The following is a 72,089-nucleotide window of genomic DNA, read 5'->3' on the forward strand; positions in this document are numbered from 1 at the left end:
ATAACAAATTCAGAACAACAATTTATTATTTATATTTGTGTATTGTGTAATCACTAATTCACTGTAATTAGTGTAATGGCAAAAGATAAATGAAAACATTGAAAAGCAGATTTCCTGAGTCCCAACTCCCAACCCGCAGGCCGCAGAGGCGTAGCCGGCATGGCGGCATGCCGTGCCGGTGCCGACATATGAGATGCCAAAAGACTCAAAAGACATTTATCAAACTCAAGAATATGATAAACAACAGGACTGCAAGCCCTTATCTACAAAACCAAATGTCAAAATGACAAAAACAGCAAACTGCAAACCCTAATCTACAAAAACTGCAAACCCTAACTTCCAGATTGATAAAGTGTGAAATAAAGGAAGAGTAGAAATAATGTAGAATAGTAGATCAGTCGATTAGAAACCAAAACTCAGCCAAAATACTTCTAAAAAAACGAAACCTAAATTATTCATGAGTAATGAGTTCACTACTTCACTGACTAGTGATTACAGTAAATTCCAAATGGTGCGAAGTGCGAACGACGAACGGCCTGGAGAGTGGAGGAAGGCAAGAAGCAAGAGACTGAGAGAGTCGGAGAATGGCGTCGCGTCGGACGATCAGAGTCTCGGAGTCGGAGATAGAGAAACCCTAACTTAGAAATGAGAAATCCCTCACTCAGCTATCCGCTCGCTATTAAAACCCTTATTGACGCGGGTTGTTTTCGGGTCGGAATCGGGTTACCGGGTTAACCCGAACCCGACCCGATTGTTATACGGGTCCAAATTTAAAACCCGAACCCGACTCGTTTATTAAACAGGTCAACCCGAACCCGAATTTTTCGGGTCGGGTTCAGGTCGGGTTTTCGGGTCGTGTCAGTTGTTGACAGCCCTATCCCTGATCGAGCTTTTCCTAATTTGTTCGTATTATTATAATATTAGCCGTTAATTTATAATCAAACCAGCCTTCTGTCAAATGAATTAGCGACGTTGATCTCTCTCTCTCTCTCCTCTGACAGTCTGGCTTCCCCCGTCCATCTCTCTCTCTCTCTTCTCTCCACCTCTTGTCCTCTTCTTCCTTTCCATCTAAATAACAAGAGTAAATTCCCTGAGCGTCTCCAATGTTGATCGGAATAAGAGAAGGAGAAGGGCGGCTGGGCAGGAAAAGAAAGAAATCAGCTGCTTCTCCTCCTCCTCGTCTTAATTTATCATCGCTTGCAGAGATGAGTCTCTTCGGCTTTGGAAACAGGTCCATCTAATACCAATCTGATTTTCTTCCCTTACATTTGAGATTCTGCTGTCTTTTCTTTCATTGTTTGTTAGAAATCTGAATAAAAATTTTGATTTTAAAAAGATTTTTCATTTTTATGTGCTTGAAATCTGTGTTGGCTCCATATATTTTCCTGAAGAAATGTTTGCGTTCTGTATTCTGTTGTTGGCAGAAATCTGAAAACCTTCCGGCCCAAGAAAAATGCTCCTTCTGGAAATAAGGTTGGCCATGTATTCCTTCATTATATTTATCATTATTATTTTATAGCTTAATGCATTAATATTTCAGGAATAATTATCAATCATGTATTTTTAATTAATGTGTTGATTATCATATATTAATTATGATAATTATATTTATTAATTTAATATGTACATTTTTTAATATTTTATTTATTAATGTTAATATTTTTTTTGAAAATGTTGAAACACAAATTTGATATAAAGAGCATTTAGTTTCAAGTCATTAATAATATTTTTAATATATTTTATTAAATGAATTTGATGTCAATTACTATTATTCATAATTTTAGAAAGTTTTCAAATTTCATTAAAATAAAATGGTAGATTATAGTTGCAAATCAAATATGAACAACTTGTAGTATAATCAAACCTCGTCCAGTCCATAATATCCTTAGCTCAGCTCGATTATAGCTAGCCCTATTCTTGGATTAATTAATTATTCTATGCAAATGTGGAACGTTGTCTGGAGACCAACTAGAATGCGCCACGTCTCTCCTTCGCTCGGTGTCACTGATGTGACATATTATGGTTGGTCTCCGGACGACGTTCTATGCATCTGGCCTCCACACAAAATAATTTCTCCGATTCTTGATATTGAAAACATCAATATTTTCTTTAGTCCTAATTATCTTATGATGCTTATTGGTATGATAGTTAAGGAATGAGAATTTGTAGAGTTATATGAGGTGATGTAGAGAATAATCAAAACTTTTCGGCTCACATTGGGCTCTTAAAAGAAAATATTTCCACATTGAAGGACTATAGATTTTTCCTTTATAAACTCATGTAAATGAACTGTCTGATTTTTTAAAAAAAAATTCATTTTTATCATTTAGGGTGTTCAGCTCAGAAAGTACATTGATGCAACCTTGGGTACTGGAAACATAAAAGAGGCTGTTCGATTACCCCCTGGAGAAAATCTTAATGAGTGGCTTGCTGTCAACAGTAAATCTCCTACCTTCATATTTCCATCAAAACAATAATATTAGCAATCTGCATTGTATTTCTCTGTCAGTCATTTCTGCTTATCATGTTTATTGTTATTAATTAGTCATTTCTAGCTGCCTTTCCTCTTTCTTTCGGAAAATTATTACGTCCGGATACTAATTCAGATGCGTCACGTCACCCAGATACATCCGGCCCAGTGTATCCAGGTGATATGGCACGTCTGAATTGGTGTCCGGACGGTCCGGTGACTTGACGTAATAATTCGCCCTTTCTTTCCTCTCAGTTGGCTCTTTTGAAGCATTTTTTTATTCAATGAATGATTTCTTCACCTTTTCCTTTGCTACAGCGATCGACTTCTTCAATCAGGCAAACTTTTTGTATGGCTCTCTCACGGAATTTTGCACACCTACTACCTGCTCAACAATGTCAGCAGGGCCAACGTATGCTTTTTGGCCATTAGTTTTTGTCTTTTGTTCTATGAAATATTCAATGCTCTTATAGTTATTGATAATGTAGAATCTTGAATGAGAGGAATGAGTTCTTCCTCTAGTGATTCTTGAGAGAGGAGGGAGATAGGAGGGAAAAGGTGAGAGAGAGAACATAAAACTAAAAATGATTTATTGCTTGATGGCTTTGATACCTAATTACAAGCTATCATATCTATTTATAGACACTAAGGCTTCGTTTGGGATGGCTTTTTAATTTTTGTACTAAGAAGCCGCTTTAAGAAGCAAGAAAAAAGCCGTCCCAAACGAAACCTAAATATTAACACCAAAAGCTACGTAATAAACTAAACAAAGCCTCATAAAAGGCTACAAAGAAACCTAACTAAAGAAAGTAGAGATTTTGGACCAATTACAACAGATAATGAATATTTATTTGTAAGAAAATTCTTTAACTATGTTGGGTTTTCATAGGGTTGAATATAGATGGGCTGATGGAGTTAAGATAATAAAGCCTATAGAAGTATCTGCACCCAAATATATGGAGTATTTGATGGATTGGATTGAAGCTCAGCTTGATGATGAGTCAATATTCCCACAAAGGATTGGTACAGCTTATGTTTCTAATATACTTTTTTTTTATGTGATTTATTTAAAATATTGATGCTTATGATAAATGACATTTTATTTCTCAGGCTCACCTTTTCCTCCCAATTTCCAAGAAATCATCAAGACAATTTTCAAGCGATTATTTCGAGTCTATGCTCATATCTACCACTCACATTTTCAGAAGATTATTTTTCTCAAAGAAGAAGCTCATCTAAATACCTCTTTCAAGCATTTTACATTTTTTACGAGGGTAAGAAGCATGTTTTACATTCACTTTTTATTAAGTGAGGATACCGGACGGAGAGAACTGTCTGATTTTCTCTCTGTCTACAATCAAAGCGTAGCTGTTACAGTAATTGCACTTTGACTGTAAACAGAGAGAAAACCGGACGGTTTTCTCCCGTCCGGTGCCCGCACACAATAATCTCTCATAATATAGAGTTATTTATCTTTATATAATCATTGAATGCCTGATTATTAGCCATCATTTTGCTTCCTATTTGGGAAAATGTTTTAGAATTCATTGTTTTGTTCAGCTTAATGCTTCAATTTGAAATTTCTCTTTGAAAATCTTTAGATGTTGGAACACTACTGCTCATCTGAAGTACTTTATCTTACTTTAAAGGCATTTTCCAGTCAAACAGCAAGACTTTGGGCCTATGAGTAATGGTTAAGTTGACTGCATTGTGATTGATTGGCTTGAATCATGAAAGTTGGCTCTTTACATGTAACGGTTAGGCTGAGTACATCAAACCCACACTAAACCCGACATCGGTTGAAGCCAAATGCAACTGACTTTCCACCAGAATATGCAACCTATCATGTTATATAGCCTAGTGGCGATTCTAAACATTTAACTTTGTTACTACAGATAAATTTTCACATGGCATAAATTATTAAATATTTTGACATTAAGAATCTGCATTGTTTGCAATCGTTAGATTTTGTGATATGAATCAGGGCAATTCCAACCAAAAAATCCATTTTCCACTTCAAAATACATTAAAACTCCTAAATGCAGTAATTCGTCTCCAATCAAACTCCATTTCGGGTGCTTCTTCATCTCGCTGCAAAGGTACTGTCTTTCTCCTCTTTCACAAGCTTATTCGGCAAATCTGCTAATACAAAAAATTGTCGTAGATGAACAGTACAACGCCAATATTAGTGTCACATTATTCACCTACCGAATTTTGAGTTACGATTTAGTGTTCGAATGGAGCGAATGGCGGACCGCATACTCCCGTATGCAGTTCGATCAGTTAAAGATGATTTTATGTTGGGCTTTTGCCGAAAAGCTCAGAGAGAGTGACGTATAGTACAATTTGACTTCCAACTGCAATCATTGTTCATTAATGATCTTTGTTAACATCCTAGCAAAGAAATCCATCTTTATGAAATCAATCGAGTGCTACCGTCTAATCCCTCTACATGCCACTGTTCCAACCTTCACCTTTATCTACTGCTGAGGAAGGAGGAAAATGAGTAATGCCTTGCAACCAATGATTTTTCTTATTTTATAGAGCTGCATGTGGTGTTTCGAATGAAGGATTAGATCTGAATATGATTAGAGTTTAGTAGCCAATAAGCTTGAAAACAAAAATCGGATTTCCTCCAAGTCTTATCCAAGATTTTGCTGGATTTAAAATGACTTTTGATATTAAACATGCATGATAAAGCGCTACATATCTTAACACTTCTTTCATGAGATCCCCATCTCTATTGGGAGAGATTATTCTGTGCGGACTGGACGGGAGAACCGTCCGGTACCGAATGTACCGACATTCGGTACTGCTCGGTACTGATCGGTACAGAGAGCGGTACACTTTTAAAATGATATGACGCATTTTTATTTGCCTCTGAAAGACTTCCGATTCTGCACAGAATATTTTAGCCTATTGGAGACCAGTATTTCTTACAGATTTATAACATCTACTATCTACCTCTTTTCTCCGGCGACAACCGTGTCAGTGTCTGTTTTTCTTCCCTACTTTGACCTGTCTATCAATGCGGCACCTACTCCAAGTAACAAATCCACTGCAAGATGACCATTGAGATTCGTCTTTTTCAGCTTCTTTGCTGCAGACCTTGAGCACTTGGTTGCCACCGGCCAACTCCCATTACCAACCATTATTGACTCTTCAACCAAGTTCAAATCGAGAAAGATAGAGAACTCTGAATACCTATAAATGCTGCATGCGTACCAGTGAAAAACACATTAATTTTGTTTCACCTACTGCCTCCTCTACATCTTTATAGCAAGGTGAAACCAGTTACATGGATATGGTTACTTATTAGATAGCCTCATATCAATCCCTGGAAATACTTATTCGATTTAAGAAACAAATCCTCATACAAAATTTGAAAAGATTTGATTCAAAATTTCAGGTATTTATAAGAGAAAATAAAGGAAAATAATCTTCGTCCACATTTTAACACCATGTACTGTTCTTTTGTTGGTCATAATTGTTAGCACTATACACCTCAGCTGCCTACGTGTCATCATCTAATTCATTTCTTGTATCTTGTTTTCTTCTACACAACCATATATACATGTACTCTCTATACAATACATATACAATAATAATACATTAGCTCTCCTTTATCTTTCCTGTTCTCCGTCTTCTTCCCTCTGTGGTTCTCTAATGGTATCAGAGCGGTAATGGCGGATCAAGACTCGATGGCATCCCAACCACCCAATTCCGATCTCTCCAATTCCTTATCCAAGTTCATCGCTTCCGGAAGCCAAATTTAATGATCTCTGCTCCAAATTAATCACTCATCAAATGAATGCTTAATTTGAGCGGGCATGTTAGCACTATACACCCCAGCTGCCTACGTTTCATCATCTAATTCATTTCTTGTATCTTGTTTTTTTTTCTACACAGCTATATATACATGTACTCTCTATACAATAATAATACATTAGCTCTCTTTTATCTTTCTTGTTCTCCGTCTTCTTCCCTCTGCGGTTCTCTCAATAATCTTGTTCATGATTAATGTAACGCTGAAACATGATGCATTTACCATCAATCCATCATAGGTGCTGGCCGTATAAAGTTTTCAACGTTCTTGCAAGATTTCAATTCTGACTGAAAGGATGACAGACCAAAGTTTTTTTATGTTTTTTTCCACCTTTTTACTTGCGCGGAAGGCTTGTTTTACATGCTTAAGACCTCTAGAACAAGTTAAATGACTAAAAACCTGTGCTTTTTACTCATATTTCCTTACCAAGTAGATGTGAGGACTGTAGAATTTTATTTATTTATTTACTTATCCTATGGTTTTACTCAGGAATTTAAGTTGATTGACAAACGAGAGCTCGCACCACTCCATGATCTCGTAGAATCAATATTACATGCTTATTGATAAACCACTTACAGACACAAGAACAGATCAACAGCATCTTCCATTTTGAAGAATTTTCAACAAAATTCCAAATTCAAGCTGCAAATGCAAGCATCCGGTGTTCTTTCAACTGATCTCCTTTCATGTTGCAGATCAAACATATTTGTGTACTGATTCTGTCTGAACCTCACTAACTCTGCTGTAATGCAATTTATTTCTGATTGGATGATGCCTCATAGCACTGGTTTCATAGTCTTTTAAGCTGCTAATGCTTCACTTTTTCTTTGTTCATGTACAAAGACAGCTTGTTTATGCAACAGTTGTTGCATTTAGATTTTGAGGTCACGTTATGGTGGGATAATAGCAATTATAAATCAGAACATTTTGCTTTCGGGTAAGCAAAAAATTTAAGGCTTTGTTTAGGATAGCTTTCGTACTGCTTTCTAAAACGGCTTTCTAGTATAAAATTTTCTAATTCAAAAAATTTTTGTAGTAGAAAATTATTTTAGAAAGCAACAAAAAAACATCTAATCAAGCACCAATCTTGATGTATTTGTTTCAGTTATCAATACAAACAATTATTTGGGCCAAAAACTAGGAATTAAGTTTGAGACTTCTGAAATTTAATTTCACAAAACTTAGACAAATTTTCCTCTTATTGTCAGACAAATTAACTTCATTTCGATAGCTTTTTTACTGTTTTCTAAAACAGCTTTTTCAAACATAAAAAAATTGAATAAACAAATCCTATCAAATTTTAATCAAAATAAAAATCAAAATTATTAAATTTATTTGAATATAAATTTAATAATTTTGATGCTCATAATAATTAAAACTTTAAGGCTTTGACAATTTCCGAAAAAAAAAGGCTTTGCCAATTTCCATTTTTCAGGGCAAGAATCTCCTCGTCATTGCCTGCGTCTCCAACTCCTCATCACTCTGCAAAAACAGAAAAATATTAATTTTATTTTAATAAAAATATCTAAAACTTATTTTAAATAATTTAATTGATTTATTTTAAAAAAAGTTAAAAAAATTTTAAAAAATTATTATTTCCTAAATTCTTAATGATTTAGGCTTCATTTGGAATAGTTTTTTTTTTCTGATTTTTAAAACATATTTTAAGTGAAAAATTTTCAAGTTCCAAAAATATTTATACTACAAAGCTATTTATAAAATATTAAGAAAGTTGTCTCAAACGAAGGCTTCGTTTGAAACGGCTTTTCTTACCACTTAAAAATTTTGTACAAAAAAACTATTTTAAAAGCAATAAAAAGCCGTCTCAAATGAAACCGAAGTCTTAGGTTTTGTTTGGGACATCTTTTGTACTATTTTCTAAAACAATTTTTCAAGAAATTTTTATACTAAAATGATGTTTTAGAAAGTATCAAAAAAGCTGTCTCAAACGAAACCTTAATAGTATAACTTAAAAATAGAAAAAAAAAATTGTAAAAAAACTGATCTTGCAATACCTCACACATTTGGCTTTGGATGGTCATGATGAGTTCTTGGTCACCTTCGCTGGAAAGCTCAGATCGGATGGCTCTGATTTTGACATCCATTCCCTTGAGGCAATGCAAGGCGTTGATCACGGAATCAACGGTGGATGTCGTGTTTGGCATCTTGATTTTGATCTCAACTTCATCGGACGGTTCTGATGATCTCTCTGTTGCGGGTTTTGACTTCAGCATGCTCAATAACTCCTTATTTCTCTGTTGCATCTCCTCCTCAACAATCTTAAGCTCCCTCACCATCATGACCGTTGATTCCAATATGGAGTTCCTGCATGCCTGCCGTTGGATCCAAGGGCTCAAATATAATTTTGTAAATTTTGAACTTATTTCTCTCAATATATTTAAACAAGAAATCATTCATTACACTTTTTTTTTTAATGTTACACTTTTTTATGATTATTTATATGTCAATTATATATGTTATATTTATAATATTTAGGTCACTATTGACTACATAAATTATGTCAAAAACCTTATTTTTGAGGTCAATTTACTAATTTATATTATTTTAGGTTTATTTTTAAAAAAAATTTGCAAAAAATTATGGGGGTGTAATGCACTCTCCACTCCCTAAATTAACATCACAGCCCTTAATTAGAATGAGAAAAATATATATATATCTTGATGTAACATGTATTAAGATGTTCAAATGATGCCACGTGTCTAAAAAATAAGTTTTATATATTTTAAAATTAGAATTTAGATATACAAATTATTTATTTTTATGAACATTAAGGCTTCGTTTGGGACAATTTTTTGTTGCTTCTTAAACGTCTTTCTACTATAAAAAATTTAATTTTATATAATTTTTATAGCCACAAGAAAATTATTTTCAAAACTCTCACATAAATACAAGCCAAAAAATATAAAATATTTATTAGTATTGCATACTTATTAACTTGTAAAAGAAAATTATCTTCCACATTAACTGCAGTTAAAATCGTCACAAAAATCAACACATTTTAATTCTTCCATGTCGGTTTTAAAGTCGCTGCTAAATACCTTTGCAGCGGATATCAATCATAGAAGACATGCAGCAGTTGGAAATTAAATATTTCGTAGTGGTTAAAACCACCATAAAAGCCAACTTAGACTTCGTTTGGAACGGCTTACTCTTACTGCTTCTTAAAACAACTTTTCATTAAAAAATTAAAAAATTTTATATCAAAAAATTACTTTAAGAAGCAGTAAAAAAGTCGTCCCAAATGAAACCTTAATGTGCTGCCAAAAATACAAGTATATTACATCGTATAATTTGTTCGAAATTTTGCTCATAGTATACTGAAAAAATATTACTTTATGATATATGCTTTTCTTTGTCATTGCATGCAAGGAAACTGAACTGAAGCAATATAATTAACCTTTGTACCAAGAGGAAGCATGGAGTGCAGATCTTGATAGCTCTGGCTGAGCCGCTCTCGCCGCAGCCGCTCCCTCATCATGTGCTGAAAGTCTCGGCCATTCTTCTCTCCGTTAAGCTCTCGCTTCGATCGATGAATATTACCACCGCCATTATCATCATCCTGCAGTACTGAGTTCAGCTTCAATGGAGGTTTGGTGTAGTTAGAGAGCGCACTGCTCGACGAATCCGATAACGATAATGATGCAGAGGTGAGTGGATCGAATAAGGGATCAGGAGAGAAGACCGAAAGAGGGAGCTCGCCATTGAAGCTGAGCTCCTCTTCAGCAGAGAAGATGGGAGAGGTAGAAGACGATGGGTCCATAGTGTAATTATTGGGCGCTAAAATTTGAATTTTGGATTTTGGGGCTAATGATCGGCCTTTTGTAGGAGAGAGCGTGCGGTGAGTGTGGTCAATGTCGAATGATTGACCGTTGAAGTTGGCAAAAAGTCAATAACGGCGGAGCACAAAAAAAACGTGGGAATTATGTCATGGAAATGGAGCACGTGCAGAATTTATTAAAGAAAGGGGCTGCCCCGGCTGTTATTGGGTTATTTGGTTATTTACAAGTCAAAGTAGTAGACTGTTTGGTCTAGTTGGACCTCATGATTTAAATCTTTGAGGACCGTTGGATCTAAATGGGTCAAGGGGAAGAGGGTGAGTGGACGGCCAGAAATTTCTGAGGGAAGTTATTACTATTATTATTATTATTATTTTATTTTCTCCTTATCATGAAACATTATAATGTTTGGGCTTTGGACTTTGGAAGCTCATAAATTTATAAACATATAGAATATTTAATATTTGTGGAGAGAAATATGTTAGTGTGGAGTGGAAGGAAAAAGGATATAGAGGAGATATGTTAGACTTTGGGCAATCCTCCACTTTGGGAAAAATAAATGCACATATGATGAACCAAATTAATTTTATTTATAATATAATGTATTTTCAAAATATTAAATGATGAGAGAAAATATATATTATGTAAAAGTATATTTGAAAATTATATGCATATAGATGACAAATGACGATGAATATTAATTTTGGCCAATGATAAGTGATGATGGATGTATGATAGTGGATATTGTCATAAATTGATGGTGAATATGTGACTATTAATACTGCCATAAGTTGACAAAAACAGACAAAAGGCGAGCGATGGTGAACATAAACATAAATTAATTACATATAATTTTGTCAAATAGGCGATAGTGTGCCATGGAGATAAATAATAACGATAAATGACGAACATTGACATTTATTGATGGGTCAATCGCAAGCTCCGACGGATAAAGCTTTGGTATTCTCTATGAATTTAGCCTAGATTTATCTTTTATGATAATCCACTTTTAACGTATAGAAATAGAACCTATAGATAGAATTTTGGATTAGTGCTATAGTCATCACTATCATAATCTTGGATGCTGCCTTATACAATCTAAAAATATCCCATTTGCATACCGTTTGATTTTTTTAACATCATGATGCCTTAATTAATATAATATCAAACAAATGCAGTTCAAGCAAGGATATCACAAATATCATTTTATCTAATACTTAACTAAGTGATTTCATCAAATTATGGTTGGTAAAAAACCCTCTGATCATATGGTTAGTCTAAAAGCAAAATTATATTAATGGCCAATTCAATCTTTCAAACTACGCTTGATTTATAAAATTAATCGCCAATGCTTTTTAAAGTTGGAGTGATATTGAAGCTAATTAGAAAACCGTTCAACAGAGAAGAATTATAGAAGCCCCAATTCTGGCAACAGCGAAGGAAGCTGTCTTTCGTCAAAAATATATTTTGTAAATAATTATAATTAAAAACACTCAAAGTACTTTAATTTTTATGTGAAAATGTCCTAAATCAAGTTGGATGTAAAGCCAATATTTAATCACGAAAAGTTAACTAAAATTTCGTTTGAGATAATTTTTTTACTGCTTCATAAAAATATTGTAAAGAATAACTTTTTAAATCTAGAAGGTAGTTTCATGGTTCAAGATTTTTTGAAAGTGGTGAAAAAACAGCAGCCAAATAGGAGAGATTATTCTGTGTGGAGACCGGACGCAGAAAGTCGTCTGGAGACCAACCAGAATGCGCCAGGTCAGCAGTACCGAGCCACAGTACCAAGCGGGTTCGAGCAGTACCGAGCCGCGGTGACGAGCGAAAAGGTGACATGGCGCATTCTGCTTGATCTCCGGACGACGTTCAACGCCAGAATAATTAATCGACAAATAGACATTGTAATTGAGTTCTGAAAAAGAAAGCAATAAAAAAGTTTTCTCAAGCAAAGTATTAGATGAGCAGACCTTAGTAAACATAAATAAATCTGGCAAGACAGGTGCTATTGCATTATGTTGCAAAAATATAATTCACTCACTGTAGTTCCCAACAGCCAAACAGATGCCCTACCCCTCAGCTCATTTGAGAGGAATGAATCTGGAAGAGTGTGGCACCGATCCCAGGCCTTCAATGCTTGACAGGTTCGTAGCTAATAGAGAATTCTGTGAGGTAGTGACCTATCATTTCGGGCTTGATCTCTACCTGGCTGAAAGTCTTTCCATTGTAAAGCCCAACAATGCTCCCAATCATTTCTGGAACAATTATCATGTTGCGGAGGTGAGTCCTCACTGGCTCTGGCTTCTCACCGGAGGAGCTTCCCTTTTCTGGAAATGGCAAACATACTTGTAAGAAGTCTAGCGCAAAATAACAAAACAAAGTTCTCTACAGCTTTAGTTAGGTTAAAAAAACAGTAAATAATTACATTGAAATATTTGTAAATCATAAAATTCATTAAGAGCTATTCAGAATAACAGAATACATCAGTGAGTTGGCGTTGAAGGATTCTGATAGGAAACACTTAAAGATTAAGTAAATTTTATCAATTTTAGAAAAAACAGCGAGAAAATTCTTTCGAACCCCAATGAAAATCAGAAAAACAGAAGTTTTTTTTGCATTAATTAAAGAAACGGAAGGAACATACCAAGATAGAGTCGATCCTCAATTAGAGAAGAGGATCTATCTCTCTCAAATCTCTAGACGCCACCAGAGCCCCAAAAAACCTAAGAGATTTCAAATTTCAGTCAAATTCAAGGTGCCCTAACCCTAGGAAAACAACAATTTAATGCATACAATCCAAAATATGTAAAAAAAAAAAAACATACAATTCAAAAGGTAAAAAAAATTTAAAAAAATTAAATAAAAAATTAAAAAAAAAATCAAAAATCAAAAAGAAAAAAATAAATAAAAATAATTAAATAACAAAAAAAAATTAAAAATAAAACAAATAAAAAAATTCACATACAATCTAAAAGGAAATCTCTAAAGAGTCCCTACATTCAAATTTTCCTCATAACTATCTCAAAAATCCTTCCTAAGCAGTTCTTTTGGATCCTGCGGTTTGATCGGAACGAGCGGGAGGTGGACATTCTCCGCCTCTATTCCTGTGGGTTGGTCTCGTATGGAACGGTCTACAAATACTCCCCTCCAAAAGAACCCATCTTGTCCGCAAGGTGGAAAGAAGACACCCTCCATTCCCTCGTCATCACAAATAGTAAGAACCTAAAGAGTTCGGTACTTACATCTGTGCCCCTGTGTATACTTCTCACACATCTGAAACAAAGTCCATTTGCTCTCTTCTCTTGTAACTCTGTTTATGTGAGCTTCTTGAAGTTGTCTTCAGTTCTTCCAATGACAGTCTTCTCCTTCAGGGTCTCCCGAAGGGTATCCGGTGTCGGCTCCCAGCATGCAAAAATGGTGGTGGTCATCCTATACATGCCTCCTAATTTGTTGCCTTCCACCAACTGAGCTAGCTCCATAGCCTCTCCCAAATCACGAGGCCTCATCACTCTAACTGCTGCTTGGATATCTGGTTTCAGCCCCTTCACATGAAGTTTTCCTCTAGCACGGTCTCAGAAAGCAATCGGCTAGCGAGGTACTCGAACCTCTCTTGGTACTATATCACTAAATCAGCTTATGTCAAGGAAAAGAACTACTCATAAAAGTCTCTTCCTCTGCCGGTTCAGAATCATTCTAACAAGCAATCCTTGAACTCCCTCCAACTCCGTATGGGTAGCCGCTTGTCCCTCCATTGGTACCAAGACAAAGCCTTCCCTTCTAAGCATAGGCCTGCTCTCCTCATCCATCAACATAATGACTATAAAGTACATTTCCACGCTGTAAATCCACATATGTGCATCCTCTCCCTAAAAATAGACATTTTCAGTTTCCTCACACTTAGATCTACTTCGTCAACCCTGTTTCCTCCAAAATTTCCCATTCTACAAAGGGGTGATTCCCCATAATTGTGCCAATCATCCCTCCTCTGTTCGCACCCAAACCTTTTATCACAAGCCCACATTCTCACTTCAAATTCAACACCCATTCAATCATATTCAATCCCTCTCATTTCAAATTTGATACCTCTTCGATCATAATCAAGTTCTCACCTTTCAAATTCAGCCCTCCTTTGGTCATAATTACCCATTTCTCTTTCAAATTCAGTACCCTTCCACTCATGCACAACCCCCTCACACCTATCCACATACCCCCTACCTGATTCCTCCCTAGGAATAGGCCTTAGGGGAGGAATTTTTTTTGTTCCCTCCAAAATCTCCACCTCTTGATTTTCCCTTCGTCTGATCGGCTTAGGATTAGCCCCACTTCCTTGGCTGTCGACACCTTCCCTCACCTCCGATAACAATATTTTGGTTTGGCCCTCGAGCACTTTCTTCAACATCTCCTCCAGGATGAAAATTTTCGAATTTTTTTTTTAAATATGAAACATGAGTTTAGAGGTATGAAATTTCAGATTTTATTTGTCTAAACTCATCTTCCAATACTTCTACTTTTCTTCCAGCCATAAGTCCCCGGATTTTGTTAGGCTTGAAAAGTTGGATTTCCACCCCAAAAACAGCAAAAACAGCGGTTCAAAGGAGACAAATTGTTGCAGGAATCAGCCCAAACAACCTCAGACACCACTTAGGCTCGAAAATTCGGATTTCCACCACAAAAACAACAGTTCAAAGGAGAGAACAAGTACTTTAGGAATCAGCCCAAACAACCTCGGACACCACTCTGATACCAATTTGATTGGAAACACTTGAAGATTTCAAGTAAATCCTATCAATTTCGAAAAAAAAAAAAAAAACAGCGAGAAAACTCTTCCAAACTCCAATGATAACCAGAAAAACAATAATTTTTATTGCAATAATCAAAGATACGGAAGGAAAATACCAAGATACTGTCGATCCTTAAATCGAGACGAGAATATAGCTCTCCCAAATCTCTAGATGCCGGTAGAGCACAAAAAAACCTAAGAGATCTCAAATTTCAGCCAAATTCAAGATGCCCTAATCTTAGGAAAACAAACAATTTAATGCATGCAATCCAAAAAAAAATCTCTAAACAGCTCCTACATTCAAATTTCCCTCCTAACTATCTCAAAAATACTTCCTAAACAGCTCTTCTGGATCATGCGGCTTGAACGGCACGAGCGGGAGGCATACATTCTCCGCCTCTGTTCCCTCGGGCCGGTTTTGTATGGACCGGTCTAAGAGATTCCAAGCACAAGATATAATATGAAGTTTTCCCGCAGCCTGATAAGTTCAAAACACACAAACATACACAACAAAGCTCTGTTCTGTTTTTTCCATAAAGAAAAAAGGCTTTAACATCATAAAAATACTGATTAATCATATTCTAACACCGGGAGTCCCCAAGTGACAATTAATCAAAACCCAGTATATTTTTTAAGAGTAAAAAGAATTTGTAGAGGGAAGCATAGACAGGGATAGCATGTGTCATTGTCAAACAGATTAAAGCATATTACCGCTGTCAAAGTTACCAGGTCAGAGTGCTACAAGCTATGATGCACGGACACGGACACGGCGACACGGACACGACACGACACGGACACGGCTTTTTTTTTAAATATAGGACACGGGTACGGCGCGGAAACGGCAATACATTTTTTTATATAGTGTATATATATTAATGTAATATCATATTAAAAATGACAAACAATAATAAATGAATGACATGATAACTTGTCTAGTTTATAATATAAAATATTTAATACAAAATATCTAATACAATCATAAAAATATAAGCAAATAATCACTTACTATAACATCAAACATTCAAGCTTCAACTACTAGGATTAGCTTTAGAAGTTTGTTTTTGACCTTCAATATCATCATCATTGAATATCACTGCTTTCAACTCTGGTTCAACAAGAGAAAGATTCGTAATTGTACAAAAAGAGAGGAGATGGAAATACCTTCACTGCCAAAGAGAAATGAAAATGTGAATATTCGATGAATTAGTATTAAATGCAAACGTTGATTTGGTGTTGTGGATAGGAAATAAGAAATTTAGTTTAAATCTCGCCAAACATAAGAAATTATATTTTAAAAATAATTATAAAATATTTAAGATACGCGTGTCCGACACGCGTGTCCAATTAGTTTTTAATATTTTTTTAATCGGACACGTTTTTGGCGTGTCCGACACGTGTCGGAGGAGTGTCGGACGAGTGTCGTGTCGGACACGGTGTCAGACACTGCACGCCTCTTTGAGGAGAAGTGTCATATATATATATATATAGAAAGAGAGAGAGAGAGAGAGACGCTCACTAAACTGCCTGACTATATACATACACACAGAGATGAATGCACTAAAAAAACAATAGCTCTTTCAAGATCTTAATTAGACATCTACCAAACAAAAAATTTTGCCAATAGTTACAGGCCAATAGCAGTAATATGAAGTAAATAATTAAAGCCATCAACATTACTTACATTTCACTTCTAATCATAAGTCACTCCAGATGCAAACCTTCACGTTTACAGTAATCAAATATCTTGCATTGAGACGAGCAAATTGAGAAGTGCTGAGTTTACTTGAGTAGATTTTTCTCTATTTATAGGAGTTCTAACTTTAATTTTCCTCTGAATGGTGCCTACAATATTCCTTTTCAAATAGTACCTTGTTCGGTTCCATTCTATGTTTCTTGGTAGGGGTTCTTTGTTGCTACTTTGATTCGGTTTTCTGTTGTTAGCTGTCAGATCTTTCCTTGATTCCTTCCGGTTACAGTTAGCTAACGCAATCTCATATCATTACAGGGCCATTCCCTACTACAGCACCATATTGTTTCCTTTGTTACGGGATTTTCATTCCCTACTAAAGTCTGCTTACTGTGAACTCATGTAACCAAGGAATTTCCAGTCCCTCTTATGTGGGCCCCTAACAATTATCTAGACTTTGGGATACTCTTGTCTACTTATTTCTAAATTTTTTTTCTTTGTAAAAGTAGGGAGGCTTTGTGATTATAAATAGGGAGGGCTGGGCATGTGCAAAATATTTTATTATGACTGATAGATACCTTCTAACATTCTCCTAATACAAGGGAGATTAAATATTTTCAGAAATATGGGCTCCGAAAATTCACACTCAGCACTACTGAGAAAATTTGCATTTCTGGTTCAATTTTTTGAAAGGCAAATTGAGATAATACACTACTCAAATATTTCATCCTCATTTTATGAAGATTTAAAGTATGTTTTCAGGCTTCCTATAAATACAAGCTTCTATGATTAATTACCCCACCCGATGATGGAAAAAACTTTCGATCAAGTCTACTCGGTAGGTGCTAAATAAATAACTTATAGTATTAGCAATCTGATAGGAAATAGTTGAGTTCGCAAGTAACCCAAAGGGAATATTTGAGTTCACAAGCAAACCTAATCAAAATTAGCAAGAAAACATAGAGAAAACTGCTGTTTACAGCAGGAAAACAGCCCAATCACAGCAGTTTTTGCACAGAAACAGTGAGAACTTGGAGAAAACAAAGTAATTTACTAGTAGATGCGGGAAAACAATAAAAGAAACAATATTCTTCGATTCGAGAGGAAGAACAACTCTCCATAAGTCTCTAGCAAACCCTAGAGCCTAAGCACCCGATGAGATCTCAAACTTTCATTCAAAATTCAAGATAATCTCTAATTCCCTCCTATTCCCCTAATTAATCCCAAAGGAGAATTACAACTTACCTAAACAGCCCTTACATTCAAATTATTCCCCCCAAAATTTGCATCAAGCCCAGCATGGGCCCCCCTCCCTGTTCTTTTTCCGCCGTGCATAAACCAGGACCGGTCCAGCCGATCCCTCCTGGGCCGGCGTGAGCGTGGGCGTAACATTACTCCCCTCCCAAAAACTCACCTTGTCCTCAAGGTGGAAAAAAAGAAATTGTTCTTTCACTCTTTCAAATGACTCCCAAGTAGCGTCGAAATCAGGGAAATCTTTCCATCGAATCAACACTTCCTTATTGCCCTCTTTATCTGATCTTACCCATATAAGCTCCAGGGGTTCTAAAATCACTTCCCAATCCTCCGTCATTGTCGCTGGTAATTCTGCACTAACTGCATACTCCCATATAGTTCTCCTCAACTGAAACACAAGGAACATTGGGTGTATGGTGGCGGTGGGAAGCAACTTTAGGCGGTAAGCCACTGCGCCAATCTTGTCCAAAATCTCATAAGGGCCGAAATACCTCGGTGCTAATTTCTCATTCCTCCTAGCCACTGTCTTTTGCTTGTAGGGCCGTAGTTTTAGGAACACCTACCCCACTTCAAACTGCATGTCCCTCCTGTGTGAATCCGTCTGTCTCTTCATAATTTGTTGTGCCCTCATAAGATGTGCCTTCAACTTTTCCAATACTTCATCCCTTTCCTCTAGATACTGCTCGACTAAAGAGACAGGTATACTTCCTCTTTCATAGTGCACTAGGTGTGGGGGGTTCCCTTCCATACAACACTTTGAACAGGGTCATCTGGGAAGCAGAATGGTATGATGTATTGTACCAGTACTCAACCCATGGAAGCCACTTTGCCCACATCTGCGGGGTTTTAGAAGCAAAACACCTCAAATAGGTCTCCAGACTCCGATTCACCACCTATGTTTGCCCATCTGTCTGTGGGTGGTAGGCAGTGCTTCTCTTAAGGACAGTGCCCTACATCCTAAACAACTCCCTTCAGAACTGGCTAAGGAACACTTTGTCTCGATCAGACACAATCAATTCAAGAATCCCATGCAGTCTCACAACCTCCCTGATAAATGGTGCTGCTAATGACACTGCGGTGTACTGATGTCGTAAGAGGATGAAGTGTGCATATTTGCTAAATCTATCAACCACCACCATGATGACCGTGAATCCTTCTGATCTTGGTAAGCTGTTGATGAAATCCATGGACACTTCCTCCCAAACTCTGTTTGGAAGTGTCAATGGTTGTAGTAATCCTCCTGGAGCCATGGCCATGTATTTGTTCCTCTAGCACACCTCGCCACCATCTCCTCAACATCTTTATGCATCCCCTTCCAGTAGAGCTCCGCTACTAGCCTTCTATATGTCTTCTGAACTCCTGAATGGCCGCCAATTGTGCTGCCATGAAACTCCTGCAACAAGTGGAGAATATGTATGGAGGTTCGTGGCATCACAAACCTCCCTTGATACAATAGTATTTCCCCCTCAATGCAGTAACCATGATGGCTACTCTTATCTTTCCTCAAATCTTCCCTGATCTTTCTCAATTCTTCATTCAACATGCTATCTTCCTTGATGGCCCCCCCAATCGACCATCAACGGTATAGACACAGCCAACTCCTGGAGCTCCCCCAAACACCTGGACAAAGCGTCAACTGCTTTATTTTCCAAGAGTGGCATGTACTAGATCTCGAAATCATAACCCAATAGTTTGGATAGACATCACTGATGCTCTTCAATTACCATTCTTTGCTCCAAGAGGTACTTTAAGCTCTTTTGATCAGTCTGAACGATGAAGTGTTGACCTAAAAGATAGGGGCGCCACTTCTGAATAGCCAAGACAATGGTCATCAGCTCTCTCTCATACACTGACTTAGTCTTGCCCTGATTGATATCACTTGATTGAAGTATGTTATAGGCTTGTGGTTTTGCATCAACACTGCCCCTAACCCATATCCTGATGCATCAGTCTCTACTATAAAGGCCTGGCTGAAATATGGAAGAGTTAGAACATAAACAGTGGTCATGACTTTCTTTAACCTCTCGAAGGCTGGGTCGTTGCATCTCCCCAGGAAAAGTTATCTTTCTTCAACTGCTCAGTCAAAGGCCATGCAATGGTACCGTACACCTTCACAAACTTCCTGTAATAACCAATAAACCTAGGAAACCCCTCAAATCCCTTATGTTTCTAGGCAGTGGCCACTTCTACATTGCCTCAATTTTGGTTTGGTCTGCCGCCACTCCTTGGGATACCACATGTCCCAAATACTTCATGCTGGACTGAGCAAAGCTGCATTTCTTCAGGTTGGCTCTCAGCTGATGCTCCTGCAGTACTTCTAAGACCACCCTCAAATGTTCCAAATGCTCCTCCCAGTCTTGTTGTATACCAGAATGTCATCAAAAAAGACCAGGACAAACTTCCTGAGGTGCTGCTTGAATGCATTATTCATTAAAGACTGAAAAGCAGCATGAGCGTTAGTCAATCCAACGGGCATTACTAAAAACTCATAATGCCCTTCATGCGTCCTGAAGGTTATCTTTGGAACATCTGCCTCCTTATTATGATCTAGTGGTATCTGGATTTTAAGTCTAACTTGGAAAACACCACTGCCCCATATAGCTCGTCCAATAGCTCATCAATCACTAGAATTGGGAACTTGTCTGGTACAGTGCCCTTATTCAGAGCCCTGTAATCCACACAGAATCTCCAACTCTCATCCTTCTTTTTGACCAGGAAGACTAGACTCGAAAAAGGGCTAACAGTTGGTCGGATGATCCCCGCCTCCAGCATTTCTCGGATTAACTTCTCAATCTCATCTTTCTGAATATGTGGGCAACGGTAAGGGCGGACGTTGATCGGTGTCTCCCCTTCCTTCAAGGTAATGGTGTGCTCCAACTCCCTTTGAGGAGGTAAGCCCTAGGGAGGTTGAAAAACCTCGTTGAACTAGTGTATGAGCGACTGCACTGAAGATGGAACATTGCCTTCTTCCTCTAGTCTAACCCCTTCCAGGCGATGCAATTGCACCAAGTAGGCTTCCACCTCCTCCTGAATGGTCCTGATAAGGGATTGAGAGAAACCCCAGCCTTGGTTAGCCCAGCATCACCCTGAATCATCCTCCTTCCCCCAATCACCAGCTCCATCCTTAGTGTACCCCAATTAATCTTGGTCTCCCCCAATGTCTGCATCCACTTCATCCCTAGGATGACGTCAGTACTCCCCAATTCCAAGGGAATGAAGTCCTCCTTCACATGGATCCCCTGAATCTTCAGCACCACCCCTCTACAAACTCATCTACCCATTTCCACCTTTCCCGTGCCCATCATCACCCCATAGCCTCCGGTATCCACTAACTCCATCCCAAGCAACTCAACGATCTGGGTGGAAATGAAAGTGTGGGTTGCCCCACTATCTATCAACACCACCACCTCTCGATCAGCTATCTCTCATTTCACGTTCATGTCACATTCAGATGCAACTTCTCCTCTTCCGCACCACCCCTCCGATCATTTCCCAAACTCATCTCCTCTCTAGAAAGTGTCTCTAGAGGTGGCATGTTGTCATCTCCCTCAATAATCTCCACTTCCGGATTTCTCCTCCCCCTAAACAAGTTCGGATTCCCTCCTACGCCATGGCCTCCAGTGGTCTCTCTTGCTTCCGACGTCGTAGGATTAGTCTTCAACTCCAGCAGTTTCTTCAACATCTCTTCCATCACCGTGAATTTCCCTTCTATCCTTTCGTTGTTGGAGGTCATTTAGTTTTTAAAAACTAAGAACTTTCCCTCCAAATCGGATTTTAGTTGACTGATCTCGCCTTCCAAGACTTCTACCTTCTTCCCGGTCATCTATCTTCCCAAGAATCACAAAGATCTTCTTCCGGTTGAAAAAAAAAATTCCGCTGAAATTTCAGAATTTCAGCCGCCGATGGTCCCAAATCGAGGTTCTGATACCAATTTGATAGAAAATACTTGATTTTGCCAGTAACCCAAAGGGAATACTTGAGTTCACAAGCAAACCTAATCGAAATTAGCAGAAAACAGAGAGAAAACTGCTGTTTACAGCAGAAAAACAACCCAATCGCAGCAGTTTTTGCACAGAAACAGCGAGAACTTGGAGAAAAACAAAGGAATTCACTAGTAGATGCGGGAAAACAATAAAAGATATAATGTTCTTCGATTCGAGAGGAAGAAGAACTCTCCACAAGTCTCTAGCAAACCATAGAGCCCAAGCACCCGATGAGATCTCAAACTGTCATTCAAAATTCAAGATAATCCCTAATTCCTCCTATTCCCCTAATTAATCCCAAAGGAGAATTACAACTTACCTAAACAGCCCTTACATTCAAATTATTCCCCTCAAAATTTGCATTAAGACCAGCATGGGGCCCACATGAGTTCCTCCCCCCTCCCTGTGCTTCTTCCGCCGTGCAACCAGGAACGGTCCTGGCTGGACCGATCCAGCCGGCCCCTCTTGAGCCGGCGTGAGCGTGGGCGTAACACAATCTTGTTTTTTATATTTAGAAAATTAATTGCCTTTTGCTTTATTCAGATTTTTGCACGAGGGGAAGAGGAGGGGGAATGATGATAAATCAGATCACAAACCCATGATTTTGTCATTTCAAGTTAACATGAACCTGGTCTATTAAGCCAGCGAAACTAGTCGATTCAATTTGACCAAAAAAAATTTTATTAGTAGCCAAGGGTTTGTGTCATGCAAAGAGATCTTATAAACCTAGGGTGAATGTTTACCAACGGGAACAATTCGAAGTTAGCATTAAATAACATCGGGTTTTTTGCCCTATCAAATGCTTTCTAGGATTCACAACTCAATGGAGCATAGCCATTAAGAAACATTAGACCACCTTTGGTCATAATTTAATGATGTTATTTAATATCAAATCACCCAGTAAGAGGGCTTCAAACATAATTGTTATTAAATAGTGTCATTTGATATCAAAATTACTAGATTAGAGGGGGCAAATACCGCATGCTTACTAGCATGAGATTTTTTTAGAGTAATCATAGGGATACACCAGACATGATATTGGCGATTTATGAGTTAAAGTTAATCTTAATTGCCAACTTCAAAAAACTATTAAATAGAGCGGATAGTTGTTGCTATAACTTAAGGCGGTAGATTTCACTTGATTATTTTTATATTTATGTTTTTTTTAAGATTTTTGCATTTTTCTCACAATTTGAGCCCAAAATTATTCTTTCTTAGAATTTAGGAGCATTTTGAAAATAGGATCTCTTATTGAGATTATTTATCAATAACCATCACCGAGGAGGAATATTTATATATTTTAATTTAAATTTTAAAAGATTGCTTTCGAAAATTGTCCCCCTCTAGTTATAATGTGCAATTGCCATGCCCATCATAGGAGTATTTGCTTGAACTTGGTTACATTTAACCTTGATGATTCTACTCATAGAAGATTGGTTTCATGGTTCCAAGTTTAATCAACTCCGATCATTGTGACCGGAGGAACCATATTTGAAATATTGGACTTACGACCCTACCTTGAGAATAGGGTAGCTTGATGATTGTGAGTTTGAATTTTTCATTTTAAGCTTTTGATGATCACATTATGTCTTATTATAGATAATTGATCAGTATTCGATTGTGATTTCCACAAGTTTGAATTTTATCACATATTCTAAAATGTCATAATTACATCCATACATATTTTGCAGTTTTGTGTGGTGCGGCCTCATGGGGAATCAAATTTTCTCCTATAAATAAGTGAAGTCCCTTAATTCGCTTTCATCATTCCATGTTCAGTTCAAGTCCACAGTTGTGAGAGTTTCAATGCAAATAAAAGTTTTTGTTTAAGCTTTTGTCCATAAAAGCTGATGCAGAGCATTTTTAGCATAAAACGTTCCTTAGGCAATCTAATTTAGTTTGTTAAATTTGTTATAGGTTTCTAAAACTTTCTAGTTTTCTCTAATTTTCTACCTATCTATTATATATAGCATGATGTAAGAAGAGTTAAGGCATTGATGAATATTATCCTCTTTCAAGCTTTTAAGCTTTATGTTTGTCCCTGGATTGGGAATCCCTTCAAGAAGATCCACTTCTTTTGACGATTCATTGCATTAGTTGGCATCAGAGCCTAGAGTTTGCGAAGAACGATTGACTACAGCAGGAGGGCTGTCAATGACGATCGAAGTTGAAGAATAAGAAGGGCGGTCGACAACAACCGACACATGTGGGCTCCGAAAATTCCATTGCACGCCCCGACCTCTCCGCGTCATATCTCTTTTCTAATACTTGTATGACATAAGAGAGTTTTAACGAGCTTAAGTTCTGGAGTGAATTTTTAGAAGGCAGATTGGGTTTTAGATAAGACGCTACCCACAGATTTCGCCCTCATTTTACGAGGACTTTATAATATGAGTTTTGGTTTTCTATAGTTAATTACCCCTCCTGATAATAGGAGAGAACTTTCGATTAAAGCTAGTCGTTAAAAAGATCGCATATGTTATAAATCCAACGTATAATAGCAACAGTTTTAGAGTTTGAATTTTGGATATAAATTTTGTAGTTTGAGATTTAAAATTTATCACCATAAACTTAAAACTGGTGGGGGAATGAGGACGAGCCCGATCAAGATCCCATGGATCCATCTTCCCGGACCGTCATAATCCCTGGTCTACTTAGTTAGAGGAGGTAGTCGACCCAATCTGACAGAAGCTACCTTATCAGCATCCATGGGTTGATTTGTCCAAGAATATCTTGTAGACCTGGGGTGGTGTTTGTCTAAGGGGATAGATATGAATCCACCTTAGCAGATAAAGGGCTTTATGCCTATCAAATATATCCTATGATTCATCACTCAAGAGTTTGAAGCATACTTGTTAATGGCGAATGGCGCACCATGGCTCAAAGGTCCTATTCGAGCCATGGCGCATAGTGCACGGCGCGGTGCGCGCCATTTTGAACATGGCGCAAATTATAAAAGAATTAGAAAATAATAAGCATAAATATGAAATATCATAAATTTAAAAACAAACTATCATAATAACAAGCAAACAATGACAATACAAATAAATAACAATCAAACATAATCTCAAGTTCAATAAGTAGTCAATCTTCATAAAACTAAAATATATTTAAATGAAAGCAAATAGCATTAAGAAGATAATAATATGCAATCTAATATTTATCTTAATACCTTTAATATATTTAAAAATTAGAAAATATATCATATTAAAAATTAAAAAAAATAAATATAAAAAATATTTATAAATACATTAAGAAAATTTTAAAACAAATGGGGCGCGCTATTTTGCTCCATGCGCCATGGCGCGCATGTGGCGCAAATAGCGCATGCCATTTTGAACGTTTGCGCCGCGCCATACACATGGCACCGTAGGTGCGCCGCACCGCGCCATACGCCATGGCGAGCACTATTTTGCTCCATTGACATCTATGGTTTGAAGTCTTTAGGGAACATACAGTTGTTGGCCGTGATCGTAGTATAACGGTGTCATTTTGCAGCAAAACCATCCGATAAAAGGGCACGTGTCACATCCCTACTGCCAAGAGACTATTGGAGGATGAATCTTAACGATACACCCGACATGCATTCGCTCTTTATGAGCTGAGATTAATTTCAAATATATCACCCCAGACAAACGATTGCAAGAGGTGGATGCATTTGTTTAGTTTTTTGTTGATAGATTTACTTTAAAAACTGTCTTTTATTGACTTTGAGATTTGACCAATCCGGTTGAGATTTCACGATCGGTGATGTTAAAAGTCACTTTTTTTTTTGTAGGAATTTGAAGGCATTTTATGATTCAAGTCAGGATGACTCTAGTCCTTTCATGGAGGAGGATCATACTTGAATATTTGACCCGCGCAGCATTCTCAGACATTGACTTTTGAAACTTTATTGCATTTGCCGGAGCACATGCGGGTTGTAGCATTTAATGCATTCTCAGACGTTTGTGTTTGCAACTTTAACACGTTGACCGGAGCACATGCAGGCTTTTGTTTAAGTATATAATTTGGGGTTATTATAGGAGTATCACCTTATGTCTGCTCGTACAAATGTTGTAGATTCGGGGCATGGACTCTAGCTCGCTTGCATACTTTCCAAATGGATTATAGCCACTATATATTTATAAATATTTTGGCATAGCTTTTAGCTTTTTTAGATCAACAAGTTTTTTCTCTCTCCTTATATATTTGTGATATATCTTATGTTGACAAAAATGATGGATAACTATCATTAAAGAGAGCTAGGAAGAAGTCAAGTGATGCTCTTATTAATACGCTAATAGTGCAGGTTTGCTCTAGTGCATTTGACTCAAAGGAGACATCTCCTTGAATTAACACAACTCTTTGAATAGATTCTCCCAAAACTATCGATTGATGGTAGGAAGAGGTTTATCCAATAGAAAGAGTCTAAAGACGTTTCTTAAATTCTTAGTTTGAAAAGAGTTTCTCAAATTTCTTAAAGAACTAAAACTCTAGTCATACATTGCTAAGGCATGAATAGATGCATAATAGAAGTTTTCAAGAAAAGACTATAGTGGCATTATTTTGATTTGGCTAAAAGATGCATCAAATCAATATACTTTGAACTCGAAATGGTATATTGCAACATTCCTCTTGAGTTGTATATTAAAGTCAAAATAAATTGTTAATTTCCTTCAATTATAGAAAAAAGATTGTGTTATTTGCCACTAACACCATTTACATTTACATTATCAGATTTAGATTGATGTAATGTTGTTTTCTGATTTGATTGTCACAAGTGTCTACACTATAGGTCACTTTTAGGTGCACTATTATTTGTTTAATGGTTTATGTAAACAGAAACATTTCCTCTTTCTCATTTTTATATGTTCTAATTGATTGAAAACTCCTGCTCGACTTGATGGTGTAGACCCTCCCCGCCTTCCCAATTTTTTTCTTAATTTATTGGAATGATACATATACATTTTAAATCCTTTATATATATATATATATATTGATTCAAATTAAGATGTTGGGAGGTAGGGAGGACACTTGCACTTTCAAGTCCGCCTAGCCGGAAAGATAGTCAACGATCGAGGGCAACGGGACGTTGTCTGGTCCCGGAATTGGTCTTCAGGTCTTCGACGATCCTTTGAATGTCATTTGCGATGTTGAATAAGCTATTTAATTTAATTTTAAAAAATATTTTTATTCCCAACAAAAATTTTGTAGCCTTCTGGTGCCCCCTCCCCACGAGGGGAGTTGGGGAGGAAACTTGCCCTTTCAATCCGCCCGGCCAAAAAGATAGTCAACGGCCGAGGGCTTCGGGACGTTGTCGGATCCCGGAATTGTTTTCTGAAGCTTCAATTGATGCAGGACAGAGCCGAGGACGAACGTCAAGCTAGGGCTCAGAGACGGGTTGCGCACGCGATCGGAGACCAGGGAGATGGCGTTGACAGCAAATAGGCGAATCTAGCCGACGGCGGACGTAGGAGGGAGGTCTAGATGTGTTGGAGCCGGAGGTGGCACAGTCGAGCTTGCAGGCGGGAGGTCAGTGTGGAGGAGGGCTGGCAAGGTTGGCATGGTTCTTATTGAAGACAGAGGCGGCTCGGTCGACTGAGTCGGTGAAGAGGCGACCAACTAGGGCTTCGAGCATTGGCGGGAGGAAGAAGATGGATGAGCTTAAGCGTCGGTAAAGGCTTAGATTTCCTCTCTTAGGTGCGATTCTCAGAGCATAAGAGTTTGAATGGTGAGGGTTTTTTATTTTGTGCCATGTGAGTGTGCGATTATATGCAATCGTGGGTAAGGTCGTGGGATCGTGAGGTTCGTGGTCGGCAATTAAGTCTGATTGTGGGTGCCTGTCATGCAGTTAGAGGTCAACAGCACCAAAGGTGGGTTGTTGACGATGATCGAAGCCGTATAACCTTTTATGAAGCTCAATTGAAGGCATCACTTGATCGAATAGACAAAACACTTCATTCCATAAGGAGAATGTGAATGTTGTCGGCAACCATATCGGCGTCATTGTCTTCGCTCCTCTCATCTGCTTCGCGCGAACGCCGCCAGTTCCGCAATAAAACCGCCGTGATCGACGGCTACCCTCCGCTCGAGCATGATTGTTGCAAGTGCGACTCCACACAAAATTGCCTAAATGGCTTCTTATCGTCAAACAGACTACACCAATATAATCAAGGCATCGAATTTACCAAATGGGGGACCCCTCGCAATAGATTTGAATGAAGGCAATCGAAATCGACATACTACAAACGAAACGTTGCAAAAACATCGTCTATTCTCAAAACAAAATATTTAGTTGTGTTCAGAACATCGAAATCATATAAAAAAGACTACAATTTTTCTTGGGTCTCCACGCAAGTGAAAAAATAAAATTTGCACGAGCTTCAAGACGATGCACACAAGCCGAGATGCACGAACAATGAGATTTTGTGAGGGCACAGATTCATATTTATTTTTATTTTTGTTAATTGAATTTATAATACATATAGATATATAATTAAAAATATATATACTAAAAAAATATTTTATCTAATCTTATTCAGCCAAGCATCTGCCCAAATCCCTGTCTTACCAGCTTCTCCTGTCTGTTACAATCGCCTTATCCTGCAAAAGAAAAAGAATATATAATATAAAAAAGAGTAAATTAAGACCTATATACACTATCATTATTCCTGCACTCGGCTCCCTCTCATTTTTCTCTCTATTCCTTCATTCATGCTCTACCCGCCTCCCTCTCTCGCTCTCCCCTATTAGCGCTTCCAAGGCCAAAGATTCTCCAATCTCCTCCGCTTTCTTCTACTACTTCGCTCAACACCACCTCACAAGCAACCAACAGCTCCCATCCACGTGAACTCCATGCCTATCCTTCACTACTCCCACACGTGAAGCCGAAGTTGCTCCCTTCGACCACACCCATCCCAGACTCTCTGTCGAGCAGCCACCAAGCCCGAGCTGGCTTTCCATCCTTCAAAATTCCTAATGCATCCAAATTGGTATTAGAGCATAGTTGTTGGATTAATTGATTGTTACCAAAGCTGTAGGATTTTATTGAGAGTTAGATAGAATGGGTAATTTCAGATGCATTATCTTGCATGCATAGTTGCATAAGTGTGTATTATTCAGATCATACTAAGTTGTGCAAGTGAAAGGTTAAATGGATCATCCATAGTCAAATGTACCAAATGAGCAAGTGAGCAACACAGTGCAGCTCCAGTGCCATCAAAAAGTATGATGCAGTTAGCTACTGTTATAGCACAAGTAATGGGTGATGCAGTTAACTGGGAGCTATGATGCACTGACACTCCGCTTAAAGAGGGTATGCAGTGTCGGACACGTGTCGGACACGGACACGCCATGGATACGTGTCCAACACGGCATTGTAGTGTCACAATTTAAAAAATTAAATTAAAATCGGACACGCGTGTCCGGTTATTAAATGATAAAATCACCGTTCTATTTAGCCTTTTTCGCGTGTCCGACACTTGGTACCGCTCAATACATGCTCGGTACTGCTAGGTACATGCTCAGTACCACTCGGTACCGTTAGGTACATGCTCGGTACTGCTCAATATATGCTCGGTACCGCTTGGTATATGCTCGGTACTGCTAGGTACATGCTCGGTACCACAGGTCGAATCCCGCCAGGGGGCAGCGCCCCCTTGGACCCCTGGCAGACTATAGTATATTGTTGTATTCATGTTGTCTTATTATTGAAATATTTTGATTTCACTTCATATCAATTAAATTTGATGTATTCATATATATGATTGATTTGTTAGCAAAATGAGCTCTCCTGCTGGCGGGAGTGGATTAGGTGAATGTTCAAAAGAGCCATATGTAGAAACTAATAAGCCTTTATGGATTCATGTTACAAAGTTAGGAAAAACCTTTGAAGGAGGGAATATGTCATTCAAATGCAATTATTGTGGTGGCACCTATAAAGGATCTTATTCTAGGGTCTACTTAAAATTTTTGACCATGAAATAAAAATGTGTACTAGACATTTTGTACTTAACATCTTTATGTTATAAGCTAAACAAGTTATCATGAAATTGATTTATTATTGCTTGTCATTTTTACTATATATAATATCATCCTAATTTCTATATATTATATTAAAAAATTATTATGCCACGTCCACGCCGCACCCGTGTCCTATATTTTTAAAAATTGTCGTGTCCCGTGTCCCGTGTCCGTGTTGTGTCGTGTCCGTGTCGCCGTGTTCGTGTCGGTGCATCATAGACTGGGAGCAAAGAAGAAGAGGGAGATAAGTATTTACAAACATTGCATAAGCTAAAGCCCCCATTGTTCAAAGGAGTTATAGGACCTCAAGTTGCAGAAGACTGTTGCTGAGGATAGAGAAAATTTTTGACAGCATGTAATGTCCGGAGAGATAGAAGGTATCATTAATTGTGTTCCTCTTTGAAGGGGAGGTAGAGAGATGGTGGATTGGATAGCATAGAGAGAAATTTCAAGGAAAGACAAATGTTTAGATCACTTGGGTTGAGTTCACTAAAGTATTCAGGATGTGGTTTGTACCTCCGTCAACCCGACGACAGATGCAGGAAGCTTTCATTAAGCTGGAGCAAGGGCGCAAGATAGTGATGCAGTATGAGGCCGAGTTTACCGCTCTTGCTAGGTATGCTCCTCATTTGATCCCCACTGTTGAAGAAAAGTGCTATAGGTTTCTACAAGGGTTGTACCTTTATAGATTCAGGAATTTTCAAAGTTGGTAGAGCGAGCCAGACTGATAGAGATTGATTTAACGGTACTAACATCTAGATATGATGTCAACAGAAGTATTGATGAATCAAGTAGAGAGAGATGGTGACAAGAAAAGCGGTATAGTGATTCGAGGGGATCTGCATCAGTATCATCTACTGGCAGCTATGATGAGTGCATTCATTGTGGTCGACGACATGCAGGTCAATGCTACTTGTTGACGTGGCGATCTTTTCACTGTGGACAGCAGGGATATAAGGTAGTAGATTGTCCTTAGAGGGGAATTAGAGGAAGAACATATTCTAGTGCAAGATAGTACAGACATATTGTAGGACAGAGGATTGTCGGGTCAAGAGCATATAGTAAAAAATCAACAAACAAGGCGGATACAGAGCTGTTAGTGGTAGTAAGAGGGAGACTATTGCACCACGACTGACTACACCTACTCCAATGATGCCACGTGTGTGCAACTTATATTATCTAGAAGATCAACAACCTGAAAGCTCTACTGGTAAGAAATTTATTTGAATGATTGAATAATATATCATATCATACATAATTGAATGATATGAGATAGAATGAACTGCATGACTGCATGATTTTTGACGAGTTTTATTTTGATTTGATTTAATTTGAGTTATGATTGTACGAATTTGATTTATATCGATTTTATGCTTGAATTCTTAAGGGAAATGTCGTGGACGACATTTTCTTAAGGTGGGTAGATTATAATAACCCGTATTTTTATCGAGGTAAATAATTTTTTTTGGACTCAATATAACTCTAAATCACAAACCATCTTCGTCATAGTGTTGTTATTATAGTAATTTTAATTGCACGAATTTTTTCATAATTATTGGGCACCGGTGAAAATCCTTAAGAAATTGGTACTAGTTTGTACAACAGTTAGGTGTCCATTTTGTAAATCTTTTTCAATGCTATTTTTTAAATAAAATTATTTATTTTTTGAATATTTTTCAATAATTTTTGAAACCCTAAATAGATTTATATGAATTTTATAATAAAATTGATTAAATTATATTATAATATTAAATAATTATATTTTATTATATTAAAATATCTAAAAGCATTAATACGAAATTTTAAATCCCTTTTCCCATTTCAAATTGTGAAACAGAGAAATGGTTTAATATTTTAAGAGAAAAGAGAAAAGAAAAAAAGTCTTGGATTTGGACGCTGCTGAGAGATTTTTATTCGTTAATGCAATTAGGAGATTTATTTGTCTCGCTATAAGGAATCATTACCCTATTTTTTATTTCAAATATTGTGTTTTTGATATTTTTCTTATCAAATTTATGTTTTTGTTACCAAAAAACATAAATAATTTTGTATTGGTAACACTTTCACCGCATAACTTTTTGTATGTTAAAGAGAATGAGATTATGAACGTTTTGAGTATTTATTTGAAATTTTTGATCGGGTGATTTTAAAAATATGACGATTTTTGCATGTTTAGAAATTTATTTTAACGTCTAAAAATAGTGATTAGTTCAGCTAAAGCTTCATATTGTTATTTAATGCAATATTTAATAATTTGGTTAAATTTTGAAAATATGATTTTTGTTGTCTACCATTATGACATTTTCTAAATTATGCTCAATTATGTTTTATTTGTTGCAATGCATTAAAATTGAATGTGTATATGTGACTGAGATTACTGCTATAGTTTTTTTTTTTAAACAAGACTGGTTGACCTATTGGTTGGAAACTGATTGACCTATACAGGAGGGTAGGTGAATGAGCTTTCCTTTAAATATTGTGATTTGGTGATATCCAATACTGATTCACACGATACTGATTGAGAGTTATAAGTAGATTATTACTATGCCGACGGCAAAGAGTGACAACTGTTTACTGAGCCAATGGTTTACTAATACTAATATAATAATGAAAAATACTGTGATAGTCAGGACTTCTTTAGTGTGATTACTGAAATGCATGTTCTTGAGATATTTTTCTTATTATTATACAAATTTATTATTACTACACTAATTTATTGTTATTGCATTATTCTACTGCTCATGTCATTAAATTGTTATTGTTACTGATTTCGATACTGATATTATTTAATACTACTGTTTCACTATATTGATACTAAGCATGTGATATATTGAGCACGTGATATAAAATACATAAATAGTATAGGTACACTCTTATATGCTTTTACTACATTGACATGATTTCGACAGTCTTTACCGATGTTTTGATTTGATACTTTATACGATTTATGTACTGATTGGTATTATGGATACGACAATTGCTTTATAGATTTGACACTCGTATTGGTTTATTGTTTTACTGGCTTTCATACTGTATTGTTTTACCGTTTATAGATATTACTACTACTGCATGTGATTTTTACTATTTCTACACTGATTTAATGACCATATAAATGTAACTGTTATGATATGACTGTTGACATCCATATCGCTCATTTGTCATGGTTTGAATTCAGTTGTAGGTTTTGGTGATATGTTTGACTTTTTAAGTTCATTATATGTAGTTAAATGATTTCAGGTCAGGACAGGAGAGTAGGAGTGTGAGGCTGGTCAGGATTTTTCAGATTTTATTTTTTTTTATTTTTCTTTTGTACTCAAGACAAAATAGTTATGATATGATTGTATAGATTATGAGTATTATATATGATTTTTGGTAATGAATATAGATATGTATATTAATGTTTTGAATTATATAATATATTTTGTTGTTTATTAGTTATAGATGATATTAGATAGCTCTCGTTATTAGTTGTATATATAAGGGATTTTAAATAGGTACCTCTAATTTAAAGGTATGCATCGTTGTAATTTTGATTCAGGCATGAATGTTTAATTTGAAGCTCCCGCACTGTTGTGTCTTTAATTCATGTGAGGAGAATTTGATTTGAAGACATCACGCCGTCATATCTTTGATCCGAGCGAGAAAAACAACGGCAAGTGTCATCCTAACCTCCCTTTGCGGTAAAGGGACGTCGGGCGGCTGTCAGATTTTCAAGAAAAATATATATGATAAAAAAGTAAATAAAGTAAACTATGAAGCAATAGGTGCCCATTAATTTGAAAACATATGTTGTTGTATCTTTGATTCGGGCAGGAATATTTAATTTAAAGCCATCACACTGTTGCATCTTTGATCTGGGTAGAAAGGTTTGATTTGAAAACCTCACGCCATCATATCTTTGATTTGGGCAAGAAGAACAACGATAATTGTCATCCCAATCTCCCTTTGTGGGGAAGAGAAGCCAGGAGGATACCAAAATTTAGACTAAATAGACTTACAACGAACCGAACTTAAATCAAATTAATAACTAAATAAAATCTCAGAGATTTAAAAGATGAACGACGGACCTGTAATGAACATAAGAATTTGCTTATAAATAACTAATTTGTAATGTGCACAGTAGATAGCTCGTAGGTTAACAACAGGGGACTTACGAAGAATGTGATAGTTTGCCAATGAGCAGTAAAAGGATCTCTTATAGCTTTGATTGGATGGATGAATTTTATAAACTATGCCAAATAATAAATATGAATAAGTTAAATGAGGTAAATGGCCCTCTTACCTATAACAAACGAACACATTAATCTGCAAGTGGGCGGTAACAATGAACATGCAATGAATGTAAATATGTAATAGTCCTCCTACGAACGCATATGGGAAGTTGAAATGAATAAACTCTCCTATAGGCATTGGCAAGAAACTCGTATCAAACAAATCAGACTGTCTATTGATAAGGAATCTTTAATGAAAACTACTATTCACCTATTAGAAGGAGCAAGAATTTGTAGTGTATACAACGACTAGCTTACATACAAGAATAAGGGGCATATCAAACAAATAAGCCTGCCTACATACAAGAATAGAGGAGTAGCAATAAGCACTGTAATTTATCTATGAGCAGGAGCAGGAAATTCGTAGTGCACACAACTTATAGGCGACAATAGGGGATTCATAGTGAATAGTATAGCTCATTCGTAAGTAAGAGCATGATCTCCAAGTGTTTATTGAGCAAACATTATCTATGAACTGTACTAAGTGATAACTTGAACAAGTTAAAATGATCTAAATAATCTCTCCTATATACAACAATTGAAATCTAATACACCCACACGCTACCGGATCTACAACACTCATCAAAGCGAACAGAAGACATTTGTAGTCATGTGCACACTCCAATTTCAATCACTTACACAAATGATAAAATTTAAATATTTTTAAAATCCCCCTCATGCATTAAAACACAAATTCTTAAACATATGCATGTTGCCTCAAAAAGCATGCAATAGCCTCGGAAAGAATGCAATTGCCCTGAGCAAAGTATTATTGCCTCGAGAAGCATGCCATAATATTTAAAAATGTACTTGTTAATTTAAAAGTTTTTTATTCTCCGCATGTGCTCCAACAAACATGTTAAATTTGCAAATACTAATGTTTGAGAATGTTGCGCGAGGGTTAAATGCTTACTAATATAAAATTCTATTTTTAAATTAAACACCTGCATGTACTCCGACCGTTGCTTTAAACTCTTAAACTCAATGTCCGTGAATACTGCACGGGTCAAATATTCATGTTTCATTTCTCCTCCTTAAAAAGACTAGAGTCGACACAACTTCGATTAATAAACGAATGTCTAATCACAAATCTACCGACACATTTAGTTTAAGAGTCCATATTAAGCCTTCAAAGGCTCTTGAACTAAAACTTATCACAAGATATATAAGTTCTCGATTTTTAACATTGGCATAATAATCGATTGTCAAGCATGTTCCTTTGTTAGGGGGTTAACAGAGTTGACAATGTTTAAATAATTAATTATTTAATTCCCGAAGATGACCATGTTGAAAATTAATTTCAACCGGAGGGGACTCTATCCCTTCAAATGCCTCCAAATTCATATAAAATACAAACATTTTAAATGACTACAATGTCACACTAACGATGGCCATGTTGAAAGTTAATATCAACCGGAAGAAACTCTACCTTTTAAATGCTTCCAAATTTTTATAAAATACAAATAGTTTTAAATGCAACCATGTCACCCTGATGATAGCAGCATTGAATATAAATCTCAATCGGATGGATCAATTCTCAAAGATCTACCAAACTTTAGAGCTTAATGTCTATCAAAATATTAATATTTAAAATTAAAATTTAATCATAAAAATTTAAAGCAAAACTCATTCACCCTCCACAGCCATTTGATGAGGGAGATGAACTCAAAGACAACTTTACCTCGCAAGGAGCAAATGTCCAGTCAAAAATATCACTCAAATTCATTCTCAAATATTTTTTTACCAATAAGGATGTGACATGTGTCCTCTAACTAGTGGCTTGACCATATGGCTCCACAAAACCGGTAGCTTGGCCAAACGGCCCTACGTGATAAATGGTTATGACTGGTCCTCTAATCAATGGTTTGTCCAGATAGCTCCACATGATAAATGATTATGACCATGACAAATGATTATGACCATGACCCTCTGACCTAGTGGCTTGGTTGAACAACTCTACTACCCAACGGTCATGAATAAAAACCCGTATATTCCCCAATGACTAGTTACCATTGAGTAATTAATTATAGGGTATGATCAACATAGTACAAAATCTACTGTTAGTTAAGGTTAACTTGAATTTGTCCCTTAGACAAACATTCATCTCATATCTAAAAGTACCATCATATGAAGCAACTCCTAGCTGCCGATAAGGATCCTTCGATCAGGTTGGGTCGACTACCTCCTCTAACTAAGTAAACTAGGGACTATGAAGACCCGAGACAACATAATCATGGGATCTTGATCGGGTTCATCATTATTCCCCCCACCATTCGCTTTAAGTGAAAGGTGCTAAAATTTTTAATTTTAAATTCTAAATCTATTGTTACTATACATTGGATAATACATATTTGTATACAACGACTAGCTTTCATCAAAAGTTTTCTCTCGTTATTAAGAGGAATAATTAACTATAGAAGTTTGCGTCTATAGAAAATCATAACTCAGATCTTAAAGTCTTCGCTAAGAGGATGAAATTTCTGAGTAGCGTCTTATCTCTACCTAATTTGTCTTCCAAAAATTTCTTCAATAACTTCATCCTTTAAAACTTTCTATGAATATACGTAGAGAGGTCGGGGCCCAAAAAAGTTAATTTTTGGAGCCCACAATAATAAGGCATCATCCTCTCCTAATTACATGGAATTGTCTAACATCAATAAAAATTAGGGTTAGCTTATATTTATGATTATATTACTTAGGATTGTAATATCAAGGAGTCCACATTAACATCCATATGAGTGTTTGTGGATTAATAAGTTATCAAATATGATGAATATCATATGTATTACCTATCCAAGGGGATCTTTACAGCACTAATATTCATGCTAGCTTTAGTGTATGTATGCTCGCACTAACACTCGTGACAAGGCATTAATGAACCTTAATGTGATATGGTCTAGGACCAATATTTGTGCTAAGACACTGATGAATTCTATGAATATCTCTACAATATTGATATTTGTGCTACATCACCAGTGCACACTAAAAGTATTACTTTCCACCTTAAGAAACGAAAACTACCAAAATAATCCATGCTACTTAGACAAGCTTCTTCGATCAAATTGAAGTGCATACATAAACAATGGTTAGGTTATGAATCTAAGCATTTATATTAAGCATAAAATCTCTGACTCATACATGACCATACTTTGCACCTCTAAAGCATCCCTCCAATCTAGTACGACAAGCCCTATACTAAAAAAAGAGTTAAAATTGACCTAAAAACATATTTTTAGCGCATATTTGCATGCCTTCACCCCAAACTACTTAGGATGCCTAAGAAGAGACAACTAATAGTTGCTAATCAAGCTTCATGAATGTCATGACCCAAAGCCCGTTATGTGGGTAAAATGGGTTCACTAGTTAACCTAGAATGATGAATGAGTGAGATCTTGATATGGCTTGCCCTCATCACCATAATCATCTCACACTCAACTAATTATGGCCCTAAACACATGAGCCTAAGCGACTTCAACAACAACAACAACAACAACAAGCTTTTATCCCACTATGTGGGGTCAGCTAAATGAATCATTTTTCTCCATTGTGTCATGTTAAGAGTCAAATTCTCATTTAAATCTAATAAAGAAAGGTCTTTTCTAATATTTTTCTAATCAAGTCTTTTTAGGTCTACCTCTATTTTTCTTTAACATAAGTCAAATCTAATGCATCTACTCTCCTAATTGGATCATCAGAAGATCGTCATTTTATGTGACTAAACCATCTAAGTCAGCTCTCTCTAATATTTCTACAACTGGAGTTACTCTAACATTTTCAAGTATGCTCATTTCGTATTATGTCTCTAAGAGTAAAACAACTCATCCACCTGAGCATCCTCATCTCTGCAATACTTAACATTATGCTTCTCTTTTAATGGCCAACATTCTACACCATAAAGCATTGCATGTCTCACAACCATCTTATAGAATTTTCCCTTGAGTTTGTAAGGAACTTTTCTATCACACAACAAGCCCGATGCATTCATCCACTTCAACTATCCAACTTGAATTCTACTAATAATATCCCCATCTATTTCACCATCACTCTGAACAACAAACCTAAGATATCTAAATCGTATACTCTTATTAATGACTTGATCATCCAAAGTCACAATCCCCCTACTAGTTTTATTACTACTAAAGTTACACTCCATACATTCGATTTTAGATATGCTCAAACAAAAACCTTTAGACTCTAAGGTTAACCTCCATAATTCAAGTTTACCTTCAACTCCCTCTCTAGTATTATCAAAAAGAAGAATATCATCAGCAAAAAGCATACACTAGGGTACAACCTCTCGCAAATGTCTAGTGAGAACATCCATGACTAAAGCAAAAAGATATGGGCTTAAGGCTGATCCTTGATGCAATCCAACTAAAATAGGAAAATACTTGATCAAACTACCTTGTGTTTGAACAAGTAACAGCTACTGCATACATATCCTTAATGACTTGAATATAAACATTATTAACCCCTTTCTTTTCTTGAACTCTCCATGACTCCATAGCACTTCTCTTAAAACTTTATCATACTCTTTCACTAAATCAATAAATATCATATGTAGATCCTCCTTATTCTCTCTATACTTCTCCATCAAACCTCTCAATAAATGTATAGCTTCCATAGAAGACCTACCCGGCTTGAATACAAATTGACTTTGAGAAACATTAGTATCACGTCGAAGCCTATGCTCGATAACTTTCTCAATCTCCCACAATTCCATGACATATTAGCCTAAGTGACTTCAATCAAAAAAAAATTGTATGTAGGAACGTTGATTAATAATGGTGAGAGCCCAAAGGAAGTCACAATCCTGAATCGCCTTTTGAAAATATAACAAAAAATAAAGTCTTAAATAATTTCGTCGGGTCTCCCTTTTAAGAGATTGCATGGCTTGAACCATAAATCCACATTAAGCAAGTGCATGACCGTGTCAGCGTAAAAGCAGGGATTCAAGAAAAGTGTCCTCCATTGGGTCCAAGTAAGCCTACTTAGTTATTACTCTTCAAGGGAGAGGTGGTTAATCGAGTTGAGCCTTCCTCTTGAAGTGGCAGAAAGAGCACATCCTCCATAAGAAAGACTTTGGAGGATAGTCTCATCTATCAATTGAAGCTATTGTTGTTGAACTTATGATTTGGGTTAACAATGAATGAAGTCACTAAATGACTTAAATTACCCAAATAGTAACAGCAAGAGTGCAAAGATTAATCTTAAAATGTAGCCTAATGGAAATGACTAAAATAACACTTTTGTTTAGCCTTCTAAAGATACTATTATAAGCTGATTATAATTTTCACAAATATGACCCAAGATGGATAACCTAAGAAATGAAATTTACCAAATGTAATCAAGATATAAATGGGAATTAACTCTATCAGAAGTTATTATGAGAGGGAGTACGCTCAAAGCGGAGGGGGAATGGCCCCACCTACAGGGCATGATGAGGGGCCAAAGCAAGTCATTGTGAGTGAAGCTTGCTAAGGCAATGACATTATCTTCATAGCTTAGTGGACAAGAATATCAATTTGTTGTGAACACCTAAAATCATTAATGAACATGTTATTAGACGATAAAAATGTTGTCTAGGGATGAGATCTAGCCCAAACAAGAAGAAGGCTCACTTCAAGACATTCCTAATGTTGAGACTCGCTGAGAAAGTATAGCATCTCTTTTGGGAATCATCCATGAATTTGACCTTATCTTAAGGAAAGGGGTGAATCCTAAAAAGTAAGATGACATCCTTATCATTGTTTTGTTGTGTATTAAATGCGGTTAGGATTTCAATTATGTAAGCGAGTTCATGCATTTATTTAATAAAATATAGATGAAAGTAGAACTCACCCTCATAAATGTAAGAATGGCCATATGAAGATTTTGATCAAGGCTACAAGTGACGACAAATAGCAGATTTTTCTTCAATGTTGGAGTCCATTGGACCAGCGGTGATGCAGCAGTGAATAGTGGCACCAAGATCGACGATGGCTAATGCTAGGCAGGTAAGGCAATCAACTCTAAGGTGGAATTTGAGGAGGAGAATCTAGGGAAATGTTTCGTGCTTTTCCCATTCCAACCCTTTCAGGCTCTAGTGAGCTCGCGAGATCGACCAATTTGATTAAGTTTGAGGAAAAAAAAACTTTGTTTTCAAATCATTAAAAACACCCACGATTTTCTTAACAAATCAATTTATTTTTAACAAACAAAAAATAGTAGATAACCATATTTTGTTATTTTAAACTATTTTTTAGAACCAAAAACAAAAATTGATTCCAAAAAGTGTCCAAGTTAATTAGTCATAAACATTAACAAAAACCAATAAAATCAACCAACCATGGCGTAAAAATATTATTCATTAATTAAGCTAGGATGAATATTAAATTAATTGGATATTATATATGATAATTGTTTACGGTTAAAAGTATTCTTAATTATTACAAAATAGAGGTGAAGTCAAAAATTAATTATTAAGATAATAATTTTCTTAATTTATCATAAATTTATCATTAAAAAGATAAAATATCATAATTAAGAAATAATTAGGGATATTAGTTATCAAAAAGAAAAAAAAACTAGAGGCATGATGTCAGGATGGTGGTTCAACAAATTAGAATGCTAAATCCTTTAGAAAGGTTTTGTTCTAGATTCCTCAATTCGAGGTCGGGAGCAATTGTTGAAGGCTTTCTACTGAGAGATATTGTTTGACATCTGGGCGCAAAAGAGTGAGAACAGAATGATAAGTGGTTTTACATATCATGCCAACTTCCACTTCTAAAACTTTGAGGCGGGACATAAACAAAATGAACTTGAGCAAGCTCAAGTGTTGTTCATCATGGCTCGTTAAACAACCGAGCCTTTCTTATTGTGCTTGGATCATTAACTTAACAAGTCAAATACAAGTTGTTAACGGACATAAAGAATATTTGAAAGCCGTATAAATTATAAATTATAAATGGTGTAAGCATATATAAATATATCTATACAAATAGAAATGTATGAATATGAAATACACAATATATACATATGTAAGTTTATGTGTGTGTGCATATGCATATATGTATGTATATATGTACATATGTATGTAAATGTTTGTAATGTATAAGTACGTATGTGTGTTTGCACAAAAATATAAATAGACAGTTAGAGACACATGATTATACATACAAAAATTGAAGAAGCTGTGAAGACGGAGATCTTCAACCTGCAAGAGAAATGCAACACAGAGGAAACATAGAAGATTGCTACAGGAATTCCACTATGATTCATTGATTTGTTTTAGGTGCTACAGTAGCTATTTATAACCAAAGCGTGTGCCACGTGTGCTAAGGTAATTGGTTGGTTTGTTTATTATTAACACCACTATAATTATTCCAAGTGGTCCCTGTGTCAGAAGCCGTTGGAGCGAGTGGAGGCCGTGGTTTGTTACTGTAGCTGCCAGAGAGGAGGAAGAAGCTACTGTAGCTGTTGATGTTGTAGCTTCTGCTAATATTTCCCTGCAAATTGACGGTTCGGGATGAACCGTTAGTTTGGTACGCAGATGTTGGAAGCGTCTGGTAGATAGTGGCTTTGTGAAGAGATCTGCAAGCTGGTCGACGGTGCTGAGCGGATGCAGAGTGAGATGTTTGGCTTGAATATGATCACTGAGAAAATGGTGATCAATTTCGATATGTTTCGTCCGGGCATGAAACACCGAATTGTGAGCTAGTGCGATGGCCGACGTGTTGTCACGGAGAAGTGTTGTGGGACTGGACTGTGTTTCGTCAAACTCAGAAAGTAGCTTGCGCAGCCAGAGTATGTCAGCAATAGCGGATGCAATTGCCCTGTACTCTGCTTCAGTGGATGATCGAGCGACAGTGTGCTGTTTTTTACGCTCCATGACACGAGGGTGTCCCCGAGAAATGAGCAGTATCCCGTTGTTGAACGTCTGGTGGTGATATCGTTGGCCCAATTAGCGTCTGACAAGGAACGAAGCAGGAGTGGACCTCCATAGATGGGTAAGCCGAAGTGTGTTGTTCCTTGAATATACCTGAGCAGCCATTTGAGAAGATGATAATGCGGTTGTTCTGGAGCATGCATATGTTGGCATAGGACATTCACTGCATACGCGATGTCAGGTCTCGTGATTGTGAGATATTGAAGGGATCCAGTAAGTTGTTTGTAGATTAGAGGAATGTGAATGACCGGGTCAGAGAAAGGACTGGTCGATGGTTTGGTTGAGCTAGGATTTGATAGAGGTTTGCATTGTTGAAGGCCAGCCTGATGTATGATCGAAAGAGCATAGGGGGTTTGAGAGAGAAAGTAGTGATCAGGGTAACTATGAATTTGAATGCCGAGGAATGTATGGGCGTGGCCGAGATATTTCATTGTGAAATTGGTGCTGATTTGCTAAATGAATTTTTGAACGGCTGAATCATCGGTGCCAGTGATGAGAATATCATCAACGTAGATGACCAGATATATTTTGAGTTGAGGTTTGGACAGGATTAGAAGAGAGTTATCGGATTGGCTATGTTGAAAGCCGCAGGACAGAAGATAGGCAGAGAAGGTGTTGAACCATTGTCGTGGGGCTTACTTGAGGCCATAGATGGCCTTTTTGAGAAGATATACATGGTTCGGATGAAGACTATCTTCGAAGCCCTGGGGTTGAGACATATACACAGTTTCATGTAAATCACCATGGAGAAACGCATTCACTACATCCATTTGATGCACTGGCTATTTGTGTGACATTGCGATGGTGAGAATGATCCTTATGGTCGGCATTTTGGCTACAGGATTGAAAGTATCGTGATAATTGATGCCATACTCTTGTTTATGTCCTTGGGCGACAAGCTGTGCCTTATATCTGACAATGGTTCCATTCGAGTGTCTTTTAATTCTGTAGATCCAGCGACAACCGAGGATGTTGGCGTTGGTAGGAGAAGGCACAAGGATCCAAGTGCCTTGTTGTTGCAAGGCAAGAAATTTAGTAGCCATGGCCGGCCTCCAGTGAGATGACTTGGAAGCTTCATTATATGTTGTTGGATCAGTGGGTAGATTAGAGTATGTGTTATGCAGAAGGTTCATGATGGATTTTGGTTTCAAGGATCCTGATTTGAACCTAGTGATCATTGGGTGAGATGTGTTAGCTGGAGCTGGTTGGGGTGAGGTATTGTTTGTAGGGGGAGATTGAGAGTGTTGAGGAGTCTCGACAGATGTAGGGGACTGAGATGGAGAACATACAGAATGTAGAGGTGGTGGAGCATCGACACCTGATATGGTGGATGGTGGTATAAAAAGGTGGGGGTTAGATATAGTAGGCTGTGATGGTGGATTAGGCAGAGAGTTGAGGGAGTTTTTGTAGGGAAAATCATCTTCATTAAAGACAACATGTGATGAGGACATCGACAGACGCTACCGACATGTTTATCGCCGGCAAAATCGCAGACCGACGGCCACGATTCAGTGCCTCTACTTTTGATTTCGATGTCATGATGTATTATTTAGTATTTGCAGTTTTTCCATTTTTACCCCTGTGGGGAGTTGCTTTGTTATTATAGCCCAGAGGGCAATTTCGTACTTTCTTTTTTTTATGAGTTGAGGCCTATATATAGTGGTCTCATGTGTTGTATGATGGTTAATGAATATTGGAATAAAAATTTGCTATTTGTCTTCTTCTTCTTGCATGAGAGCTAGGGAAGGGAGAGAGCTCATGAGGAGCAACCGCAAAGCCCACCAGTCGTTGAATAAGTCCGCGGCTCGTGGTTAAGTTCGTGGCCATCCTAATTGTGTTTCCATCATCTTCATCCAACTCCAAATTCCCCCTCCGTTCAGCCAAAATCCGAGGCCCAACGTCATCCCTCGCCAAATCCAAGGAGCCAAGCCGCCGGCCTTCCTCTTGGCCGCCGACCACATCCCTCCACCACCTCCTCCCAAGCTCCACCGCCGGCCACCTCTCTCATCATCCACCTTTCTTTTCAAATTTCAAAAATTCAAATTTGAATGAGCTCCAAAATTTCCATAATTGCCAAAGTCCAAATAAGGAAAGAATTGAATTGAATCCAATTCCAATTTCATGACATGAGGAGTTACTAATTCTCATACTAGGTGGCATCCTCCTAATTGGAAATTGCTTTATTCTCACTAATCTCCCTCCTCTCCTCTCTACATGCCGTCGGCCTCATCAAGGGGGTAATCCATTTAATGCTAGTTTAATGCCATCAATACCTTGATCCAAAATTCAAATTTCAAAATAACTCCCCTTAATTTCATTCATGATCTGAAATTAATTTCAGATTATGAAATAAAACTCCCTCCCCTTCTAGAACCCGTCAGCCCCCTCTCATGGGTTCTCCCCCATTAACTCCCCAATTAAGGCTTTAATTCCAATTGATTTGAAATTCAAATTTCAAGTCAATTCACTCCTAAATTACTCAAAACTGAAATTAACTTTCAGATTTGATTATTCTCTCCCATAATTTCCTAAATCTATTTTCTCCAAACTCTAGCTCTCCCCCTTGCACCCGCCGGCTTCACCCTCTCCCCTTGAGAATCCCACCGGCCCCTCCCCTTTTCTCTCCTTCTCTCGTGCATTGAGAAGCCTAGAGACAAAGAGGACGACACTTCTCCTATTCTCTTCAATGTTGAATGGCGGATCCCGAGCTTGAATGGGGTCTTGTATTCAACGCCGACGGAAGCATCAACATCCTAAGATCTTCGTGCTTTGACGTGGGATTTGAAGATGAAACTATTGTTGAAGAATATTTGGAGCGAGTCGTCCCGATTCTTGCAAGCATCATCGACCGACGATTTTCAAGCTACAATTGGAGCCTCGTCAGCCACCCACTACGTCCATCTCCACTGGCTACCACTCCACCAACAAAGTTCTTCGGCGCCATCTTTGTAGTGGTAATATCTTTCATTATTTGGCTCACCTTTCTCCGCTAAAGCCTACAAGTAGTTGAGTGATAAGGCCTTGAGGTGAACCTCTCATTGTTAAGTGTGGGGTTATGTTATTTGTACTTTGCATTTAATATTACCTTGGTTTTTGAAAGGATAGTCTTGGTTATTCTCTATTGCTAATATTTGGCCTAAGCAAGTTAAATTTTTCAAATTCTTAACTCTCTCTTGCATGATTGAAATAAATTTATAAGGGCAAACTTAAAACAATTTTCTTTCTCATTTCTAAACGTAACTCCTAGTAGTTTCACATCAACATGTCTAGAGATGATAATTTTGTTTGTGAGAAGATGCAAACACTTGTATCCCTTGTATGAGTCATGGTAGCCGAGAAAGACACATGAAGAGGCTCTCGGTTCTAATTTGGTTCTTTGAGAAGGAGGTAGCCATGGGTAGCAAGCGCGGCCAAAGACCTTGAGATGTGAGTAATCAGGGGACTTGGTATAGAGTAGCTAAAATGGTGATTTGTTGTTGAGGGTAGGGGTTGGCATTCGGTTTATGAGGTGTGCGGCAGTGAGGAGAGCATCGGGCCAGAATGTTGGTGGAACCTGGGCTATGTGTAGAAGAGTTCGGGTGGTTTCCACCAGATGACAATTTTTCCGTTCCGCAATGCCATTTTGTTCCGGCGTGTAGGGACACGCAATTTTGTGATGGATGCCATGTTTTTGGGTGAAGTTTTTGAAGGTAGAGTTTAGGAACTCAGTGCCGCCATCTGTACATATGCTGCGTATAAGTTGGTTGAGCTGGTTTTCAATGAAAGCTCTGAAGGTTATTACAATGTTGGGTACTTCAGATTTACATCTCATTAGAAATAGCCATGTATATCTCGAATAGTCATCAATGATAAGTAAAAAATAACGATATCCTTAATTTGAAGTGGTGGGGGAAGGACCCCATACATCAAGGTGAAGAAGAGCTAACGGAGAACTAGTTACATTAGTTGAGTTTGAGAAAGGTAGTTTATGGCTTTTTGAAACCGTACAAGTAGAACAAAAATTGACAGTAGAGGGTATATTGAGTTCGCGGTGTTGAGATGCTATGAGTTGAAGTGTTTGATGATGCCGATGCCCGAGACGACAATGCCAGCGATGGTTGGAGGAGGAGATGGCGGAATGAGCTGAAGGTGCTGTTGTTGCCGATGGTAGTTTAATTTTGTAAAGACCATTGCGGCAGGGACCCTGAAGCAGAGTGGCTTGAGTCTTCAGGTCCTTGATGGTGAAGCAGAGTGGTGAGAAAGTAATGGAAATGTTATTATCATTTATAAGAGAGGAAACATAAACTAGATTGTGGGATATTGATGGAACGTGATAGATTTGAGAAAAGGAGAGCTTACTGGTTGGAGTAGGTAGAAGGCCGGGACCTGAGTGAGAGATATGCAGATTCTGGCCATTGCCAACAGTGATGTTGTCAGCCCCTTGATATACTGCTGGTTGAGATAGGCTGTCGACAGAGTTGGTCATGTGAGAGGATGCTCCTGAATCAATATACCAGTCCTGTGACGGAGAAGCAGAATCAGCGACTAGAGCTCTGGAGGGTGGGTTGCTCGGTACGTAGTTTACGTTTAGACGATGCCAGCATTGTGAAGCTGTGTGACCCCGTTTGGTACAGATCTGGCAAGTGACTGGAGGTGATGAAGCAGATCTGCCACCGGTGGAGTTGTTGTATGGTGATCGTCCTCGACCTCGACGACCACGACCGCGTGATGCATACAGAGCTGTATTAGGATCGGTTTGAGAATTCAGACAAAACGATTCTGCATCCAATGTGATTTCTTCAGTTATAAGGTAGGAGTATAGTTCGTCAAGTGATAGAGGACTTCGTTTTGTACGAAAAGACGTTTTGAATGCCTGATACGTGGGCGGAAGTCCGTTCAGAGTATACAGAATGATGTCTTCAGGATCCACATTGGAGCCAGCTGCTGCGATGTTATCAACCAGAGTTTTAACTGAGGTGAGGTATTGGGCCATGGAGAGATTGCGCATCGAGATGTTATGCAATTCATTTTTGAGTTGCATAACTCTAGATCAATTTGCAGCTTGAAGTCGCTGCTCAAGGGTGAGCCATATGTCTGAGCATCGGTCGAGATGAAGAACATATGGCAGTATTGATGAAGAGATTGTAGAACACAATGCTGCAGCTAGGTTTTGATCAATGAGAAGCCATTGAGTATATTCTGGATTGAGCTCTGTGCTTTACTGTTTTGATGGAGACGAGAAGGTTTCTGAGCAAAGCTGTCTAAAAACTGAGAGAAACCATTTGCTCGGAGAAGCTTTAGAATCTGCGACTTCCAGATTGGATAGTTTTCTCTAGAGAGAGGCTCCGGAACGATCGTCTTAATATTTGAGAGAACAAGCTTCAGAGAGGATGGTATGCTCGGAGATTCGACAGTCAGTTTTCCTGACTGATTTTCTGTTTGAGAAGATGCGGACTGAGCCATTGAAGCAGCTTGAGAGGAGTTGAGGAAATGTCCTCAATCCTGCTTTGATACCATGAAGAAGCTGTGAAGACGGAGATCTTCAACCTGCAAGAGAAATGCAACATAGAGGAAACAGAGAAGATTGCTACAGGAATTCCACTATGATTCATTGATTTGTTTTAGGTGCTACAGTAGCTATTTATAACCAAAGTGTGTGCCACGTGTGCTAAGGTAATTGGTTGGTTTGTTTATTATTAACACCATTATAATTATTCCAAGTGGTCACTGTGTCAAAAGCCGTTGGAGCGAGTGGAGGCCGTGGTTTGTTATTGTAGCTGTCAGAGTGGAGGAAGAAGCTACTGTAGCTGTTGTTGTTGTAGCTTCTGCTAATAAAAATGTATAAAAATGCATATTTTTATGTATATAAAAGCATAATCAAGCTATTATCAAGAAAAACACGATCGAACAAAGCTTTATCAATATATATCTCGTCAAATAAATGAGCTTCTAAAAATCAATTGAACACTTGCTAATTATTGAGCTAAAAACAAACAACTAGTTTTCTTTCTTTTTTATTTGGGGCATCCCTAACTGTGAGGGAAGAGCAAGTGTTGTGAAGACCATAGCTCATGGAGGAGATTCTTCAATTTGAAAGAGGTTGATCTATGATGCACAAACACGGACACGGCAACACAAATACGACACGACACGGACACGGGACACGTCAATTATTGAAAATATAAGACATGGACATGGTTATACACAGTATTATAGTTTTTTATATTTTAAAAATAGTGTATTAAAATTGAATAAGTATAATATTAAAAATAATTTACAAATAATAAGTCATTTAACTAGAATTTGTGCTTTAAATGATTAATATTAGGATGTTGAGAGTCAGGTGTCGATGCCGTTTATCAGTCATCGAGAAAGAAGAAGACAATGTTGTCAAGAGTCGGGCATCGATGTTATGCAGTAAATATCGGACGTTAATATTAAGAGGGTGTTAAGGTGTTTATCGTCTATGTTGAGAGGGCGTTGTTCGTTGAAGTTGAGAAGGCATAGGACAAAGATGAGATGTCAAGTTATGGGTGTAGAAATTGCTAGCATCGAGCATCAATGACAAGACAGTGTTAGACTTTGATATGGAGATTGTTTTGAAATGTTGATATTGTAACGACGTCAGACGTCTATGTTGAAATGACATCGGGCATTGTTGTGAAATCAAAGTCGTAACCCGCCAAAGAGAAACGAAAATGAGAATATTCGATGAATGGGGTATTGAGTACGAACGATTGATTTGGTGTTGTTAATAGTAAATAATAAATTTAGTTTATATATTTTAAATAAGTAAAAAATTTAAATGCAAGAAATTATATTTTAAAAATTCAAAAAATATTTAAGACGCTCGTGTCCAATTTGTATTTAATATTTTTTAAATCGGACACGTTTTTATCGTGTTCGACACGTGTCTGAGGAGTGTTGGATGCGTGTCGTGTCGGATGCGTGTCAGACATTACATGCATCTTTGAGGAGAAGTGTAGGTGCATTATAGAGGGTGATAAAATCACCTAACTCTAATCAAATCTTTCTCAAAAAAGAAATCGTAGAAATAAAGATAATTTGTTGAGGCTAGGTGAACACCAATGAGCCTTTTGCTTACATTGAAATATTGTTTGATCCTATAAGGATTGAGTGCTCTAGCCTCTAGCCTATACTCTTTTTGATAGAAACGGAAAAGCTTGGTAAGTACCATGGCTATATGGTTGTAATCAAGATTTATAAACATTATTTTGATGATCACATATCATTGGTGATCATGTCCTTTAGGATTACTAACAATCTCTGCAAAAAATTCATTGAAATTCGTTTTGAAAACCCTAACATGGAAATGGATTTAGAGTTATCAAAAGGCAATCCGACCTTAACCAGGTTGTAGAATTTTAAGAATGTATCCCTTAGAGGTCGATTTTAGCCACTCAAGGTATTTGCATCAACAATGCTCAGGGATTATAAAATCAAGTATGTAGACACATACAAGTTTGGTGTTAGATGTGATCCAAGTTAAACAATTAGAATTCTCAAGATTTTTTCTTTATTTTATAGATTAATTGAAGAGGCCTTCAAGCATCTTAATGCGACCTAACAGTTGAGATCTAAAAGTTGTGCTGATTCATCCTGATCCTTATTGTATGGAGATCATAAAAGCATGAATGTTGGCGCAACACCACTATTTGGGCAATGAGGATTAATTAGTACTTCATATTTTATAGGAACACATTAGAAATCAAAGGGGATAGGCGGATTGCCTACTTATGGCATGCAACACAATGAATATGAAAATTCTTTCAGGTGAGGACAATCTAATTAGGTTTAAGAAATGCAAAGAAAACATGATCATATTAATAGAGCAAGTATGTATGAGTAGTGAAATGTGAGTTTGCAATTCAAAATAAATAAAAACTGCATAATAACCATGCTAACCACTATAGATTTGTAATCAACTAACGATAAGTAAAAGCTTATATTGCTCATAATAAGTAATCAACTCACGATATGAAAAGCTCTGATGTAAGATGAGAGGTGGAACCCGAATCCAAAAACCAATCAGCAGAACAAGCATCCACCTTAGCAATATAAGCTTGCAAATTGGACTGAAAAGAAAGGTCAATCATGTGCCAGCATTTAAGAGAATAGTGTCCTGGCATGCCTCAAATTTGACACTCAATGTAGTGTTGAGATCGATGACCACCAAAAGACAGACGACCTCCATGGAACATAGAAAGGGAATGCCGACTCTACCAGCAACAGGATGAATTGCACGACCTCGATTGTGGCCTCAACAACCGCAAAGGGCGAAGTGGGCACACTGACAGCATGCAACAATATGTAAAATATAAAAAATTGCACAAAGTTTGTAGATAAGTTGTTAACAATCGACAATAATGACGACATGAAGATGACAAATGTCAATTTTATTTCAATAAAAAACTACAAACAAATTGCATAATCTTTTATACAATTAATGAGACAACATTTTATGGCCAGCGGCTGATTTTCAAATGGAAGATGATATATTTGTCACAATAATGAAAGAGAGAAAATGCAATTAATAATACAAACTTGCAGAAAAAACAAAAGAGCGAGAAAGAAAGGAGGTTCTACAATAAATACTAATCCAATCCACGATCTACCAATTCATTCGCAAAAAATTTTCAAATGCGTTTGCTACCAAATGGAGAATGACCTCAAAAACACCGAAAATGGGCTCATCAGCAAAATGCAAAATTAACATACCCAACAAATGAACAACTAGATAGAGGAATGAGTAGAATTAAAGCGGAGACAGCTAAAGCGACAGCAAAAACAAAGAGATATGCTATTAAGAATAAAAAATAACCGTACAGCATTCCGAAATTTCTTTATCAGAGCCATAGGCTTCCTCTTAAGGCCGCGCTGAAACCTACGAGAGAGAATATCAGAGATGGACGAGAGCTCAGTGCTCGGATTCGTACGTCTGATCATGATTAATCGATCAAAAATGTAGAAACGTGCCTACCTTCTGCGTGCTCGAGCTGGAAAGAGCTTGACGAGCTCGTCTGTGGACATGTCAAGTAAGGCATCAAGATCAACGCCTCTGTAGCTGAACTTCCTGAACGTCCTTCTTCTTTGGCTGGCCAGAAGCAACATCAGTCTCGACATCAGTCTACGAAATTCCCTAGGGTTTAAACGAGAGCAATCGATAACAAATATTAGATCTTTAGGCGGTAGAAGAGAATGTCCTCTCACCATTGTTTCAAGTTAGTACTCAATGGTGCAAACCCTAGATCGACTTCGAAGCATCTGGAGGCGCCGAGCGAAGATTTTGGATATTGGACAGCTCGGTTTGCTAGGCTTTTTTTGACGGGTTTTCGATTTTCCAGTTAACCGCCATGAACGGGGCAAATTATTGCGTCCGGTGTGGATACGTGCGGACACCAATCCAGACACGCCACATCAGTAAAATACACTGGGTCTCGATGTATTTGAGTGATGTGGCGCATCCGGATTGGTTGTCCGGATGTCAGGTGACCGGATGCAATAATTTGCCCATGAACGGGGTCACCCGAACCAGAGATATAACCGGATACTAATAAAATATTATTTTAAGTTAAAGCGCGTCCAAAGTGTGGGCAAAGTGAGGGTAAAATGTAGTCAAAGCGTAGGTAAAGTGCAGTCAAAGCGCACCTAAAGCACAGTCAAAGCGCAAACGACGTGAAAAGTTTTAATTGGATGTTCAGACCTATTTTCAAGTCATAATTTGCCTTGGTGAGTGGGTTCGAATTCGATGCACTGGAGAGAAAAAATTATTTCAGTGTCATGATACATAATTATCAAAATAAAATAGTTTTATGCTCATCTTCTCTAAATCAATATCATCAATAAGATTATTGCACACTAAAAAAATAACATCATTAGAGTGAGAGTTTTGCATCATGCCATCATAATTTTACAAGAATATCCAACATATAAATAGATAAATAAAAGAGTTGGATAACTCTTTAGATTTTTTATGTAAAAAACCCGAAAAATCACCACACATTGCACAGCTAAAATGATTATACTATGTATATGTGAATTATAAAGATTGATCCATCTATTAATTTGGAGACAGTAAAATTACAAGAGTTCGGAGAATTAGCATAAAGGAAAATAAAGTTCGTATGGATGTTTGGGGCTGAATGATCATGGGTTTGATGGTTGTGATCCGATAGAAGACGTGTAATATATGTTGTCTCGAAATTCAGATAATTAAAATTAATTAAGTTAAATAGACATACATATTTGATGTTATGTACAGTTATAAGTTTTAAAATGTGTAATGGTGCATTGAATGAGCAAAGGTTTTGGGTTGGAAAAGTGAAAACTCAATATTTGAAAAATGATTTATAGGCATCGCGATGCCAAGGATGTCAACGTTGCGACATTGAGCTCTCGGGAAAATGGACAAAAAAGTATTTTTAGAGCATGTGTTGCGGCATCGAGAAGCACTATTGTGGCACCGGGTTTCAGGTGATGATATTATGCGAGCATCTAGAAGATTCTCTTGTGAAGTTGCGGCCTGATGAATGTGAGCGCCACTACACTAGGTCACAATAGTGAAATTTTTGTGTTAAATTTTATAAAATCATTTGGCCATTTCAATTTCCCCAACCACCTTGTCATAGAGGAGAAGAGAAAAAGGAGAGGGGAATAATAGAAGAGGAAAGAAAAAGAAAGAGTGAGATTTGGAGGTAAAGGCTCATGTTTTGATCAACATGTTGTGGACCTCCAAAAAGTATCCGTCGGCTACAGAGTGCAGAGAGTATACAACTACATCACCCCAGGGGATAGAAACAATCGCAGGCCACCGTGCTCTTTGTAAGCAGGCCAATGGGAGGGCAGGTTAGTTCATACATACGATTAATCATTCAGGATAGCGGCTCTCGCCAGCGCACCCTAATGAGCGATAATATGTACAACATGCTTAGTGTCACGGGGTTTCCCCCATCAGATACATCAGCTCGAGTGGGGTTTATTTATTATGGAATTTTGTTTCCCACAAGCGCAAGCTCTTGTGATTAGATACATCTCAGGCTAGAGCTCAAGTTACTTTCGATTAAGGATCTGACATTACTCTTCCTAAAAGGAGATTGGCACAAAAAGGATACTAAAAAATCCCACTCAAAGGGAAAAAAAATGATTCAAATGGCTTAGTCAACATACACAGTTCATTTTAGTATCCGAAGGGACTAAGGCAGTGAGAAGAGGTCGAAGAAAAGAAATCATGCACTCGAAGCTTATAGAGAGAAAAGATGGAAGTGGAGTCATCCACGTGATGTAGATAGACATGATTTATAGTCCCTAAAGAAGAGGAAAATTACCCACCAATTAGGCATACTACGAGACACCGAATATAATAACCTTAATCTTAAATTTAAGGTGGGTTTAGTGTTATACATCTAATACTAATACATGCGTCCTAACTAATGCACATGAGCTTATATTCTGCCTAAAAAAGAAATACAGTTAACAACCTAAACGCATGAAATCCATATGGTCCAGTCTTTATGAAAGATGGGTATGTATGTTAAGTATTTTTGGAAGTAAGGCCGACGTCTAGAGAGTTTCCTAAGTGGTCTTGGACTTATATAGGGTGAATGCTCCTAGAGCTAATGCACTTAAAAATTTAATTTAATTGGTTTCTAATGCAATGAATGATAGTTAAAGGCTTACAAGTCGTGAATGCTTAAAATTTTAAAAACATGCTTATAAAAAATATTTTTTTAGAAAAGTTTGGGCTTCCCCAAGTCTAGCATCTTATTCTCATAGGCCAGATTATCCGGACTCTACCCGCATGCGGAAAAGTTTCTTATTAGAAGGAGAGAGAAGAATACAATAATATGCATGCGATCCCGAACGATTCCAGCTATTCCCTAGGTCGTTAAGTTTTTATATTATTTAAATCTTAAATTTTTAGAATTTAATTATGAGTAGAAAAAATAATTTTATTCTAGAGATAATATATTTAATAATTAAAAATAAATGAAATATAATTAATATGTTAACCTAATATTATTTTTAAATTAAAGAAAATGGTTTCATGAAAATAATAATATGTATATATTGTATTTTTATTTTAAAATAATTTATATTAATTATTTTAAAGAAAATAGTAAAAAAGTAATTAAAATTTTAAAAAAAAATTAAATAAAAAGCGGTGGCAACTGGGTGGACCACGAGGTAGGCTCTGATTCGCTCCCTTAACCGTGGTGAATCATTGCCTGGTGGCATGATGATTGCATCGCCGACAATGATTGTTGCAATCATTACAAAATAATAAAATTGGAATAAAAAAATAACTGGTATCTCAACTCTTGATATCAGGCTTGCTTTTAACTCTACTCAACTAGACTCTTTCCTCTCCCTGAAACATTGAAAACAATAGGGTGAGCTCAACCATCTTAGTAAACTCCCTCCTATGCCCTTCACAGACATTAAAACCTAATCTAAATCTTTGAATGTGATATAGATAAAAGCAATTGATTAAAGAAAGAATAAAAACTTTTAAAATACATAAAATACAAGCAAACATAAGTATAACTAAATCAAGTGTGTATACCTAATCTCAAAGTTAACACTTTTACTTTCATAAACACATAACCACTTTTAAAGAGGTCTTTAGATCTCGTACATAATACTTGTATTCAAATATTCAGTTGTAGTTCACTTTCACATTCACTTTCCCAACAAAATTCATATAGAAATTTAGAGTTTACTAAACATATCTTAAAATATTTCTTAAACTTAATCTATTAGAATATTAACATATAAAATGTAATTATTAGCATACACATGTCCCGATGTCTGATTATATCTCGACTTCCACTTATATCTTCCTTTACCTCCCACACTTGCATCTAGTAAGTGGTGTCAGAATCCTTCCTAGTTCCCACATATATAACTTGCACATTCTCGGGATCTATAATAATCCCCTTCTTACTCAACACGTGCCCCAAAAATGTCTCATATGTTAACCAAAACTTGCACTTCAAAATTTTAACAAATAACTTATGTTGCCTCAGAGTCTCTAATGTCAACATAAAATTGCCCGTATGCTCCACTTCAGATTTTGAATATGATAAGATATCATCAATAAATATAATAATAAACTGATCCAAGTATTCCCTGAATATCTAAAACATAAGATCCATAAAGCTGATTGACAGATAATTTATTACACCAATGGCATCACTAGGAATTCATGCTGCCCATATTTAGAATGAATGCACTCTTCACTATATCTTTTGTCTTCACTCTCAATTGGTGATAGCTTAATCATAGATCGATTTTAGAAAATATAACTGCTCCTTCCAACTAATCAAATAAATTGTATATCTTGGGTAGTGAATACTTATTCTTTTTTGTTACTTAATTCAACTCATGGTAATCTATACACATCCGTAGGGATTCATCTTTTTTCTTCATAAATAACATAGGAGATCCCTAAGGTGATCCACTAAGCCTGATAAAACGTCTATTTAATAGTTCATGCAACTATACTTTCATCTCATGTAATGCCCTATGTTCCATTATATATAAGGTTTTTCTTATTGGTGTTGTACCCGACACACCCTTAATACATAATTTTATCTCCCTCTATAGAGCTAACTCGTATAATTCTTTAGTGAAGGTATTTTGAAACTCTTCCACTACAGGAACATCTTTTAGACCTTTCACTGATTTATTCAAATCTCTTGTATAAGGCAAAGATACATCAACCCCTTTCCTCTGGGCCTTATTCATTTGCAATAAATAAATCAAAGATGATAAGGCACTCCTAATGCTTAGAAAATGAAATACATTATCATCTACACATAAACTTACCCACTTTTTACAACAAAATAATTTGAGCTTGACACATGCTCAACCAATTTATGCCCACTATCACTTCAAACTCTTTTAAAGGTAATAAAATCAATACTAATGCTAATTTTCTATCAGAAATCTCAAACTTACAGACATTCAGGTCCCCCGTCGATAACATAATAGATACTACATGACCTAATAATATAGATGTTAAACTAAAATAATCCAAAAGATGCTCATATATGAAATAATGACTGTCAATAGAATAAAAAAGAATACTACAAGGTCATTCAGAAATATAGATCATACATGTCACTACATCAGATGTCTCCCACATCTCTTACTACGACTAGATATAAACTCTAGGCTGAATCAAAGTTACACTGATAATTAGAATAGACTCCCTTTAAGCTCCTCTTACTGATCCACTATATGATCTTCCTCTCAATCTACCTCTACTATGGGTCGACAAAGCCACACTAATGACTCTAAAAGGGGTTGGCTATTGCCTCAAACTTTAACTACCTCTCACTTAAGGTTTACCCTCTAACACTCTATGTGAATACTAAGCCACCCTATGACATATTTGGCCACATCATAAGCACTGACTTGTATACAAATAACATCAACCCATATGCCTCCTCTTATAGAAACCACTCAAAGTTACTAGGTAGATAACACCAAATTTTTTTTAACTTTATTAGAGTTTGAAAGTTCTCTATCTAGAGTATGCATGGATGTCACTATCTGGGTAAATTTAGTATACATGTTTGAGATAGATTTATTAGGTTTCATGCGAAAGATTTCTTAGTCATGTAATATAATGTTCAACCTAGATTATTTTACTTCATTAGTACCTTCATGGGTAATGCATAATCTATCACAAGCTTCTTTCATAGTAGTACATGTAGAGATTCTCATATAGTATTTAGATTTTAATGCACATAAAAAATAGATATTTAGTATTCAGTTGAGCTAAGCTTCTATCCTCATTGCTCCAATCACTAAACGATACTTCAATATTGATGCTATTAACAAAACAAAAATGTGCATAATAACATTTTTGTGCTAAAAATTATATGAAAAAATCAATAGATTGCAAGAAGGTAGACATGTAAAATTTTTAAAAATTAAATGATATATTATTAAACAAAGGTGGACGAGTTATTGATATTTTATTAGGGATCATAATTCCGAGATCCCTTCTGATACTAATTAAAAGTTTGATGAAGGGTGTTTAAGTCTCGTTGAATTGTCCCTAGGCACACCAAGAGGGGGGAAGGGGGGGGGTGTGAATTTGTTCTTTAAAAATTTACTCATTTTAAAAATACTTCACATTAATAATGAGTGCACACGGAAGAACTTAATAATAACTAATATACCTTTACTTTAATTGATTTTCTTAACACATATCAATGATATTTTTTTTTTCAATTTGTTTCAACAAGAGTTAAAATTAAAGCCAATGTGATATAACAATACTTAGAATTTAAGATACTAATATGATACCGATACTGATATAGACTAACTAGATAGTATGTGTACATACATCATTATAAGATTTTACTACATTAATCTGATCTTGACATTTCCTTACATTTGGATGCTTTAGTTTTACAACTTTTATATGACCGCTTTACTAATTGATAGTACTAATACGAAGACAGTTTTTTGGATTTAACACCAATATTGATTTATTGATTTCTCCACTATATTATTTTACTGGCTTCTATACCATATTGTTTTACTATTTGCATATTCTAGTATTACTACATGCGAGTTTTACTATTTTTATACAGATTTTTAATCATATGACAATTACTATTATGAATTGAATGATGGCTTGCATATTATTTTTTTTATCCTGTTTTAAATTTAATTATTGGATTTAAGTGTGATATGCTGAGCTATTTATATCATTATATGTTGCTTAAATGATTTCAGATCTCGACAAGTGAGCATGAGTAAGAGATTGATTAGATCCCTCAGGTTCTTTTTCTTTTATTTTAGTTATTATTTTCTACTCAATATTTGAATAGACATGATATGATTGTATGATTTTTTTATATTATATATGATTTTTAGGGAATGAATATATATATATATATATATATTTCATTTATTTATTGATTGATGTTTTGATAGATAATTTTATTTCTATTGGTACTTATATTGATAAAAGAAATTAGGTAGCTCCGATTGTTGTATATTAAAAGATAAAAGAATAATTCTTTCAAATTAAATTCTGGGACATTGTAGAATCATTCATGGAGCCACCATCAATGTAGTTTGTATGTCGACAACATCACATACTTCTACATGTGATATGTCAACATCATCACCTACACCAACAAAAAATGGTGAACTAATTGATCTTCCATTATTCTTATCATCATAAATTTTGCAAATAAATTTTTTTGAGAAAAAATGGCACACATATGAGAGAGATTAGTGTTAACTTAATAAAAAATTCTCATTAAAGATAAAATAATGTACTAATCAGTTCATAGCTTGGATAATTACAATTATGGACTGCACTCCATGGAATTGATACATCACTCCAATCTTAAACTAAATTCATCAGATATATTTGATAAATTTCATGTATTATGAGGCACATAAGGTTACATTTTTTTAAAATAGTTTAAATATTATATGATAATTTGAAAATATATGATATTTTTCAAATTATTTTACTCATCATAAGGTTACATTTTTTTTAAATAGTTTAAATATTATATGATAATTTGAAAATATATGATATTTTTTAAATTATTTTACTCATCATATGAATTTTTTTATTTCTTGATGCTATTTGGCTGGCAGGTTGGTTGAGCTCAATCTTTATGTTAAGATTTAAATATAATAAGCATTCATTTTTATTATCCATCAAATATTCAAAATTAAAACTAAAATTAGCTTACATTTTTTAAAATGATTAGAGAGAAAGTTATTTTCTTCCTATTTTTATATTATTAATATAGGAGAAAATGCAATAAGTAAAATAGTACATATTATTTATAAGATTAAATGAAATTTGATGGATTATATAGACCAGATTTGCCAAAATTCTTTTATGGCTTTAGCCTTTATAAAGGATTTTTTCAAAGAAAAAATTAATTCCAAAAATCTGGCTTGCTTATTCAAATAACTAACAAATAACAAGAAAATAAAACCCTTTTTGAATGAAATAAAAATTTATTAGGATCAGAGAAACAACAATCAGCTTCTATCAAACACAAAACCAATATGTCAAGCAAATAAATATATATATACATACTCGTACATAAACAAAGTTTTAAATTTAATGTTCTCTCAAAAGAAAAATAGCCATGGCAATCAATAGAGATAACAATCGATAGAGATGTATTCATGTATTTGTCTGTATATATATATATATATATATATATTATAAAAGCTTTGCCCTCTTAAATTTTGATCAACCCTTTCAACTCATCTCAGTTGAAATCTTAGGCTTTGTTTGAGATAGCTTTCTTTCTGCTTCTTAAAGCAGCTTTCTTGTACAAAAAATAAAAATTTTGTTCTAAAAAGCGGCTTTACGAAGTAGAAAGAAAGCCGCCCGAAACGAAGCTTTAGTTCCATCGCTATCATGTGTTTAGTTATGCTTGAATACATGCATGCATGATGGAGTAAGAATTCATTCTAGAAGATTCAAAATCAATCCATAGTTGAATCAAAATCTGAATCCCACCTTGAGGAAAGGCTCACTCTTATGGTTAACAACACTATTGTATAAGCAAAGAAAACTTTCTACCCAACAATCTTAATTAAAAGGCCGAATCAGATATCCCATGTTGTTTCAAGAGTTCACGACTTCGTTTTACTACCATACAACAACAACAACAACATCAAGCCTTTGTCACACTACATGGGGTTGGCTACACGAATCATTTTTCTCCATTATGTCAAGTTAAAAGTCAAATTCTCATTTAAATCTAATAAAAAATATCATTTCTAATATTTTCATATTTTCTAACCAATTCTTTTTATGTCTACCTTTACCTTTCTTAACTTTGTTTTACTGCTATGCGAAACAATTTTTTTTTTCCTTGTGAACTCACATCAAGTCACATTCAAAGGAAAATAATACTATGAATGCTAAGACAACTTTGGTTCTTATTTTCTGAGCCTTGCTTAAAATCTGACCTTCAACAGTCTAAAACTTAAGTTATCTTCCTATGTATCTTAAGAACATAGTCACTTCTACAGAGTATGGTACTTATTGAGGTTTGCAATATAAAACACAAAAGCAAAAGCTTGAATCCCTGCATCTTCTTGAGCTGCTCTTATCAGTATGACTGTCAAAAGTGTAGAATAAAATATTATGCTCTCATATTACAAGTCATTCAATATAATTTAGTTTATATGCTAGTGTGGCCATTGAGTAGGTTGGCATTAGTTCGACCAGCACCATTATTAGGGTATTGCATTCTATTTTCTTGCATTTCAATTCTTTTGATATTTAATTTGAAGAAAAAATCATATATAAAGTAAATTTTTAGGAATTTGAAAAATGCAAAATCTATATTTTCGATGCACTTAAAAATTGGTCAAATCGGAATATTTTCAAATCCAAGGTTACATCAGCTCTTGATTCTCGCATGTTGCTTCCACCAGTCGTTGCTTGCCTGCTACTCCATAACACCACCCGCCACCCACTGATACTGTTGGTTGCCTATTTGGGTCGCCAACGCCTAACCTCACAAGCATTTCAATGCATTTGAAATACACCATAACAATAATATATATATTTTTAATGCATTAGATTTGCATCCAACAATATTAATACACACATTCTAATTACTATGTATTTATAAAAAAATATAAATATATTTTAAACCCAACCCAAAAACCACTAAACCAATCTTCCACATGATTGAAAATGTTTTCTAAAAAGTTAAGCAAAGAAGAAAGCAACTAAATGAATCCATATCTATTAATTGCTTAGCACAATTATATATCATATATGCCTTTTCATTAAAGCTACTATTGAACCCTTAAAGGCTTAAAATTTAAGTGCTATGTGCATCATGAAGATCACCATGATTAAATATCACATTGCTATGTAGGATTTGAACATGTCAAGGCAAGCTTGACTATACCAAAAGAAGCCCTTCCTATTCAAAAACTTGATAAAATGAAGACTAGCAAATGTATAGTGAATAAATAAATCAAATTAATCTAAAAACATCAATACATGCATCATTATATAACAAAAGATGCACATCCAATCACTTCAATCCTTCCAAAAAATAAAAAAAAAATGAAGAATTTTGATTGTATGAACTGAAATTCCAATCAATAGCTCTTCTCACAAGCACCAATAACATTAAAAATGTGATGTGTCTCTTCCACCCCTTTAATTTCACAATAAAATATTCATTTCATAACCATTTTTCATGATTCAAAGTTCTACTGACTCTTTCAGACCTCTACTATCACCTCAAATAAAAAAAACAGGAAGAAACAATCAAAATTTGAAGCAAGAGATCAAAAACCATAGCAAACTCAGAGAAAACCATGTGCATGACCGATTTTAGTAGAAAATCTGTATTTATTTTAATACTGAACCAAATGAGGCAAATATAGGCTTGTTGTAAAGCTAAGGTTCAGAGCTTCAAAATGGTCCAAATTTTTCTTAAATTGGTTCAGTGTAGGTTAAGTTATTCAATGAACAAGAGAGGGGGAAAGCACACATCAGCTAAGCTTTAAGTCCTTCAATCCCAGCCCACTCTTATCCTTACCTCACATTGAAGAGCATTCGCAACCGTTGATTAGTAAAATATCCAAAGGCCAAAATTTAAAACAATTCCCGAAGGGATCCGCGGAAGTGACCATTATCCAATGGAAAATTTCCACGTGTGATCCGTTTACGCTGCCGCTCGGTATTTAATCGCAATTTCCTCCTTCGTCGTCCCGCACATCGGTAGATCTCCGACCTTCCTCTTCTTCCGTTCAGTCTGTCTACAAACCCTAATTCGAGCCTCACTTAACATCCCAATTGTTCCCAATGGCTACCGAAGAGACCGTGCAGCCGGTAGTGGAGGAGCCTACTACGGATTCTCCCCCGGCGGAACCCGCAGCCGATAAGCCAGAGGAGACCGCCGGCGAAGAGAAGAAGGAGGCTGCTCCGAAGAAGACAAAGGCGAAGAAGGCAGCGGCGCCTCGCAAGCCGCGCGCTGCTGCCACTCATCCGTCCTATTTCGAGGTAATTCAAATTCTCCAATATGTATTTCGGATTTTTTATTGCATCGGATCTGATACCTTATCAATTGGTAAACTCTAGATGGTTGGCGATGCGATAACTTCGCTTAAGGAGAAATCTGGATCGAGCCAATACGCCATCACTAAGTTCCTTGAGGAGAAGCATAAAAATCATCTGCCTTCCAATTTCAAAAAGTTGCTTCTGGTACAGCTTCGTAATCTCACCGCAAATGGAAAGCTCACAAAGGTGAAAGGCTCATATAAACTCTCTTCCGCCGTAAAAGCTAAGACTAGCAAGCCTACTGTATCTAAGAAGCCCACTACAGCGGCTTCAAAGGCCAAGAAGACTACCGCCGTGAAGGCCAAGCCAAAGCCCAAGGCTGCTGCTTCCAAGCCAAAGCCAAAAGCGAAAGCAAAGCCAGCTGCCAAGCCTAAGGCTGTTGCGAAACCAAAGCCGAAGCCTGCCACCGTTGCGAAGCCCAAACCCGCAGCGAAGCCTAAGCCCGCAGCGAAACCCAAACCGGTTGCTGCCGCGAAGCCAAAACCAGCGGCGAAAGTTGCGAAGGTAGCGAAACCGAAGCCAAAGACCACAACGGCTAAGCCCAGCACGCGCCCATCGAAGGTTGCGAAGACCTCGGTGAAGGACACTCCCGGTAAAAAAGCAGCAGCGGCGGCAGTTGTTAAGAAGCCCGCACCTGCGGCAAAGAAGCCAGCAACTCCAGCGAAGTCTACGAGGGCTGCGAAGCCTCCGGCCAAGGCTGCTCCGACGAAAAAGACTCCGGCAAGGAAGGCCAAGAAGTAGATAGATATTATGTTATTTTTTCAAGCAAGCGTTTGATTTTTCTTTTTTGTTTTCCTTTTTTGAACTCGTCTCTTGTTTTCTCTATCACCAGAATGGCAGTGGTTGTAAATTTAAAGATGTTCTTAGGGCATGTTGACATTTTCTGTTACATCATTGTTTCTTCCTTAAAAATCTGTGCTTTGCTACAAGAAATTTTCCTGTTTTTAGTAGCTACGAACGGGGCAATGGATCACCTGCTAATGAAATGAATTGTTTTAGTTTGGAATGAATCAATCAAACGTTTGATAATGCGTCTTGTTAGTTTAATATATTAAGCGTTAAGATTGTTTCTTAATTAAAAATATTTTCTTGATTTGCTGTTTATCAGTATTATATTTATAAATATTAAAATGAAATTTATTTTAAAAATAAATATTTTATTTTGAATAGTTGAAAAAGCTTTTGTTTTCATATCATAACTATGCACATAATATGAAGTAAATAAGCAAAACTTTTTAGTAAGATTGTGACACTTTATAGTACATTAACTGACACATTCATAATACATATATAGAGTTACTAATATTTCTCTTTAATAATTCCACAAAAGAAAAATCAGATATCTCTTAATTTGTATCGTGAAAGTTATTCTCATAATTTAAGTTTTCATGTCCCGCTTCACCAGGACATATAGCAATCAATGAGTAACCTACACTCTTTACAATTCTTAGGTAGGTTAAGTCTCATATTATGGTAAGATGGAAGCTTATAACCATGACTTATAGCAATTATAGCATCCATATCTTTCTGTGTATATGGTGAATTTAGGGCATTGAAAGGGATGCAACAATAAAAAAATCACCTTTCTACAGCTATGTCAGCATGATGTATTGTTTCCTTAGATGCTAAGACATTTTTCATTAAAGGTTGGGAACCTGATTTTGTTCTTAGAGCAAAAAAAAGTGTCAATCTCAACAAGCTTTTTCTTCCCCTTAGCAAGTTCTGATAGATGTGCTTCAAAGGATTGGGATTTAGATAGGGAGGAAGAATCCTTTCATTCCTCTACTTCAACATCTATTGTAAACAATGTATTGCCTAACTCCTCCTGTACTTGTTGTTTTCTATTTAAAATATCTTTTAAGTTCTCCTGCATTTGAAATCGAAGATCATGTGGAACTTTCTTGCATGCTGCTATAATCCCCTTAACTCCTAGATGTTTTATTCTATTTATTCATCCTCCCTTGTACACAATACCACAATACAAACATATGAATTGTCTCTTCCCCTCAACTCCTTTAATCTCAATGAAATAATTCCACGCAAAATCCACCTTCTCACGCACACTACAACTTGAAGCAGCACTTTGAGTTCCCAATGCTTCCATCCTTTTATGATCAACTAAATACAATCACAACAATGAGTTTCATATGAATTATGAATTTAAAGATTGAAAATAAAAGTTTGGGCAAGAAAAAATAATATCTTTGATTGAAAATCGACTTCCAAACACATAACAAATCAACTCATGAACATGGATTCATCATCTACATTGAACAATTCAAGTAGTCCTGCAACAAAAAAAAAAAAGTTTTCTAGTGTTGTCTTTGATCGTCAAGGATCGCTGGAAATGATTAACAAAAATCATCAAATTCGAAGTGCCCTACAAGTTTGCCTTTAAAGTCGAGGCCAAGAAGGTAATATATGCTTCTCCTCCTGTTTTCGAATAATAATGGCATGAACGTTTTATTAAAGATGTTAAGTTTTGCCTAGTAAGACATGTTGCATTCAATTGCCATATAGCAAGTGCTTCGGACCTCATTAAATTGCAGAAATAGCGAGTTTTATAACTCCTGAACGAAGTGTAAATAATTGTGGAATTTCTGTATAAAATGATTTCATTTGATATAGCGAGAAAACTAAACACAGGAGTTTAGGACCCTTAATTGCAAAATTATTTTGAATCTGCCATATCAACTAATGAGCAAAAAATGTAAAAAAAAGAATAAAACAAAAGTTAAATCTCACGGTAAGCGGGCGGCTAGGATGGTCGGAGGAGGATTTCGCCGGCGGCTGGGGTGATCGTGCTGCTGATATTAAGAAAGGAAGTCATCTAACTAATTCAAAGAGAGAAAAAAAATGTAAAAAAAAAAGGTTTAGATCTCACAGTAAGCCGGCGGCTGGGATGGTCGGAGGAGTTCGCCGTGGATGGGATGGTTGGAGGAGTGTGCCGGCAGCTTGGATGCTCGGAGCCTCGAAGGAATTCTTCGGTTCTTTGTTCTTTCCCCCTTATGCTTTAGTCGTCGAGCGAATAGGGGAACGACCAAACAATAATGAATCGCGTATTTAGTGTAGAGCGCGATTTTGAGGCTTATTATGGCGTTTGATCATATTTTGACGGCTGAGATTTGTCACACTTAGAACCGTCCGGTTCTTCAAAACCCGCCCGGTTCGGCGGTTCATCGGTTCAACCGTGGGTTCTTGACCGTTTCACTTCCAGCCGATTCTTTCGACTAACTGGACCGGTTCACGGTTAAATCGGTCGAACCGGCCGGTCCGATCCGGTTTTGAAAACGTTGATATTTAGTTAATTTAATTTAAATTCTATCACACCAAATAAGAATTATTCAACTATATATTTTTTGATGAGTAGTCAAAATTTTAATTTGTTTTTTGTTGTTTTTATTGTGAAATATGAAACTTATTATATATTAATTATTTATTGATAGTGATTGAAATTATGATCTATCATTTATTTGAAAAGTATTGTAGTGTTAATATTTGGTTTTAGTTCTTTTCAATATACATTTTTATTATATATTTAATTATGGGTAATTGTATTTTTATGAGAATTTTTAGCACTTTTATATTTAATTTATTTAAATGCTACATGTATATAATAATTATTATAATTGATTGCATTATAATGATAATGTTGATGTTGGCAAATGATTTTACATCGTATTTAATCTAGAGAAAATTCTTTGATTTGATTGAATTTCTTTAAAAAATACAAAATATTTATTTAAAATTCATATTATTTCATTTAAAATCCATAGGATTGATGAAAAGGTATTAATATAATAATATGTATAATGGTTTATTATGCTCATTTATATAATTTGAAAAAAAAAAGGCTTGCTGCACTTCATATAAGTTTATTTGTTTTTGACTCATTATATAAATGAGTTTTTTAAATAAATAAATTTGAGTTAATTGTTGAGTCAGTATAACTTAGATTTTTTTTTTTGATAGTTTGGCTATTATTAATTTGTTATTTTTAATATATTTTTGTATTAAAAAGTTATTTTAGAGAAAAGAACATCAAGAAATATTTCAAATGAAGCTATTTTGCAAGCTAATTTGGACTCAATTCAATCAATGAATGGTTAATTAAAATATTAATTTATATAAATAAATATAAATAACAAATAAATTAATTAATTTTTTAATCTAAACTAATTAGCTTATAAGTCAATTTTCTTATGAGTCAATTTGTGTAAATCTTTACTCATTAACTCTCTTTAATGATGATAATTGGATTTAATTGCAAGCTTTTGTTGTTAATCATGAAATTTTCTTCCTGTTTCAGATTTGTTTTGTTTGAGGCGACTTTTTTACTATTTCTTAAAGCAGTATTCTAGTAAAAAAAAATTTAATTAATCAAAACGCAAACCCTAGCAAAAATAAGCTCGACTTGCTCAACAGTTAAACTACAGCTATAGAGACAAGAACTAAACTCGCAATCTTTGAAATACCCTATAATGTCCAACAAACCAAAGATAAATCTAGGATCTGAATAGAGAGATGAATAAAAACAAATTCATCTCGTTTAGGATAGAACAAGGGAGATCAACACTGAATGATAAAAGTCTTATAAAAAAAAAACCAAGATCCCCTGATCAAACCAAATCGTTATGCTTGGGTAAATAAAATTTCATCAAGAAAAAACCCTCACTTAATGCAAGAAGGGTAAGATTACCTTTCAACTTCAAGGATTTAAGCATAACAGAAAGTAAATCTTCAAAATACGATCACTTACCAAAGGAGTAACCCACAAGAGTGAACGCCCATTTTTTCAATGCAGCCGACACATTCCCCTCAAAAAAAAAAAAAGAGCAAGATTACTTAAAAAGAGAACAAAAGAAATAGAAAATAGATTAGGGGGATATTAATAAGAAGCCAATACCACATTCCAAGCTTTCATGCGGAATGAGGAATCCATGACCTTTGCCAAAGTTAGTGGAAGAAAATCTTTCGAAAGATCCATACATAAACGATAGAAGAAGAAGATAGAGACACTCTTCCCTCAATAAAAACTCACTAGGATTTTCAAGAAACCCTAAGGGCATCTCCAACCTCCATTTTTCACTGCAAAATACTGCAAAACTCCAAAATGTCATGGTGCTGTTCCAAACGAACGCCATTTTGTGTGTTTTTGCGAAGGTAATGATCATTTCACGCCATTCTCCATTTCATGTGTTTTTCCGATTGAGAGAGCAAAATGGCGTGGGTGAACAGTACAACGCCAATATTGGCGTCGCACTGTTCAACGACAAATAAATGGCAAAAAAGATTTGACATTCGACTGGAACGACCGAATGACGCCATACGCTCGTTTGGTGTTCGGTTGGAGATGCTCTAAACCCCATCACCCCCTCCATAAGTCAAATTGCTTTATCCTTGCCATACTCGTGTGTATTTAAACGAATAAAGTGATGGAAGAAGGCAGGCTGGTCATCCTCCTCCATCATCACATTCATATCTTTCAAGATCAACAATGATCATATTAAAAATATTCATATGCTCTCTCAAATCTTTGGCATCCTCAATATGAACCCTAAACAGCACACATAAAAGACATTAAAAAAATAGATACAAAACTAAAAATAGAATATAAATGCCAATTTGTATAAATATCTACATACTCGTAATTATAGAACTCCTTAAGAAATTTTATAGCACAATTAAGGCAAAGGTGTTTGAATTAATAACTAATTTCGTTTTTAATTTTCTCAAAAATATCATTAATTTTAGATTAATTCACGATCATGCTTATAGAGCGTGAATAACAAAAGACAATATAGTTAATTACCAACGATTTTAATAAAATATTATAATGGCTTTTCAATTTAAATAAGAAAAATAAAATACAATCATTAAAAGATTTTACTAACAAAATAGCTTTAAGAGAGAAAAAACGTTGCAAATAATTTTCAGATATATAAACTTAAATAATCATTTTAAAGATTAAGACTTTATTTGATACAGCTTCCTTATTATTTTATAATATATATATATATATAAGACTAATTTCCATTTGGGGGTATGCATGGCTTCTCATAAAGTAATAATCATACTAATTTAACAAAATTCATACTTTAAGAATCTTAAAGGTAAATAATGATCAATGGTATGCATGGCTTCTCATCTGGGGATTTTAGGCATAGTTTTCACTGTTTTGTGCACCAAATCACACAATTAAGTTATCAATTAGTGTACAACAATAAATTAAGTGAATATTTTCTATATATTGTGACAATAAATAGTGCCAACACATACTATATTTCCCTTTCAATTAGTTGAGCTCACCAAAATTCCTCCAGGCTTCAATTGAAGGAAAACCACAAGGTGATAATATGTAAGCAATTTCGTCGATCAAAATAATTTTTAGCTCAGCTTCATCTGTGCAAACTTCTCTGCAACACCTATGGCCTCAACAGCATGAGTTGCATCATTTCCCTGTCATTTAAGCAGGTTTTTCCCACAGTTATTAGCTGTGCTAAGGAAAATGTCAGTTCATATATAACTACTAACCTGGCCCTGAGCAATGCCATTCTTCCCTCCACCACCCTTTCCACTGATAGGTTTCATTGCAGCGGTTAGCCACTCCAACGCTGCCAGACCTTTCAATGAAGGGTTGTTAGGGACTCCAGCACACACTACAGCTTTGTTCAAATTTTCATCAGTGCTGAATACCATCACTGCCAATCCCTGAGTGAAAACAAAGGAAGATAATAAGTTTTTTTTGTTTTTGTTTTATGTAGTGAAATTCAAAATTTATATGGTGGCTAATATAAATGATTCCAGCATGAAAGTGGTACCAAATAAGGGTTCAAGGCCTAAGGTATGCGATGTGTTTAAAAAAAGAAAAAGGGAATGCGGTGTGTTTGGGCTTTTGGCTTATATATCCTTTCTACTGAAAGAAAGCTCAAACCACTTGTATAGAAAACTAGGGAGGAATGTGAATCTATCCATTTAACAACCAATTTGAGAGGAATTCCACAGCATCATCATCATTAGCCTTATGTCAAGTATTTATGGTTTGTATTATAATCATCATTTTTCATTTGTTCCTATCGATGCTATAAGAAGTGTTAAATTTATTCTTCACAAATCATTTTGAACTTCCATACCTTCAAATTTGTTCATAATTGACACCACGGTTTTACTAACCAAATAACAAGTTTAAAAGAGAAAAAGAGAATTTAGATTACGAAGCTTTGAGATTTCGCTAAATTGTCAAAAGTGTAAGACTTTTGCAAATGATGGGATGTGCCAAACTCACCCTCTAAATCTCTATTTATAGATTTGGTTTGAGATTTAATACTGTAGGAAATATTACATTTGAGTAAAACTAGTAAAATTATATAGTAGGTCTTAACCAGTGCTTGTTCTAAAATGAATGAACATATAGCTAGTTTCTATTTGATCACTTAGGATACAAATATTGATTTCTACAGATGAGTTCAAGTGAACTTGCGTACCAACTTGACTAAGGCTTTCTAAGTTCTAGATAGTGGCTTTTGAGATCTTGGGCTAATAGCTATGGCAAGTTAGGCAAATAGCTTTAGCGAGTGTGCTAATAATACTGGTTAAACTAAATAAATTTGGCAACTTGAACTTAGTTAGTGATATAAATATCCCTTGGCTACTTGAACTTGACTTAGTAAGATGGGCCAACTTGCATCAAATCGCCTATTTGGGTGTACACTTCCGACGCTAATCTTATCAAAAAACATAAATAATGCATTTTCTAAAATTATTCTAGATGTCCAAATCATTTAAAGTCAATTTTTTATTACATACTCAATGTAGTGAACAATAATATTTTTAAGATCTAACATTTTTATCCATACAACATCATCAACTTAATTAGAGTTTTATAAATTTATCATTTAAATCTCAACATTATCCACTTATCACATAATACTGCTAAAGCATTTCTTCCTTTTAAAAACGAACATATTCTTAAAAGTTACATCCTCATTTATACCTATCAAAACAAGTTTAAATGGTTACAATGGATATTGTCTTGATGTCTTCATATTTGATTAGTTGAGTGGTATCTTTCTCATCCATCATACCAGCTATTTTACACTGTGAGACCCCGTCCAATTACAAGCGGTCAAAAACAGCTTATTTGGGAAAGTGCGAACACAAAATTTCAGTACCTCATCATTCCACATGTGTGCTTCCTACAACTACATCTTTCATCACACCACAATGCCTTTAACGCTTAACATGAAACTGTAGAATACTTCACTACAGAAAGTGGACTTTAACAGAAATATTTAGATATTAGTATAAAGATCAACATCCTCCTAATGAAGAAAATGATTAAACCTATTTTTAAGGAGCCCTAAAATTATCACAAATAAGTAAGAGCTTGGGCTACTAGAGATTAAGAAAAGGAAATTTTATTTCGAAACCCAGCCAAGTACATCAAAAGAATTAGGGTGTGTACGCTAGCTTCAAAACTTGATTCATTCAATACTTGGGTCAAAAAATATTTGTTCAAATCATTCATTAAGCCAAGGCAAAGACAGCAACATGCATAAAATGTCATTTCTTCGTAACAGTCTTCAACTAAACCCCTACAGTAAAGAGAAGTGAAGTTCATTACCTTCTGATCCATAATCCTCAGAACCGCCTCCCGAACAGCTGTGGTATCAAGACCCACAGATACCTGACAGATACAAAAAGGTTTTCCTTTTGATGCTGCTTCCTCCGCAACACTAGTAACTATACCAATAGCCCTTTCAATATTCTCCTCCCCCATCTTCTTTTTGTCCTTTCTGATTTGTCCCTTTTTAAATAAAAGAAATAGTTCATGGCAATCATAGTATACAATACCAAATTGCTACTAATTAAAACGAAAAAAAGAGGTATACACTACTTTTGGTCAATTAAAAATAAAAGATGCTAGCTAGACAAGTTGCCAATAATATGGTACCTCCAACTGAGAGATCTTTGCCTTCATATCAGCCTTTAAAGCTGCTGGAACAGATGCTTTATCTATTCTACTCTTTAGGTCTGCCACTTTCTGCATGAACAAAAAAAACAAGAAACATGAATGCCTTTATCTCAGTGCTCTAATTTGTTTGAATAACTGCATTCAACATTAGAAGGTATTGCAAACTGATATTTTTTTAAAGCACACTATTCAATATAAAACCACATTATCAAGGGAAGTTCTAATTAACGGGGTGAAGAAATTGCCTTAGGAGAAAAATATACCTATTTTTCAAACAGTGGTGAAAGGAGAAGATCAAATCCCTAAATCGAGAGCAAAAAACAGTATTGAAAGCTACTTGCACATTTCAATAATTAATAGGTTTCTGAAAATTATCAATTAATACTTTTGGTTGGAAGTTGGAACTATCAATTGATTATAATAGACACTAACCAGTTCAAATTTAGTTCCACCATAGGATAACATAATTGAGTCATTCGTAATGCATTAATGTTACAAGGAATTAGTAGCAGCCTAGAAGTAACTTAACTAGTAACGTACATGCTTGAGCCACAAGATCCGATCTAATCATAATATCAAATCTACTTATCATAGCAACACTAGCAAACTGCAACTCGAAATCATTATTTAGACAATCTCTGAATCTCAACAAGTAACATTTCTCAAATTAACAGAACTTTGAAGATACCTTTTCCTGTAAGGTTCCTTCTAATATGGATGTGGATGCAATCTCAAAATCAAGAGAAGTCGCCAACTCTAATGCTTTGAAAGCATATTCAGATGTGACTGCAGTTACTCTCCGAACACCTTTAGCAATTCCTTCCTCAGAAAGAAGTGCAAATGCTTTAGCTTCTCGAGTGTTTGATATATGAGTCCCTGATAAGTTGCAAACATCAGCAAAATGTAATTTAAATAGTTGTGCTAAAATTTAAACCTACCTCCACACAGTTCAGTTGATATAGATAACCACTGCTTGTTTTCTGGATCTGCGACAATATCTTCCACTTTTTGACCAACT

The 72,089-nt window shown here is 36.0% G+C and overlaps 4 protein-coding genes and 1 pseudogene across 4 annotated transcripts in view; 2 read left to right on the top strand and 3 right to left on the bottom strand.

The window, feature by feature from the left end:
* The first annotated feature begins 1,115 nt into the window (after positions 1-1,115).
* On the top strand, positions 1,116-7,266 carry LOC110094771 (MOB kinase activator-like 1B). Its single transcript, XM_020820099.2, has 7 exons — positions 1,116-1,231; positions 1,425-1,473; positions 2,331-2,439; positions 2,789-2,882; positions 3,360-3,493; positions 3,581-3,744; positions 6,786-7,266. Exons 1-7 carry the CDS (start codon positions 1,206-1,208, stop codon positions 6,858-6,860), a joined length of 651 nt encoding a protein of 216 aa, XP_020675758.2. The 5' UTR covers positions 1,116-1,205; the 3' UTR covers positions 6,861-7,266.
* Positions 7,267-7,682: 416 nt separating this feature from the next.
* On the bottom strand, positions 7,683-10,539 carry LOC110094726 (transcription factor bHLH92). The gene is made up of 3 exons (XM_020820023.2): positions 9,715-10,539; positions 8,312-8,629; positions 7,683-7,778 (listed from the first exon to the last, which is right to left on the bottom strand). The coding sequence occupies exons 1-3, from the start codon at positions 10,075-10,077 to the stop codon at positions 7,728-7,730; spliced, it is 732 nt and encodes a 243-aa protein (XP_020675682.1). The 5' UTR covers positions 10,078-10,539; the 3' UTR covers positions 7,683-7,727.
* A 1,638-nt stretch (positions 10,540-12,177) lies between these two features.
* LOC110094752 lies at positions 12,178-51,357 on the bottom strand (annotated as a pseudogene).
* A 10,378-nt stretch (positions 51,358-61,735) lies between these two features.
* Positions 61,736-63,030, top strand: LOC110094777 (histone H1). The gene is made up of 2 exons (XM_020820104.2): positions 61,736-62,040; positions 62,119-63,030. Exons 1-2 carry the CDS (start codon positions 61,843-61,845, stop codon positions 62,836-62,838), a joined length of 918 nt encoding a protein of 305 aa, XP_020675763.1. The 5' UTR covers positions 61,736-61,842; the 3' UTR covers positions 62,839-63,030.
* Positions 63,031-68,191: 5,161 nt separating this feature from the next.
* The window catches only part of LOC110094753 (alanine--tRNA ligase), a 31,983-nt gene continuing 28,085 nt past the window's right edge, over positions 68,192-72,089 (bottom strand). Inside the window, exons 16-21 of the mRNA XM_020820070.2 lie at positions 72,010-72,089; positions 71,760-71,947; positions 71,051-71,140; positions 70,721-70,903; positions 68,632-68,808; positions 68,192-68,556 (exon numbers count right to left, since the gene is read on the bottom strand). The exon at positions 72,010-72,089 is cut by the window's right edge and continues 29 nt beyond it. Coding sequence (XP_020675729.1) covers positions 68,485-68,556; positions 68,632-68,808; positions 70,721-70,903; positions 71,051-71,140; positions 71,760-71,947; positions 72,010-72,089 — 790 coding nt within the window. The 3' untranslated portion in view covers positions 68,192-68,484. The remainder of the gene's footprint in view (positions 68,557-68,631; positions 68,809-70,720; positions 70,904-71,050; positions 71,141-71,759; positions 71,948-72,009) is intronic.

This window comes from Dendrobium catenatum, unplaced genomic scaffold (assembly GCF_001605985.2).
Source record: "Dendrobium catenatum unplaced genomic scaffold, ASM160598v2 fragScaff_scaffold_659, whole genome shotgun sequence".
Lineage (NCBI taxonomy): Eukaryota > Viridiplantae > Streptophyta > Magnoliopsida > Asparagales > Orchidaceae > Dendrobium > Dendrobium catenatum.

Excerpts from the sequence above, each read along its gene's own strand:
- LOC110094777 (XM_020820104.2), top strand. The coding sequence starts at position 61,843 with ATGGCTACCGAAGAGACCGTGCAGCCGGTAGTGGAGGAGCCTACTACG. Across the intron at positions 62,041-62,118 it reads CTCATCCGTCCTATTTCGAG|ATGGTTGGCGATGCGATAAC; the intron begins GTAATTCAAATT and ends GGTAAACTCTAG.
- LOC110094726 (XM_020820023.2), bottom strand. The coding sequence starts at position 10,077 with ATGGACCCATCGTCTTCTACCTCTCCCATCTTCTCTGCTGAAGAGGAG. Across the intron at positions 8,630-9,714 it reads TGCTTCCTCTTGGTACAAAG|GCATGCAGGAACTCCATATT; the intron begins GTTAATTATATT and ends ATCCAACGGCAG. Across the intron at positions 7,779-8,311 it reads TCCAAAGCCAAATGTGTGAG|AGTGATGAGGAGTTGGAGAC; the intron begins GTATTGCAAGAT and ends CTGTTTTTGCAG.
- LOC110094771 (XM_020820099.2), top strand. The coding sequence starts at position 1,206 with ATGAGTCTCTTCGGCTTTGGAAACAG. Across the intron at positions 3,494-3,580 it reads AATATTCCCACAAAGGATTG|GCTCACCTTTTCCTCCCAAT; the intron begins GTACAGCTTATG and ends TTTATTTCTCAG. Across the intron at positions 3,745-6,785 it reads ATTTTACATTTTTTACGAGG|GAATTTAAGTTGATTGACAA; the intron begins GTAAGAAGCATG and ends GGTTTTACTCAG.